The 72,089-nt window shown below is 43.9% G+C and overlaps 1 protein-coding gene across 1 annotated transcript; it reads left to right on the forward strand.

Annotated features, from left to right (window-relative positions):
• Nucleotides 1-5,720: 5,720 nt before the first annotated feature.
• Nucleotides 5,721-59,870, forward strand: MTR (5-methyltetrahydrofolate-homocysteine methyltransferase). The gene is made up of 33 exons (XM_066595826.1): nt 5,721-5,833; nt 8,603-8,817; nt 9,950-10,039; nt 12,425-12,494; nt 13,237-13,329; nt 14,117-14,223; nt 20,135-20,194; nt 21,857-21,951; nt 23,629-23,729; nt 25,313-25,374; nt 25,477-25,544; nt 25,637-25,716; nt 26,930-27,042; nt 27,511-27,651; nt 27,778-27,963; nt 28,267-28,446; nt 29,732-29,848; nt 31,526-31,666; nt 32,813-32,902; nt 33,335-33,487; nt 33,971-34,078; nt 37,893-37,993; nt 39,381-39,448; nt 45,231-45,351; nt 45,593-45,674; nt 47,298-47,396; nt 48,014-48,089; nt 50,730-50,885; nt 52,109-52,305; nt 53,422-53,622; nt 53,876-54,068; nt 55,710-55,822; nt 57,903-59,870. Exons 1-33 carry the CDS (start codon nt 5,800-5,802, stop codon nt 57,990-57,992), a joined length of 3,801 nt encoding a protein of 1,266 aa, XP_066451923.1. The 5' UTR covers nt 5,721-5,799; the 3' UTR covers nt 57,993-59,870.
• The last annotated feature ends 12,219 nt before the right edge of the window (nt 59,871-72,089 follow it).

The following is a 72,089-nucleotide window of genomic DNA, read 5'->3' on the forward strand; positions in this document are numbered from 1 at the left end:
AAACAGAGCTTGCAGCTTTGGTCTGTTTCAGAAATGAGAGTCCTGGAGCCGTCCAGGGCTCTATGTGAGTGCTGCTTTTGGCATGTCAGACAGAACACTTGGACGGACAGCCTGGACGGGTACCTAAGCAAGCTGAAATGTAGCATTATATGCAGATTTGCCACATGTTTTGGTGCGGATTCACTGTGGATTTCATCCCCTCATCTGAAGAGGTGAAATCCATAGTGAAAATCCACAACATAAACTGCCGTGATGTGGATGTGGACTCTGCACCACGGGTCAGATTATGCTGTGGATTTCTCTCACAACATATGGATAAGTGTCTTGAAATCTTATCCACATTACTTGTACTGTAATATGCAGCATATTTCCCACAATAAACACCAGAATATACGACGCATATTACACAATGTGTGAACATACCCTAAAATTGTCTCTGTGTGTTTCTAAGATGCGCTTGTTATGTGTGCTATAAAAAGTATGTATCAGTGCACTGCTGTCTGAAAACATGCAGATGTTTGGATCTATTTTCAAAATCTGTAACTTAGATGAGATTTGTACTATTTTGTCAACTGTATCAAGATATAATTTACTACACTGAAGGGGACGCTACTGTTCTTTTACTTGAAATCAGAGAAACAAAATAGAAGGGTATACTGTATGTATATTGTATGTAATTACAGAGAGATCAGAGTTATGTACTACAGGGAAAACCAAAAAGAGGGGGGGGGGGGTATTTTATGTAAATGGTTTAGTAGACATATGTGTATGGGAAGGAAATGGGTGGAGAGGGCCATTAAAGAATATATACATATAAAGGCTATTTTAAAAAGTTAATAAGCAATTTTCATAATTAATCGAAAACAGTTTTTTAAATATATAAAGGTGCATTTACACTGCAAAGATGATCGCTCAAAATTTTGAGCAATAATCATTGTATCTAAATGGGCCTTAGGGCTTATTCAGACGACCGTATATCGGCCGGGTATTCACGCCGGCCAATATACGGCGTCCCTCTCGGCTGCACTATTTGCAATGAGAGGAGGTGGGACAGGGGCGGGGCTAAGTGTGCGGGAGGTAGTCCCGCCCCTGTCCTGCCTCCCCTCATTGCAAATAGTGCCGAGGGGCGGAGTGGTGGTGGGAGAATTAAAGAAGCAAGTAACCATGTTTGTTATATATATGATATACATAGGCAGAGCTGAGTAAGAGAGAACAGGGGAGGTTACCCGAGCAATTGAGATAAAAAAAACAAACAAAAAACTCTTAAAAAAATAAAAGTTGTATATATTGCTAAAATAATTAGGGATAAAAATTCTCCAAGACTTCATTAAGCCCTTTTGTGGCTAGAGTCTGTAGATGAAAACCTGAAGACAATTCTTTTCTGTGAGGCTTGGAGAACTGACCATGCAAGATTTTTTCTATGGGGGTTAATGCATGACGGATGCATGGCTATTGTGATAGACAGCAAAGTGGCAAGACACGCTGTGATTTTGAAAGCCATTTGAAATATTTGAGCGGTGTTTGTTGACCCCAACATGAAGAGCGTTATAGTGCACCCCACATACTTAAGGTCACACGGGCATTCAACGAAATTTATATTTAGATCCACAGTTAAGAAGATTTTTTATTCTATAGTGTTTATTTTCCTCTTTCAAAGTATTTCTCTTCTATTATGACAAATATTTAAGCAACATTTGCAATTTTTCACACCAAATTTAAAGGCGCCTCATGTGCGTTTACCCCAATCAGGTTGAATCAGGGAATCCAAACAACCAATGAGGTTGAATCACACAAGTGAAATAACCAATGACATTGCTGGAATTGTGAATCAGAACCAATAAGGTGGCTGCAATTGCTGCACAGTGCCGAACTATTGTTTAATATAGATACATGCGAGCCGCACAGCAGCCATGTGTTGACAGGACCTGTGATGATGTCACCATCATGTGACCAGTCACATAGTCTCTTAGAATCGCCCCTGATCACATGACGGTGACATCATTACAGGTCCTAAACCAGCAGAGGCTGATATAGGACGGTGACATCATCATAGGTCCTTCATCCTTGTGCAGTGAATGAGGGATTATGGGCGGACTACATCCCCCACAAACCACCCTGGCTTTAGTTGCTATGGATACAGCAGTACTCAGTCTGGGAGTTTGTAGCTGGTTGTGAGACAGCTGCACACCTGTGTGGAGAGTCCAATAAATGACACCTTACAAATTTACCATGTCAAAGGAGCTGGCAGTCAATATTGATCAACAACATTGAAGCTTAGTCCTTCACCAATATCTTCACAGGCTACTGAACATGATATCATGTCATCTCAAGTGCCAACAGCAGTCAAGCCTTCATGAACCATTGTCCAGTGTTGAAAGAAACCATTGCTGTCGTGCAAACATGTCACCATAGATGGTTTTACAGCGCTATGAAGCAAATACAGCTTACATGACACAGTGATAAGCCACTATTTCACCTCAGCGAACACCAGAATTTGTAAATCTTGTGCAGCTGATATGCGAAAGCTACAAGCGAACATGTCTCCTCAGCGAGCTGCTGACGTTTAGAAATTACATGCAGCTAATGTGCAAAAGCAACAAGCCAATACGTAAACTCTTACGTGTTTTCTAATTTTTCTATGGATTATATGCAGTTCCAGGGGATTTGTATGGCTTTTGCGGTCTCACTCATCTCCTGCCTGCAGTCACTTGCCCGGAGCTTGATAGACTGCAAGCAGGAGTTGAGAACTGATAGACCATCAGTTTTTTTTTAGAAAAAAAATTGCATCTCACTTGCATTTACATGCGAATTTTATGCCATTTTTAATTTTTCCTATTTAAAAATGCTAGCTATTTTCACATGATGCGATATTCTTGCAAATAGCAATGTACTCGTGGTGAGCATCGCAATATTACGAGAGCATTATCGGGGGCTTATAGGACCGGTATTGCACTCGCACATGTGAATGCATCCTTAAAGGAGTTTTCAACACAGTGCCAGGGTTGTAAGCCACTGCTCTGACACCTGTGTAGTCCCCGACGCTTGTAATTGCAGGCTGGGAGGCCATTGATTTCAATGAGAGCTGCGCCTGCAGTTACGAGTGCTGGCCACTACACAGGAGTTGGAGCTGCCAACCCTGGTGTAGCCTGACACTGTCTATTGGAGCTTTAACACCTTAGTGACCGGCCTATAGAGTTTTACATCCTGCAGCTGCAGGATATGCATGAAAGGAAATAGCGCAGCAATCTCCCTCCATACATCGCAACTGACGGATATTTATTACAGCCGACACCCGATAAGCCACATGGCTCATTGAAGCTTTTAACCCCTTAAATGCTGCTGTCAATTGTGATAGCGGCATTTAAATCCCCCGAACATAGTAATGGTATCGTAGTAATCGTACTGACCCATAGAATAACATTATCATGTCATTTTTGTTGCAGTTTGTGCGCCTAAGAAACAAGATGCACCGAAAGATGGCGGAATTTCATTTTGTTTCCATTTCTCTCCACTTTTTTTTCTCTCCAGAATTTTTAAAAAGTTTTTCAGTACATTATATGGTACATTAAATACTACAATTGAAAAATACAACGCGTCCCGCGAGAAACAAGCTCTCATACAGCGACGTCGATGGATAAAGGGGTTACGATTAGAGATGAGCGAGCGTACTCGGAAAAGCACTACTCGCTCGAGTAATTTGCTTTATCCGAGTATCGCTGTGCTCGGGTCTGAAGATTCGGGTGCCGGCACGGAGCGGGGAGCTGCAGGGGAGAGCGGGGAGGAACGGAGGGGAGATCTTTCTCTCCCTCTCTCCCGCCCGCTCTCCCCTGCGACTCACCTGTCAGCCGCAGCGGCACCCGAATCTTCAGACCCGAGCACAGCGATACTCGGATAAAGCAAATTACTCAAGCGAGTAGTGCTTTTCCGAGTCCACTCGCTCATCTCTAGTTACGATCTTTAAAAGGGAGGAAAAAAAAAAAGATTGGTCACTAGAGGTTTGAATCAGTTTCACAACCACAACATCATAGCTACGATGCTCTGCGTTCGGGTCAGTTGACCTGCAGTCCGGCCATGACACTCAGCTGTAATTTACTTGTAAGAAACTGGTGCCTAATATGCAGGTTCATTCACATGCGAAAAATGTTTCCTGCACATTTCAGTCGCACAAAAGACCTTGCAGCGCGCTCTATCTTCAAAGTCCCCATAGAAGTCAATAAGGATGCGCAAATGAGCGTGCAATACGCTGGGAGATACGTAATACACTGCGTAATTTCGCAGAAAAAAGAACATATGCGGAACTCATCAGACTAATCAGCCATTTAAATCGCTGCGTCTGTTTCTCACAAATGAACACGCCTTGTGGGCGCCAGAAGTACAAAATACACCGATACGTGGAAAAAAGCCTTGCTCAATACGCAAAAACTTGTGTTGTGGCGCGAACAAATATGCATGCGTTGGTGTGGAGGAGCCTGAGGGGCCTTGTACACCAAATGATTTATCGTCAGATTGCGCTCATCCGCCTGGGCGGCCTGTTCATACAGGCGGGTACATCCAAATGAGAGATGGTTTAGTCCTTCCCATTTGCAGTATAAGTGACTGAGAACGAGCGCTGCTGAAACCGGACGATCAGCGAACGAGACCACTATGGTTTTAAGTCCGGCATAAAATGAATGATGAACGAAAAGCGAATGATTCATTCAAGGGTTCGCCGTGTTTACATTGAACGATTGTCGTTAGTTTTCACTCGTTTGAACGATAATTGTCGCATGTAAAAGGACCCTATGGGTGTACGAATAAAAAAAGGCACAACCAAACGTACGAGATTGCGCATATTCCGATAAAACGTCAGGTGGTCTTTCATGGTTTTTTTTCCGAACGCATTAACCCCATATTGTACGCGGTAAATGGCGGCAATTCAAATACATTGATGTTCACTGTTCCATTCACACTTGTGTATATTCATTACATATAATACGCGCGTAAAAAAAGACCGTGTGTTCTATTTTACCGTGTATTACGTGCGACAGAGCCCTATTCTCTATGGTTGTGTACGGAAACGCTCTACATACGCAGTTAAATTGCAGCATTTTTACACAATGTTGCTAATAGACAATGGAAGGAAAGAACAGGGAATAAACCAGGAAGCCGCTGCGTGACGGCGTGCGCCAGATACGGGACGGCGTGCGCCAGATACGGGACGGCGTGCGTCAGCTATGGGACGGCGTGCGCCAGATACAGGACAGCGTGCGCCAGATACGTGAGGGCGTGCGCCAGATACGGGACGGCGTGCGCCAGATACGGGACTGCGTTGCCAGATACGCCGTAGTGCGCAGGCCAAAAACGCTGTAATACGTGGCGATACGCCGTTCCACCCCCTGGTATAGTGCTGCCATACGTTCGTGTGAGCCCGGCCTCAGACAGAGAACTATGAAGGGCCAGTAATGCGACGGCCATAGCTCTCCTGTCCCACCAACTGCCCTCACCTCCCCCTCTAGTCCATGACTAGAGACATGGCTGTAATGGTGTTTCTAGGTGCCCCCGTGTGCAGAGACCTAACAATGTCCGTGTCTGCTGTGAGGGAGTGTAAGTGAGAGCGCTGATGGCGGCCGCAGACACCAAGCTGGCTCAGGGCGGCCGAGGTCACACAATCACCTCAGCGTGAGGGTGCAGAGAACTGCGGCGACCCCGGGGACGCTGCGCATGCGCAGTGAGCACAGGAAGCAGCGCGCAGACCGGCACGGGCGCCTTGTGTTCAGCGTAGGACGCGGCGCTCTGCTGTGCGGGCAAACGGGTGCCGCCATGCCGCCCACCATCCAGCGCCCGGGCACTGCAGGTAATGGCAGCGCATGTTATAGAATGGGAGGTGTGGGCAGAAGTTGTGGCTCCCAGACAAGTGCAGACTGCCCTGCATGTGGTTATACGGAGCGGTGGCGAAGAGAAAAATCGCTCAGCCTGCGCTCACACCTGCGGTTTATCACCCCCCCCATGTGTCTCTGTCGTCCCGGGAGGAGGAAAGCGTCCTGTCCGTTTTTTGCCCCATTGACATGTAATGGGCAGCAGTAGGGCTCCGCTCACACCCGTTGCATCAGCTGTACTCTTTTTCAAGGCAAAAATAACACAGGCTGCAGACCTTTTTTTCCACCCCCCTTCCCAAAAAAAAAAAGACAGGTAGGGGATCCGTTTGGTTTTTATTTATTTTTTTCTTTTTTGCATTGAAGTCTATATATAATGAAAGATATTACACCGCCGTCCATCATCTATTCCGTTACACGGATCCTTTTTTTTTTTCGTGCATGCACACTTTTTTTTTTTTTGGAGAGCCGAGAAACGCAAGTCTTGACTTTTTTCTACGGTGTTCACTATGCAGCATAAAGAACATATTTTTTTTTTTCTGCGGGATTGAACGATTGTAACAAAGCCACATTTTTAAATTTATACGTGTTTTTCCACATTAGCATAATAACCTGCCCCCCTTTTTTTTATTTTTTATTTTTGCATCATTGTTGCATTCAGAGTCTCATAACTTTTTTTTTTACATGATCGAGGCTCTGAGAGGGCTTGTTTTTTGCATGATGAAATAAAATTTTTTTGGACCATTTTGGGGTAAATACAATTTTTTAAAATCACTCTCTTGTGTTAATTGGGAGGCAAAATACGCATTTAGTCTCCGGGGTTTTTTTAGGTGTTTTTTTTTTATACGGCTTTTGTCATTTAGGATAGTGTGTTGAACACAGGTTGTTATTAATATGATGACACCAATGGATATGTGGTATTTAAAAAAAAAAAAAAAAAAAGTTATACAACCTGGGAAAAGTGCGCAAAAAAGGTGTTTCTGCTGTTTGTGTTTTTTTTTGTTTTTTTTTACATTTTATCTAGCAGTATGTCCTTGTATGGGACTTGAACCATAATGGCTTCGGTCGTTATGATAACCACTTATTGTTCACCATGGCAGGGTGGGACTCCAGTGTCTGGTGCTGGTTGCCATGGCAATCCATCAGGTTTCGAAAATTCCATCAGGGACGGCCAATGACGTCACCCTTTACATGCCGTGATGTGCATCGATCATGGCGTGTATTAAGTTAACAGCGGGGATCACTGTTCTTACCGACCCCTGCTGTACATCCTGTTACGTTAAGGGGTTAAAAGCGCAAAAACAGAGCATATACACTCATGTGCCCCAAATGGTACCTATGGAACTGCGACAAAAAACAATACTAAAAGAAAAGAAAAAATCCCTCCCTGCGCTTCTGATGGACGTGCCTTGAAGACGTCTCCGCCAATAGATATAATCCACAGATAGAGGATTATTAATTAAAACCACTGAGATAAAGAGAGATCTTTAAAAAGACAGACAGCATAAATCGAATGCGCCCGTACAGCTGATCGGTCAGGGTCCCGAGCGACGGACGCCGGCCAATCAACTATTGATGATCTATCCTGATGATGGGTCATCAATAGTAGTTATGCCTGGGTTTGCCCACTACCTATAATAGCTCTACATCCTCTCTGTCCCTTCTGGTTGCTGCTGACCAGGACATGCGACGGCTGCAGCCAATCACTGCCTATGGAAGGTCACTGCTGTGACCAGGGATTGGCTGCAGCCATCGCATGTCCTGGTCAGCTGCAGCCAGGACCTACAGAATGACTGCGAGACACTTTATAGGTGGTGGGAAAAGCCCTTTAAAATAAGTGCCCACATTTGTGCCCAGGATTGTATTATATGCAGGTCCTACCAGCTGTATGCCATGTAGTGGGCATGAGACGCATTACCTCAATGGGGCAAGAAATGTCCAGAAAAGGTAAGTTCATTCCTGAGAACTGAATGTAACACAGAATTATTGGTTGACGTCACCTTCTATAGAGAGCGTCTCCCGTGTCCCAGAGACCTTTTACCTGGTGACCGTGTAGTATCGGGGCACTGGGGTCAGCTGGAAGGTGTTCAGAGGGAAGCGGCAGTAAAAATGTTTAACCCTTCAGGCCAGAGCTGGCTACGGTGGTGTGTTCAGAAGCCTCTCATTTGCTGTGGATGGTTTGCACAGTAGAATCACTTAAAAATATATATTTTTGAGTCTCTGTGTTCATTTCTCGATTTTTCTGTCAAGGTTGTGGGGCAAGTTGTAGTTTGTTTTTTTTTTGGTGCAGGTTTTGGGTACGTATGAATTTTTTATGTTTTTTTTTTTAATCCATATTTTGGGAGAGATGGTGACAAAAACAGCAATTTTGCCATTGCGTTTTTTTTTCAAGTTTTAAGTGTTCCCTTAATTGTTTTGAGCAGTTTAGAGGACCTACCATTCACAATAGCTGATGGTCAGTGCTTCCCTCCTCCCCCTCCCTACATAATGATTTCTGCATATGTCACAGAGCATGCCCATAACACTTTCCCTTAGAAGTCAATGAGTCATGCCTAACTTACAGGATCCTCAGGTTCATGTGGCTGCTGTAAAGCTGCGTATCTCTAATTGCTAACAGCAGCTATGGCAAGATGGCCGCCCCTTACATTGTCATGTACAGAAAATAGAATAATCTACAGTCAGGAAATAAGTGAAGAAAAAATGTATAATTATTGTAAAATGTACCAACATCTGCTTTTGATCATCTTCAGGTTTCACTCAAGGCAGCACACATGAAGAACTGGAATGGATCCTTCGGGAGCGGATCATGGTCTTGGATGGTGGGATGGGCACCATGATCCAGCAGCATACTCTCTCAGAGGAGTCCTTCAGGGGGACGGAGTTTGTAGACCATTGCAAATCACTAAAAGGCAATAATGATCTTTTAAGTATCACCCAGCCCGATATAATCTACAAAATTCACAAGGTACTTCTGCATGTCCATTAGAGAAACCTGTTATTGACCTGCACTAGCGATCTGTCCATTTTGAACCGCCTTATGCCCAATGTCAAAGGGTGGATCGGATTCCGCATGCGAGTGTCCGCAGCGAAATCCGATCCTACCTGCGGCTGAGGACACTGCGTATTTGTCCGGGTCTTCTATTTTCTGGCCTGCGGATGCAAGCGCCTGTTGGCGTGCATGCTAGGTATGTTTTTTTTAAACTCCTTCTTTCCTGCAGAATCTGCGGCCCATCCGCAATTCAATTTCGGACGGCCCGTGGATCGGATAGCTTCCATTGACTTCAATGGAAGCTGTCCGTGCAGGATCCGCACTGAAATGGAGCATGCTGCGATTTGATTTCCGCATCCAAAGATCTGCAAATCAAATCCACATGCTCTAATTCATTTGCGGACGCCCATGTTTCCCTATGAGCGGCTTGATTTGTGGACCCACGCGGATTCCGTAAATCAAACCCGCCCGTGGACATTGAGCCTTATTCTCTTGCACAATGTTGTAGTTATTCAAATTGATACTTTTTGGTTCTGAGCCAAATTGCCATTGCAGTTGTCTAATATCTCAATGTGCATGCACAAGGTGTGCAAGTCAACCTTCGTTTTACCTTACTTAGCAGACCTTAAGGGGTTGTACAGGAGTTTTGGGACTTCTACTATTGATGACCTTTTCTTAGGAGTCTGCCGTTTGGCATACCTGCCGATCAGCTGATTCGTGAGCCCGCTATTGATGCAAACAGTGCTGGAAGCACAGATCGCTGTCAACTTTGCAGCATTCCATTTTGGAACTACAGGCGTCGCTTCCTATTGAATTCAGTGAAAGGTGTCTGCAGTTACTTATCAAGCCGCTGCAGTACTTGCAGCACTATCTTCTTCCAGTGCTCGCCGCACCAACCGCAGGCCCGCAGATCAGCTGATTGGTGCGGATCCCAAGAGGCAGACTCCCACCGATCAACTATGATTGATGATCTATCCTGAGGAAAGGGCTCAAAATCCCGGACAACCCATTTTAAATGACGTATTTTACATCAAGCAATAATCTCGTGTCTGAGCTTCCTAACAAGTCAAGTAAAAGTTAATTTCTGATGGAATGTATCTTCCTGTAGGAGTATTTGCTTTGTGGAGCAGATATCGTGGAAACTAACACGTTCAGCAGTACTGGTATTGCACAGGCAGACTATGGCCTTGAACACATGGTAAGATTCCTCATCTCTGTGAATATGTCCTCACTGCCACTGGAGGCACCTTATTTGTTCCGATCTCATTCTACATCATTACGGAAAAAGAATGTTTGTCATCTGGGAAAGACATTATCACTGACAAACGTTTAACACTTCTTTCCTCGTTAGCTATGCTCCACACTGTTTTTAAGTGTTCATTGAGGCTTTCCATCCTGGGGTTCCATTTGAATAGCCAAAAATAGTATTCAAATGGATCCTGGGATGAAACCATAGACTTTAAAGAGACTCTGTCGTCTGCTTTTAGACCTATAAGCTAAATTTATAAGCGGAAAGTAGCCCAGGGATGTAAGTGTTACTTCTTTCTCGTCTGTATCAATTGGGGGACACAGATTTGACCTTGGGGTGTAGCTACTGCCACTAGGAGGCGACACTAAGCATAAAAAGTGTTTACTCATCCCACTAGCCATATCCCTCTTGCAGGCATCCAGCTAATTCAGTTTTAGCTTAGTGTCCGTAGGAGGTGGGCGGTCTCACCCGTAAGGGCTGTTTTTTCTGGATGGGCCAGGGCTTACGGAGAGGCAGGACTCTCCCAACCGAGGAGGGCGAACCTTCCGTTGTCTGCCCGGTCCTCTCAGAAGAAAAGGAGGCATATCCAGGTACACCTGCATGTGGCCTACCAGCCATGGAGACCCCTTTCTTCCGGGCAGTCCGCATCCCCCACCCCTTCCCCTCCCCCCCCCCCCCCCCCCCCCGTGCAAGAGCAGGCAATGGTGGGGGAGAGCTCTGCTGGAGTTGAGGAGCCATTCTACCTCGGCAGACTGTAAGTATCCCCCCGCCTGCTGAAAGCGCTGTGTCTGATTGGCTGAGCGCTCAGCCATTCATTGAATGACAGCTGAGGGCTGCCTGTGATTGATGACAGCGCTCAGCCAATCACAGGCAGCGCTCGGCCATTCATTGAACAGAGTACTGTACTACTTTGACAGTTGCTATTATGGCAGGGAAATCTCCGGGGCTTGCTGCGCTGAGTATGCAGTAAAAACCCCAGAAGATTTCAGATGACAGCTCAGTGCTCTGCACATTTTAGCACTAGAGCTGTCCACGGAAATCTTCCAGGGTTTAACTGCATGGTCAGTGCAGCAAGCCCCCCCATCCCCCGGAGATTTTCTGGGCGTGCCACTAAAGGGGTTAAATGAACGCAGATAGACTTGTTATATTGTCAGTTATCATGGTTCTGATATTGGCTCATATAAATAGACCTTCACCAGCCAGCAGCAGCTTCTCTGTGTGTATCTGCCTCTTTCTCTCTCTCTCTACAACTACTTTCTTTTTCTCCGTCTGCTCTCCATAGACATCTATGGGCAACATGTAACCTAATCTGAGTAAATGATCAGTGCAGAAGGCAGGGGAGGAGGAGAAGTGGTGGGAAAAAGGGATTTTGCACTTTAAGAGATACAAAGCTATATTAAAAAGTGTCTTAAAATTCGTTTGTAGTATTGATTTCTGCAGCTTGAGTCCTAGAATGGTATGGTTGGAAGGGTCCTCCAGGGTCATCGGGTCCAACCCTCTGCTCCCTGCAGGATTCACTAAATCATCCCAGACAGTTGTCTGTCCAGCCTCTTTTTGAACTCTTCCATTGAAGGAGAACTCACCACCTCCAGTGGTAACCTGTTCCACTCCATCACCCTCACTGTCTAACATCTAATTTGTGTATCCGCCCTTTTGGTTTTATCCCATTGCTTCTAGTCTTTCCTTGTAAAAATGAGAATAGGGCTGATCCCTCTGCACTGTGATAGTCCTTCAGATATTTGTAGACAGCTATTAAGTCTCCTCTCAGCCTTCTTTTTTTGCAAGCTAAACATTCCCAGATCCTTTAACCGTTCCTCATAGGACATCATTCGCAGATTGCTCACCATCTTGGTAAGGCTGCCTGTCCACGGGCGTTGCAGAATCCCACGGGATACCGCGTCCAGCAGCTAGAACTGGCAGATGGATCTCCGCTGTCAGCCTATCTGACAGATAAGCTGACCGCGGAGAATCGCGGTAAATTCGCAGCATGCTGTAAATTGCCACCCGCTAGCGGAGAATCGCAATGATTCTCTGCTCGTGGACAGGGGGAAGCGCTCTCCATAGCAACACCATGTAGAGCTTTCACTGATATTCCCGCAGCCGGATTATCGCTGAGGGGAACGCGATTCAAACCCGCCTGTGGACAGGCAGCCTAACTCTTCTCTGAACTTGCTCCAGTTTGTTGAAAGCCCAGTGCTTCTTTAAATAAATTGACTAATGCATAATAAAATTATGATGTGAGAACATGTGACTGTGGCAAAAAAGGTCTATTACTAGAATTTTGTAGTTTTATGGATAAACTGAACTGTATTTTATGTCACTATATTGTTTCAGGCTTACCGCATGAACAAAGTCTCTGCAGAACTAGCCAGAAGAGCAGCAGATGATGTTACGTGTGAGACAGGTGTGAATTTCAGTTATACATTATTTAGGTTGTGTCCACAAGTACAACATGGGTGCTATTACATCAGCTTTTGTTTTATTTTTCGGGAAGTGTAAAAATGCGGTGGGTTACCTGAAGACCTAACAAAGGCCACCAGGTCTTTGGAGAAACCCAGAGACCCAACTCCAAAACCCATAGGTTTCAGAGGCATGACCTAATAAACGGGCAGCAAGAAATAAAGCTTAAGAATGCTAAGTAATTCAAAGTGTTATACTGGCAATAAAGTGAAATTTGCAACTGACACAATTCGTAATGTAAAAAAAAAATCACAATTATTGTCTGAATTGCTTTGTCTTTTCCCTATTGTTTTTCCCCTGGGAAAAATGAATCAAAGGCAATTAACACGTATGTCCCCCAAAATGGGGCCAGTAAGAACTACAACTAATTCCACAAAATGCCAACTCCCCATACAGCCCCATACTGAAATTGCTGTGAAGTGTGGCATAGCGGCAGCGTGGCAGCAGTATTTGACTGTTGCAGTTATAGCGAGTCCTGATAATTCTCTGCTCTCACTGAGCCTTGTTACGGAGACGGACGCCAAAGTCTTTTGTGTGCGTTTCTGATTATTTCATTTTCTGGATTGTATTATAAATCGTAAACATAAGGCTCGTTCCACCAAGCGTAAGTGTGCCGGTAGTACACCGTGTGAAGCTGGCCTAAGTAGGAATGTTTGTACTAATCGGTACAGCTTTCTGTGTTTTAGGAATAAAGAGGTTTGTGTCCGGAGCCATGGGCCCAACAAATAAGACGCTGTCTGTTTCCCCTTCTGTTGAAAGGCCCGACTACAGGAATATCAGTACGTTTGTGTTCTCATATTGTTTGTTCTGTGGTTTTATCTGCCTTTTATGCACAACACTCAAGCCCATCGCTTAATGTTCATCGTGTGGTTTGTGTTCCCACTACTATTGAGGTTCTGTCACCTCTCTGCTTTCAGAAACCCTTGTCTTCTCCAGCATCTTTCTTAGAACTTTGTGTTGTGCTGTTCCACTTTTATCCCTCCTGGAAATGTATGACTAAATTGACAACTGGCTTTAACGATTTCCCTAAAATATTCTTTAAAGTGACTCTTCAAATGTTGACTTTTCATAAAATGTCAGAAAACGAATTGTTCCTCATTATTCAGTACAGTAGTATTAAAAAAAAAACAAAAAAAAAAAAACGCGGGTGCGCTGCTGCAAGCTGCTCATTTATATGGTAAAAGGATGCGTTGGGTCAGTGGTGCCCTATAGTTATGTGATGCATGTGACAAACGTGGACTCCTGGCACATATGATACATGCATTTGTGGCAGCAAATTTGGAAAGAGTACCACAGCTCTTGTAACTCAAAGTTCTTCGTGGCACTAGATTCTGAGTTAGTTCTTCCTACATCAGCCTATTATACAGTCCCTAATGCAGACTCTGCTTCCCAAAATGCAACTTGCCACGTTAAAGAAATGTATAGAAAAACATGGTAGATATTTTCAGGCTATCTTCAGCTGGAAACCTTTGTCGGACTAGAGGCCACTAAATTGTCATATTTTTACTGATACTTTCCATGTGTCTGACGTAGGTAAATATTCCATGTATTCCTTCTGTTTTGCAGCATTTGACGAGCTTGTGGATGCTTATGCGGAACAGGCCAGAGGTCTTTTGGATGGTGGGGTTGACATTTTACTGGTGGAAACTATTTTTGATACTGCTAATGCCAAAGTACGTGCATAACTTTATATGTAAATTTGCGTGTTGTCATGAAATTCATTGACAAATAGAAAAACATGTCCGCTTTCTGCCAGAAACTACACCGCACCTGTCCATGCTTTGTGTATTACACCTCTGCTCCATTGGAGCGAATGAGGCTGAGATGTACTAGAAGCAACCTATGAAGAAGTGCGGCAGTGTTTGTGGAAGAAAGCGGCCATAGTTTTTGGGATTTTTTTAAGAAGTGGGAGGAGTTTGGTTGTTGAACAAGTGTTGTTGCTCCATACAAATTCTGTGGGAGTTACAGAAACAGTTGTGTGGGAGAACAACTACTGTGGGGACTCGGTACCTACAAGTTATTGATTAGCAGTTCTTATGAGAATAAGTAACTGCTGTACAGTTTAGGATGAGCTCTGCATGTTCTGCAGGGAAGGGATGTTACAATTTTGTATAAACTATACTTGTTCTATTTAGACGGCTGTGCCTCCGGTTCTTTCACTGCTATCAACATTCTTGTGATGTCATTTTAAATTTTATCCAACACTTGGCTTTAAAAAAACACCAACAGCATGTCAGTTACAGAACAGCAGCTACAACCGTTTGAAGTGGGATCAGCTGACACTTCACAGTAAGTGCAAAGCAAAGAGGGAGCAGATTAGATTATCTGGGATTCTTCTTTGTCTTTCTGTCCCAGGGGAGGGGTGAGATGGACTCCTATTCATATACCCCCAGAGAACATACTTGCTCATCCAGAGACTTTAACCCTGAAGATGCTACAGTCATTGCTGACCAAGCATCTAAAGGTTTTCACAGAAAACTTTAAAACGTTTTTTGTTCCCCTTAGGCCGCCTGCACACGTCCTAGCCGGATTCTGCATGTAGGTTCCCCCAGCAGATTCCCACTCTGACCGTGGCCGGCGACCCTGCTTACCTGTTTTCTCTTCTTTTTCTGTGAATGATCGTGGCGAGCAACCGTCAGAGATGCGCAGTACAGATTTTTTTTTTCAAATGTTTATTTTTCCCATGCCGTCGCTAGACGAAGACACGGAATCCGTGACCAATCTGCAATGTTAATTGCAGGCGGGCCGTGGGTCGGACGGCTTCCTTTGAGTTCAATGGAAGCTGTCCGCGTTGAATCCGCACAAAAATGGAGCATGCTGCGTTTTTCCCCTGCAAGCGGAATTTGCAGTTGACTTCCGCTCGTGTGCAGTAAGAATCTATTTCCCATAGCATGATATGGACGGCATTTTGTGCGGATGCCTGCCGCGAATTCTGCATCAGAAGTCTGCCCATGTGCAGGAGGCCTTACACAAGTCTTTAAATAAAAGAAAAAAATACAAAGCTGGTTATAACCCTGGTACAGGTATACTTGTCATGATTACTAGATAATGCCTTCTCAATTACCATTACAGTTCACTTGTACTTTTTATATAGTAGATAAGCCACGTGGATGCCTGAACGTGAGCTAACCTTTAATCTACATGATGATGCAATTTGTGCCACGTGCACATGAGGTTATTTCTAACAGCTACAAGGTCTCTCATGGTCTGCCTGTGGGGTCTACAGTACATGGCACAATAGTGTAGGTTATAGTGACTGGACATAGAAACAATGGTCTGGTGGCCTAGATTTCTTAGAATAGCTGTTTGTATCTTAGGTAATGCAATTCTTCTGTTTTATAAGATTAATGTCAGACCAGTTACTGCATGCAGATGTATACACTGCAGTGAACAACACTCAAACGTACCGTAATATAGCCACTAAGTAGTTTAACTTGCTGCTATAGGATGGCACCTTTTCTTCTTTTTCCCCTCGCCTCATTCCAAATGGATGAATTACATGCTCTTAGATGGTGTAGTGATCTGCCTGCTTCTGTTTGCTGTTTGCATCACAGATCAGTTATAATATCAGACTCTTTGTGACCGGCCTATTTTGTGCCTTAATGACCGGATAACTCTCCATTTTTTTCCATCATTGTGTTGCAAAAACCATAAAAACATTTTTTTTTCATGGACATAGCTATATGAGATCTTGTTTTTTGCAGGATGAGTTGTATCTTTTAGGACACCATTTGTGGATACATATAGTGTACTGTTTATCTTTTACAATTTTTTTGGAGGGGGAAGGAGTGGCTAAAAAAAACAACACAATCTGCCATTTATTTATTTGTAGTGTCTTTTTTTTTTTTTTTTTATGGGCTAATGCCCACTGCTGGATTTCTGCCGCGTTTCATGCAGCAGAAATCCACGCCGTTATGTCGCAGCTATTAGATTCTATCGAACCTAATAACTCAATGTTCACGCTGCGAAGTTCCACAGTAGAATTCCGCAGCATGAAAGAAACCGCGGCATGCTCTAATTGCTGCGGAAAAACGCGCAGCCGGCTTTCATTGTGGTCAATTGAAGCCGACCATCACGCTATACTTCCACTGTGATCACGCGCCACCGCTGACCCTGTCATCCTCCACTGCCGGCGTATCATGCGCTGTACTGCACATGCGCGGCAGGTGCGACGCGCACAGCGGATCCAGAGAGGTGAATATGGGGTCTTTGGGGGGCGCTGTGACTGACTCCGCTGCAATATTTCACTAGCGGAGTCCGTCACGGTCGTGAGAATGAGGACTATATGGGGTCATGTATTTATGTGGTGCAGTGTAATATACTTTTAACAGCTGTACTAGTAGAGACTGTCGGAGACCAGGCTTCCATGGTAAACCCCCAGGGTCACCCACTGATACCCTGTGATGTGGGGTCACGATCGCATCGCAGGGTGATGTGGTGCACACTCCCTCTGGCATCCATTTATATGCCAAGATAGTAAATGACTGCAGCATGTAAGGGGATAAACAATGGGGTCAGAGGTTTCTTCACTTCTGGCGGTTAAAGCAGGAACCCAAATGTTAGGTGGCAGCTGAGCCCGAGCACGAGATTCCTGTATCAGCCTAAAGGCCCTTTTACACTGAACAATTATTATCAAAAAAATGTTCATTTTCGCTGAAGTGATAATAATTCATTGGAAACGCAGCAAACAATTAATCATTCGCTATTCATTCATTGTTCATTTTATGCAGGCGTAAAAATCATGGTCGGCTCGTTCACTAATCGTTCAGCTTATATAGCGATCGTTCAGTCGTTCTCATTCACTTATACAGCGAATATGAATGACTGAGCGACTTATCCTTCTGAATGAGCCAATGATGTATCTGCCTGTATAAACGGGCTGCCCGAGAGAACTCATTCACTCATTTAAAGGATAAATCGTTGTTGTAAATGGACCCTTGGGCTTGGCCCGTGTAGAAACACCGCAGCCTAGTTTAAGGCCACTTAGTCACTGTCACTAAGTGGTTAAAACCACTTTCCTAGTATTGTATAGGTCTCCCTCAGACTGCCATAACAGCTGTCCTTGCTGGGGACTGCATGGAGCTCTTGTGTTACTGGAAGCAGACAGCTCCACACCTTGTGCAGCGGCATGGCTTGGTGTTGCTGGCTGAGTCCTATTCATTTCAGTCTTGAGAACAGATTGTCTGTCTTGGAAATGGGACAACCCCTTTAGGGCTCATACCCACTAGCGATATTTTTCCCTGCGATGCAAGAGCGATGATTATGAAACCAATGATTTTCAATGGTTTCATACTAGTTTGTGATTATTTTTTTTTCCTTCTAAGTCTCGCAGTGCAGAGAAAATTCTGTGATATCACTCAGTGTACTCAATGGGGCCAGAGGCAGCTGCACCAGCCCCATTGAAAACATAGGGAATACATCGCGGACTTCTGCCCCAGCTGTGGCAGAAGTCTGTGATGCTATCCCATTGCTTTCAATAGGCTTGGCACTTCCCTAAAAATCAGCACTAGCTGTAAAAAAAAAAAAATGTTAAAAAAAGAGTGAAAAAACATTTTTTTATGCTTTTTCTCAGATTAGCATAAAAAAAGGTAAATAAAAAATTAAAACCCCACATATTTGGTATTGTCGCGTCCGTAACGACGCGTACAATAAGTTGCACATGCTTTTGACTGTGCACAGGAAAAAAAAACGCTAAAAAAATGAGGCAAAATCCTAATTTTTAGCATTTTGCCTCACTAAAAACGCAATAAAAGTGATCAAAAAAGCCATATGTACCCCAAAATGGTACCAGTAAAAACTACAGCTCGTCTCGCAAAAAATAAGCCCTCATAGAGCGCCGTACATCAAAAAATAAAAAAGTTACAGGACTTCGAATGCAGCAATTTAGAATAGAAAAAAGATTTCCAAAAAGAAGGGGTTTTATTGCAGAAAAGTGGGAAAACCTAAAAAAAATGTAAGAATTTTGGTATCGTGTAACCGTACTGGTCCGCAGAAAAAATGGAATTTCTCATTTATGCTGCATGATTAACGCTGTAAAAAAAAAAAATCTATGGCAGAATTGATGCGTTTTCTCTCCCTGCTATCATAAAAAAAAATAAAAAAAGTTTTACGATATAGTCTATGTACCCAAAAGTGGCACCAATAAAAACTACAGTTCGCCACGCAAAAAAGAAGCCCTTATACGGCCGCGTCGACGGAAAAATAAAAAAGTTATGACTTTTGATAAACGGAGAAGAAAATCCGCCAAAAATTGTTGCGCCCTTAAGCCCAAAATAGGCCATGTCATGAAGGGGTTAATATAAAGTAGTGATAATGCAAATAATATGTAACACTTGTTAGTATACAATCTTAATATTGAAATTAAGGACTTAGGCCGGTTTCACAAGTGTCGCAAATCTTTCTCAAAATAATGGAAGAAGAAACGCTGCATGCAGCACTTTTTCTTCCACCCAAAAGCCAGGCTGCTGAGTGGAAAGCAGACAGACCCCATTATAGTCAATGAGGTCCATCCGGCGTTGTTCTGTCCCATCCAGAGACGGAGGCGTTCAGCGGCAGGGATTCCCCTTTCCTGCTCTTTGATTGGAGCAGCAGAGCTGACCCCAGGCGCGACTGTAAAAGCAACCTTAATCAATATGTGAACACATGGCTTTTATAATATATCAACTACTTTAAAAGAAAAGCTTTAACAGTATTACATAGTGGTAAAGTCAACTGCCATTACAGTTCAGAGAGCTGATTTATCACATATGTGGAAAACTTTTTAATTGCTTGAAATTTTATATCATTGGGGGGAAAAAGCGGAAAAGTGGAAGAAAATATATGAGAAGACTACGTTCCGAAATGGCCGCAGAAAATGCGCAGCGTTTTACAGTAACCAGCAGTGTGAATGAGATTTCTTAGACTTCTCACTCACATGATGTGTAAAAATACCTCAGTGTAATTTTGACTTGCCTTGCAGTTTTTAGATCCACAGCATATCAATCTACACTCCCGATTTTCAGTGTGGATTCCAGGTAAAATCTGCATCAAAATCAGTGTGTCGCATGCAGATTCACTAAAATTTATATCAGATTTTCCATTGTGGAAAATCCACAACGTGAACCTAGCCTCTAAGACCGGTTGGCCGTGGGGATTCTTCTCCTCTGCTCCTATAATGGAGCAGGAAAGCGGAATCCCCAGCGCAGATGTGAAAGCAGCCTAATAAAAATGTAAACAAAGTTTTTAAATCTAATTCATGGTACATGTTGGCAAATTATCTGGAAATTCTGGTTCCATAGAATCAGACAGCATTACACAGTAACATTCCTTTAATGTGGCATCAAATAAATGGCATGGGAACACCAGATATTGTAGACTATTCTGCAGTCGTAGGAAAACCTATACAAGTCGTGTGAAGGAAGACAATCGACATAAGCGCACAATTCTCTGGTCCGTCTTCTGCGGGTTTGTATTGTTTACAAGTTTCAGATGGTACTGGATATTACGATTAATATAAAGTCTGTTACTTCTGTCCATTTATGTAACGTACTGAATGTGTACTTCTGACCATCCACCTGTAAATGTTTGTACTTCTTATTCCTGCAGGCCGCTCTGTTTGCTATTCAGAAATTGTTTGACGAAGACTACAAACCTAGACCTATATTTGTGAGTGTTACCAGTATTCCATTTCAATCTCAGTCGTGTTTATCTGCCTCATTATATACACATCACGTGATCAGATGGTACATAATGCAAAATTGTACATTTCATTTTAAGGGGTTATCCAACCATTTAGAAAAAAAGAAACTACACCGACATGACATAAAGTTAAATAAAAATAAATAAATAAAAAAGTCGGGGTACGTGCATAATGAGTATATACAGAGCATCATTAGACTCCTAGTTTATTAACATGTTTACATTTGTCTATATTTCTCTCTCCTATAAAGGGGTTAGGGTGGTTTCACACCACTGGTCGGAGGTTCCATCACAGGTGCGGCTGGAAATAACGGGGGAAAAAAAGCACTGGATGAGCTGTACAAAAGTCGGCCAGCTCGGTGGAAAGTGGACGGACCCCATTATGGTCAATGGGATCTGCCTGGCACTGTTTGGTTCCATCCAGAGACTAAATCGTTCGGCCGCAGGAGTTCCCCTTTCCTGCTCCCTGAACGGAGCCGGAAAGCGGAATCCCCAGCGCAGATGTGAAACCACCATTACCAGGGGAAATATAGAAAGATCTGTACCACATGACCTGGTGTCAGAACCAGGCTGGCAATTGGGGAGTCCCTCTCTATGACCCAGAGTGGACTTTGTGGTGTCCTTCTATTACAGAACAGCGATTTATCTACATGGCCAATCTGTATCATTGTAGTTCCCCTGTCAAAAAATGCCTGGCTGCCCACACCTTTCCCTATTAACGTTAGCTGTTTTCCCCCGATCTCTTACCACCCCCCTCAGCAATCAGCTGTTCTACAGGGGTTGTCTGGTGGCAGAACTACTCCTGATGGCACATTCACAGTCATACCCACACTTCTGGTCTATTTCCATTATGCAGAACGACGGAAATACGAGAACTGCTGGACCTGAACGATGCGGAATGGATCCCATTGACTGCAGTAGGATCACTTCACCTTCTGGCAGTTTCCTGGATGAAATAATGCAGTTATCCGCACTATTTTGTCTAAGATTTCATGCTGGGCCTGTGCTGGAGGCTCCTAACAGAACCTCCAATGCAGATGTGGACCCAGCCTAGGTTCAGTAACACACATCCTTGTTTCCTTTGCCTGCCTCTGTGCACAGAGTATACTTTTATATATGCATTGTATTATTGCAATATAGAGCTGTGCCTTTTATAGTTAAAGGAATTTTCCTGGACTAAGATACTGTATTGATGCCCCATCTTCAGGATAGGTCATCAATATCAGATCAGTGCAGAGTCTGTCACTTGGGACCCCCGCCGATAAGCCTTCGGAAGTAGCCGTGATGTCTGGACAAGTGCTGTGTCTGCTTCTCTACCTACCAGGCACAGCCCTGTACATCTCAAAGCCACTTTCTGCTATTCATTGTGACCAATAAACGTGGTATTACAGGCTTTAAAAGACTCTGCAATGCTCATCCGAGTGCTGCAGGCTCTTCGAGCAACTGATCAATGTTGGGGATTCCAACTGATCAAATTCTACTGATCTGATATCCATGACCTATTCTGAGGATGTCATCAGTATCTTAGTTCTGGGAAATTCCTTTAATAGACGACTTGTGTATTTTTTAGTTGAAATTTTTGAAATTTTCTTTTGAAAGTTTTCTGCCTTTTCTCACTAAACTATTTAGGTTTCGGGCACCATTGTAGACAAAAGTGGGCGAACACTTTCTGGTCAAACGGGAGAAGCATTTGTAATTAGTGTGTCACACACTGAGCCGATGTGGTAAGAGAACCTTTATTTGTGATTCTCGTGATTATCTTGTGATTAGCACGACATGTCCTAATTTCTACCGCGCTCATGTGGAATTAGTAATATTATGATCACGGTTAATTTATGTCTTTGTGATTATAAAATGTGTGACCAGACTAGGCCCTGCTCATGTTACAGCCTGCTGTTAAACATTTAGATCAGGAGGACGGTCCAATGTATACCTTGTTGTAAGCGGGGCTTCAATGCTACATTACAGTCTTCAAATGCATGGAAAGGAACTTAAAAACAATACTATAAGGACGCTGTTAGCAACGAGAAAAAAGTGCTATAGTGCTAAAAAGATTGTGTGAACGGGCAGCTTCACACTACTTGATGGTGCCTGTTTCCACAATATGAGATATGTGCTTTGAAGGTTCCCATAGGAGCCCATGGAAAGCACACAGCAAAGATGGGACATATTCTATCTTTGCACGCACCACAAAGCCAATATGTGAGTCTGCACTCATCCTATCTTTGCTATATGCGCTAATTCAGCGCATCTTACAAGGCCTCTATAGGAACCTATTGATTTCTATAAGAAGCACGTTCTGTGCGCTGCTAACAGCGTTAAAACAGCGCTCGTCTGAGTGAGGCCTAAAGCGTATTGACTAATGTGTATTAAAACAGGGCTGTCAGAAATTAGGGGGACCCTCCAAGTGCTTCAAGTAAGCGTTATAAGATTAAGGTTAGATTCACACGGACGTATCTGCGCGCACAATACACATACAAGAGAACCTATTGATTTCAATGGGTTCGTTCACGTGTGTATCTTTACTGCGCATTTTAGTTGTGTAAAAAAAGAAAATTGCAGCATGCTCTACTTTTCTGCACATTTGTACACCAAGGTCCCCATACAAGGCAATGGGAAGGTGCGCAAATGCGCGCCTGATATGCAAGGAGATGCATAAATCCGCTGGAAAAAGAACACATTTGCAACTCATTTGACTAATTAGCCATTTCAGTTTGTATGTGTTTGTTTGCATTGTTACCTGCCTCTGGGCACAAAAATAACAGTAAAATACGTTGATACGCATGCAAAAAAGCATTGTTAGTTCCACAAGAATGTTACTCTCATGCATGTGCAAAGATGCATCTGCTTGTGTGAAGGGGACCTCAGGGTATTTTTACACTGGCTGACTATCATCCAAAAAAATAGCTGCAACAAGCAACTTTTTTTTATTTTTTTTTTAACACAGCTGCCATGTGTAAAAGCAGGGCCTGACTGTAGTGAGCAAGAAATTGCTTTGTTTCAGCTCCGTGAAATGAAGCAACTATTGAGCGACTTCTCACTCCGTGTAAACAGCCAGCCATTCATCTATGAATGACTGCCTGTTCACAGCAAATCGAAGCAGGCGGCCAGAAGAGATCCCTGGCACACTTCGCCTTTATTCACTTGATGACTATCGCTCTTGTGTGAAAGCACAGGAGCGACAGTCGTCCCTTTATAAAAGTACCCTGTGTGTGACATTGGGCCTGGGCCTTACATGGCAAATGGAGATCTCACAAGCCCATTTTACTATGTCTGTAGCCCCTGCTTGCACAGCTCTTCAGCTTGATGACCATATAGAATATTCAGCCACTGGCTTGTTTGTTTGTTTGTTTTATATGTTGCATTTTTCACTGCAGCTAAACTTCTGTTTTATTTTGAAGCATTGGCTTAAATTGCGCTTTGGGAGCTGTTGAAATGAGGCCTTTTATTGAAGCTATTGGGAAATGCACAACATCCTATATTATCTGTTACCCAAATGCGGGTAAGTAGTTACCGTATACTATAAGTGAGTTTTTTATTTTGACTATTTAAATGTGGGGATAATGATTCCTTTTTTCGTAGCCATAAGTCCCACGCTCAGTTCTGACCTAAGTTTACATGAAGAACGTAGCAGTTTTTTGGTTTTACATTTTGCAGCAGAGCGCAAAATAGGACAAAATAGGACCGTTGGACCACTGAAACCAACTTTTCACTGGAAAAAAGATTTAACGTGTTGAAAGCATGCCCCGTCCTTCTGTAATAACTTGGGTTCACCAATTACGGTACCTGTTGTTTAGAGCAGTAGGTAGGTTTTCTTCACTTAGGCCATCGATAGTTAATGGGTGGTTTGCTTTGCCCAGGACCTCTGATGATCAGCTGGTCCATACAGAGCCGATCCGTAGACACTGCAGTGGCTCTGAGTGGTATTGCAGGCATAGTTCACTTTCTGAGCCACTGCAGTGGGTACGGCCTGTGTATTTCCAGCAATACATCGACTCCGTATTTCTGGCAATCAGTTGACTGATAAGGCCCTGGGCAGCGGGGCCCCACCGATCAACTATTGATGGCCTTTCTTGAGAATAGGCCATCAGTAGTTGTACACTGAAAAACCCCCATTTAACTTATTGCCTACAGTGTGTAGAAGGACAAAAATTATGCTGCACCACATTGCTCTAGCTCTGCATCTAAATACCCTGATAAGGTGCAGTAATAGGAGCAATCTTTACATGTGGAGGGAAGGTGATTCCATCATAAATATGAGAAGGCTGTCAAATTTTGGAAAATCATACTATAAGAGGTAGTAACCACAAAAACAATAACAGAATTTAAAGAAGGTTTGGACATTTATCTTACGACTAAGGGTATTGAGAAGTGGGTGGCATGTTGTGTTGTTTTGATCCAGAGTCGATGATGAGCACTCCCTAAGGGGGTTTTGTCATAAAAAAAAAATCTATACTTGCCTATTCCTTCCCTGTCAGTTTCCTTAGTACATCTTCTCCTAGCTGAGCTTTTGCAGTGTCCCGGGTCACCTCACCACAAGCTGGGCCCAGCTTATTATGAAGGCTGCATTCCTCAAATTACTTCCGGTGGGATTAATGAAGGTCACATCCCTGTGCTGTAGCTTCACTGCCTAGGAAGGAACTGTAATCTATTTCAGAGACAGCTCGCATGAGCAATCTCTGAAGAAGTTAGGCAGTCCCACTGCTGGCCTGTGAGCTGTGACGTAACGTACATTGGTTGGCAGGCAGAAGACTGTCAACCAAATGTACGTAATGTCATAGGAAGGAGAAGAATCCGTCAGCTGAAGGTGAAGTGACCGCCTCGGACTGCAGGGGAGAGGTGAAGATCTGGTAAGTAGACTGACTAGGGAGGAATAGATACCGTAAGTATAGAATTTTTCTTTTGAAGTGACCGAACCCCTTTTAAGTACTAGTAGTTTTTTGGTCCCCCGGCATTCAGCCTCATGCCCCGACAGCCCCCTGTAGCCACATCGCGGAGTACTCTCCATTATCTTTATATATTAAATGCTAAAATTTTGAGTAGTATTTTATAATAATCCTGTTTGTTCCTTTTTCATACATTTAGGTCTTCCAAACACCTTTGGGGGTTATGATGAAACACCAGAAGTGACAGCTAAGCACATTAAAGTGACGTTTTTGCATGTTTATTGTACTCCACTTTCTCTTTTTAGCATTATTGAATGCTTTTTTCACAAACCCTACCTCCATAATGTTAATTTGTATTTTCAGGAATTTGCTCTGGATGGTTTGGTGAATATCGTGGGTGGCTGCTGTGGAACCACTCCTGCACATATCAAGTAACCCTATACAAAATCACGTTCTTCTTCTAACATTTCTTTATCATTATAGTAACTACAAATCTCAACCTATATTTTCCTGCATTTATCAGAGAGATTGCAGAAGCGGTGAAGAACTGCAAACCAAGAGTTCCTCCCTCTACAGTGTGTGATGGCTACATGCAGCTTTCTGGTATGTACAAATTTTATTTCCTATTCTCAGAAACCTTTACATCCTGCGATCGGACATTGTGCAGTTTCTATTTACTACGTAGCAAAACATTTAGGCTGGGTTCACATGGGGTGGATTTGCCGCTGCAAATCCGCCTGTGGCCGCTAATCCCGGGATTAGCCAGCCATGTGGACAAGATTTCTCAGAAATCTCGTCCACACGGGACGGCAAATCCGCCGCGGCAAAGCTGACAGAAGCCGACACTGCGGCGCGGATTAGCCAGCCGCAGCATGCTCATTCTTTTTCTTCCTCCGCTGCGGCTGCGCTCTCCTCTATGGGAGCGCCGGCCGCAGCGGAAGAGCAAGCGTCCGGGCCGCTTCAAAACCCGCGGCTAAGTGCCGCGGGTTTTGAAGCAGCGCTTCTCCCGGCGGAAATCTCGCGGTTTTTCGCTGCAGCCAAACCGCTAGTTTTCCTCCGGGAATCCGGCGTGTGAGAACCCAGGCTAATTGTGTGCTTTATAAGTTATTTGTGACAGGGGATATACATTTCTTTCACTCAGCCGTAGAGACAAAAAGCTTCACAGATTAACTAAAGTTACATAAATCCAATATAGATTGTATGTGCATTGCTCATTTAGCACAATTCTTTGGTCCTATTAAAAGTAAGGGCAATGCACGGCCTTGTGGTAAGAAGTTAGTTTCTTCCAAGATGCCGACCACCTGCCATAGTGCTATATAATGTCCCTACACTGAAAAGGGATATTGTTGGAGGTACAGCATGCACTGAGCTGTTGGTGTAGTGTAGCACTGAGGAGCTTAACCTGTTAAACTTGTACACCCAAGGGTACACACCATTGGGAAAATTTGCTAAGCTCGGCATTTCCTGCACAATCTTCCTGGATGCATAATGCACTGAATATATGAAGAGGCACATACCACTTAATGTATCCAGCGCATCCTGGCAGCCACGGTCTGACTTGGCGTACATTTCTGGCATAATGTTTTGCCAGTTTCTGGAGTTAATTATACATCTGTTGGGGTGGGTGACCCCCCCCCCCCCCACATCTGTTGGGGTGGGTGACCCCCCCCCCCCCCCCCCGAAAGTGACTGTTTAATAACTAAAAAATGCTTAAAGTTGGTCAACTTATCCTTTTTTTTATGTGTACGATTGTGTGTGATGGTTGCTTTATGAATGTAATCTATTACATAAACTGGGTTTGATTCTCCTTGCACAGGTTTGGAACCATTTAGAATGGGGCCTTACACTAATTTTATCAACATTGGGGAGCGATGTAATGTAGCTGGGTCAAGAAAATTTGCCAAGCTCATTATGGCTGGAAATTATGAGGTAAGATGTGTGGGAAGACTTGGGAATTATAATTTTGTGTGTAAATATTTAGATTGCTCATGTGGATATAATATGGTACTAGGGTATAGTCCTATAGATTTTGGTGCCGACTTTAATATATGTGGCGGGCTTATTCCACTCATGTGAAAACACCCTATAAAGACACTGCAGTTTAAGTTTCAATAGATCTGTCAGTGAGGCTGGGCTGACGGCTTACTTTTCCTCTCCTCTCCTGCAACTTATTATTGGTTAATGTATGTAATGTATGACCACAACAAACAAAATGGGAACCTTTTATACTAAACGGGGTCATCTAAACCGGATAGCCCCTTTAGTCATCAGTACCTTGCATGAAAATACAGTGGCAGCAGGGACCTGACAATTGAAGAGTTGAAAACAAACCATATAACTTGTGTAGTCACCTGTCAGCATTATATTGAAGTCAAACATAGTATGTTATCTGTACAGGAGGCGCTGACAGTTGCAAAAGCTCAAGTTGAAATGGGGGCGCAAATTCTTGACATCAACATGGATGATGGGATGCTGGACGGCCCCAGAGCCATGGCGCGGTTTTGTAATTACATTGCATCTGAACCCGATATTGCTAAGGTAAACTTTTATACTGTGCTGTATTTTCTGTATTGAGGTGTAAAGAGGCGTCATGTGATACAATATTCAGCTGTGTCGTTTTAAGAGAGAAAATGTAAAAAAAACCTTTGTATTTTAACCCCACAGGTGCCACTCTGTATTGACTCCTCTAACTTTGAAGTGATTGAGGCTGGGCTAAAATGTTGCCAAGGAAAATGCATCGTGAACAGCATCAGTCTGAAAGAGGGAGAAGATGATTACTTGGCAAAAGCTAAAAAGATAAAACAGTACGGAGCTGCGGTAGTTATCATGGCTTTTGATGAAGTGGGGCAGGTATGTTTTATATCTGTGGTGGTGTTCTTATAGTTTGTGTCTGAATATGTGACTATACACATAGCATAGCTGTGTCTGCACGGCATTTGGCTGTGTCCATCAGCACCAAAGACTTCGGAGGACTGTCACCCTCTTCCCATGCTATTCAGACACCTAACCAAGGAGGGGAATGAGAGGACCAATGGTTTTGGCCGTCAGACCCTACTGAGCTAGCATTTATCACTTTACTGGAATACCCATTTAAGATTTAGTGGCCCTTTGTAAAACTGTGTGTGTGTTTTATATTTACTTCTTTTCACACAGGCTACAGACACAGAAACAAAAGTCAGCATCTGCACAAGAGCATACAACCTTCTCGTTAATGAGCTGAAATTTAACCCCAATGATATCATTTTCGACCCAAATATCTTAACAATTGGCACTGGTATGGAGGAGCATGACAAGTATGCCATATACTTTATTGAAGCTACCAAAACAATAAAGGTAAGTGATAACAGACCTTACCCCATATAAACATTCAAATGGATGGTATAAGGAAACAAGCATTACTGCTGCCTTCTGTTTCTTTATAATACTGGGTCTAATTCTTATTGTTTTGGCGTCTTTTTCTATTTTACCCTTTTGTTAGTAATCCATTAAAGTTTATATATTTTGGTATTTTACATTGTTAGTATGTTGGATTTTAGTGCACCCCTTTTTTTCCTGCTGTGTTGACATGCGGCACTGTGCATTTTATAAGCCGTGCTGGTATTCCGTTTAGGGCAGCGTTACCAAAAGGAAGAACTTGTTATATAAATGGCACAATTGATATGACTGCAAGTTTTTCGTGATCGAGCATGTCCAAGGAGACTCAAATATGATCCGCACTATGGCTGTAGAATTTATTTTAATCAACTTTCAGAAAGGACAAATACGTTATTTTTCGACATAATCTCCCTGCTTTTCAATACACTTTGTCCATCTGTCAGCAAGCTTTTGTATTCCCTCATAAAAAAGTGTTTTAGGTTAAGCTGCGAGCCAAGAATGCACCGCTCTCCTCACCTCTTCATCAGACGTGAATCTTCGTCCTCTTAGGGCTTCTTTCAGAGGACCAAACAGGTGATAGTCTGAGGAAGATCAGGACTGTAGGGAGGATGCTTTAACACCTCAAAATTAAGTTTTTTAGGAGTGTTGACAGTCTGGGCAGCGGACCTGCATTGCTATGCAACAATACAACACCCGTGGATAGCAGTCCTCTGCGATTTGTTCAAATTGTAGCCTTCAGCTCTTACGTGAGCATCTCCCTGTAACGAGCAATGTTGATTGTTGAATCTTTTTCCTAATGTTCCAATACTAGCCCTTGAGAATCCCGGCATCCAGCTTCTTCTCTATGGCTGACACTTATGTGCGTCTCCTTGAATGTCTCTATACACTTCTTTGTGACAAAACTCTTTCTCCATACTGTGCATAAAGTCTTCGATAAAAATCGGCACCAGACACCTCCTCAGACCACAAACAACAAATTACAGGCTGCTGCTGCTGCTCTTTTGTGCAGAACACAAGTAAGGAAGCCATTTTTTTTTTGTACTACAGTCACAAGTTAACTGACATAACACGTTCAAACCTGCACAGCAGTGACTGCAGAGACAGCGACCTGCAACGGAAAATGTTGATAAGACAGTGCGACCAACAGAAGTTTTAATATAACCGGAGTGCGGATAATTTTTGATTCCCCCTCCGTAGCATCTTATTACTGCTTCTTATTGTTATTGCAATTTTTTTTTCTTAGGAAACTCTGAAGGGAGCTAAGATCAGCGGGGGTCTTTCCAACCTTTCTTTCTCATTTCGGGGCATGGATGCTATTAGAGAAGCCATGCATTCAGTATTTCTCTATCATGCTATTAAGGTAAGCATTTATTTAGAAATAAGTTTATAGCTATTTTTATTTTGGATTTCTGATGTCTTTGGCTTATTGCATTTATTAGTTATAGGAAAACTCAGTTTGTGCACAATATACAGTATTTTAGTATGTTAAACTTCATAGAAACCACTTTTGCTCTAATGGTTGGTGGGAGTCCTAGTACCTGGACTCTTAGCAATATTATATACTGACAGAAGATTTAAGGCACATTAAGATTTGATGATTTTATTTTTTCCTGTAAATGGCAAAAACACCTAGCAACACATACTGTTACTTTTATACAGTAATGTGCATGCTAATTAACTGGCAGGTTGTAGCCTGTATTAGGCCGCCTGCAGACGAGCGTGTCGGATCCGGCGGCGAGAATTCTCGCCGCGGGACCCGACCCGAGTGCCTACAGAGACGAGCGCGTACTCACCCGCGCCCGGTGGCCCTGGCTTTTTCATGTGCCGGGCAGCCGGCACATGCGCAGACCGGAGCCGTCGGCCGGGTGAGTGACGTTTCTGCGAGCCCCGCACAAAAATAGGACATGCCGCGGTTTGTTAGCCGCGCGAGATTTCGCGCGGCCAAACCGCGGCCATCTGCATAGGAGTGCGTATTGTAATGCACTCCTATGCAGGCTTTCAATGGCGGAAATCCCGCCGCAGGATTTCCGCCCGTGTGCAGGCGGCCTTAGTAAGAGAAAGCTGATGGGGTTTTAAGTGGCATTCAGCTTATCTCTGGGCAAGTGAACCTACTTTATAATAGTTTTTTTTATAAAACCAGCATGAATTGGTAAAGTAAATCGTGAACTGCATAAAAACACTCCAATTTGGTAATACATGACTAGACCGTTTGTCATTACCTACAAATGATCAATAGAATGGTTAGCTCACCCACTGTTCCTGTGTTCCTTCCACTTTGTATTCCATATACTGGTTTGGATTTCTGTTTGGGCTGCTTCATCGCTCCATCCAACGTGGCCACATGTATAAGGTAAGTAAAGGTAATGCTGCCCTTACAGAAGTAGTGTTCCAAAACTCCTTTGTGGAGTAGAAACGCGTCCTGTCTAGCGTCTGACCGACTGGTTGTTATCTAACACTTCTTATAAATAAAGGCTTGTGGAACACTACTTCTGTAAGGACAGCATTACCTTTACTTACCTTATACATACAAATGAGTTTACAGAGCTCACATCCCCAGTGATTCAAGCAATAAATCTGTTTAGTTATATAATTGAGGGCCTTTTCACATAGTACGGTCATCGTTCAGATTGTCGCTGGGTCGTGAAAATCTGAACGATAATTATCAGCTGTGGAAAAGGGCCCTTAACTGTATAAATAAACAGATTTATAGGTTGAATAGGCTGTGATAATTGTTCAAACGACAATTGACCTGTGTAAACAGACCATCATTCATCTATGAAGGATGGTCTGTTTACTGTAAACAGAGGCTGGCGGGCCGGAGATGGTTCCAGCCCGCCCGCCTCCATTCAGTGAGTGAGCCTTGCTCCTGTGTGAAGCGCAGGAATGACTATCACTGGGATGGCTGGGAGGTGCTGAAGTGCCCAACAATCGTCCTGTACAAAAGGGAACTTCGTTACAAAGATACTATATCCTTTTTTGTAGTGTGAGGAGTGGAGTGATGTAGACGTGTTACAATGTTGCCTTTGTCATTCTTTAGATTGGCATGGACATGGGGATAGTGAATGCAGGAAACCTTCCGGTCTATGACGACATTGATAAAGAGTTACTTCAGCTTTGTGAAGACCTCATTTGGAATAAGGATCCCGAAGCAACAGAGAAGCTGTTAAAATATGCTCAGGTAAAAATTTGCAGTGAAACCAAATATAAGTTGCACAGCGTAAGAATGTGCACATCTGCTGCTCTGTAGGTAACATAATTTGAGTTTGCATGTAAAACACAACTTTGGTAAAGGTATGGTTAATTAGGGCAGGTTCACATGGTCTGGACTCAATGACTGTTTTCGTGGGGAGTCCACAAACATTCCACCTCCAATGTTGTTTACATGCTTTGGAAAATATTCAGCAAGCTTTTATCTGCTCCATGGTAAAAGAAATCCTCTTGTGAGAAGCCCATGTTCTTTCTTACTATCGTGTAGATTTTGCATGGACAAGATACGGATTAGCCTCATTGGATGAGGCTCATCCTCAACTCATACAGATCTGTCACAAACTACACGAGCAATGCAGAAGTTTGTGAGTCAGGGCGCCTTCACACTGGCGATGAAATCGCAAAATTATGAAGCCAATAGCTCCATTCACATGTGCAATGTTTTAATGCTTGCGATGCAGTGCGAAAACAAAATCACAGCATGTCCATTCTGTTTGCGATTTTGCCCATTGTTTCCAATGAGGCCGTCGGCAGCAGCGCTGCCTCCATTGAAATCAATGGGAGATTATCGCGATCCTCTGCCACTGTTGTGATAGCAGTGGCAGAGGACTTCCTGCGGCAAGGATTTTCGGGGTGGCTTGAAATATAAGCCCTACCCTGAAAATAATCCCTAACTGTAGAGAGAGAAAAAAAAACAAAAAACATCACCTTAGAAGCGCTGTCATCTCCGGCGCGTCTTCTAGCAGGTAACATCCTGTATTTTTGTTAGCCGTTAAAAGGTTCCATATCTACAAGATTACTTGGTTTCTCTTATTGAGAACAATCACACTTTACTGGCTAACACTATACCAAACCTTTGTTTCATAATACATTTTATGCTATATTAAATGACACCCACTGCATATTAAACTTGTGCCGCAAAAAATAAGCCCTCATGTGGCTATGTTGATGGGAAGATGAAAAATTACAGCTCTTGGAAGGTAGAGCTAAAATACAAAAAAAGTGGAAATGGTTTACATTTGGGAAGGGGTTAGTTAGATAAGTGTGTTCTAGCATATATTAATATATCACCTAATTAATAGTACTTATGTTCCTGCTTTATTTCTTCCCTGTTAAGACCACAGCTAAAGGTGGTAAAAAGGTAATCCAGACTGACGAATGGAGAAATGGATCTGTGGAAGAGAGACTAGAATACGCTCTTGTAAAGGTAAGTGCATGCAGGAATTGCAATTATGCAGATAATTAGCACATTTTTGGCTTTCGTTTTAGTAAGGACTTTAGAAGCAGTAGTCCTGTGGCTTTAATAAGCGGCTTTGTGACTCTTTGAGGGAATCTCTATTGCTTTGGAGTTCTTCTACGATGCTGTACTTCAAATCTCCATCTACTAAATCTTTATTATCATCTGCAGCTAGCTGGTGAAACTCTGGTCTGTAGTCATGTCTTGTGTTAGTAAGGGATTTCTTCTGACTGCCTGGAATGTCTTAAATCGTAAATCCTAGTTAGATGACCAAAATAAGGTCTGATCATCACATTGCTCAGAAGCTTGATTCCACAGCTATCCTGCTAATGAGGTTTGTTTTCAGCAATATTACATATTCTGTCAACTAATATTTACACTTTCCTTTCATATTTTTCTCAGGGTATTGAAAAGCATGTCATTGAAGATACAGAGGAGGCAAGAGCAAATAAAGAAAAATATCCAAGGCCCCTCCACATTATTGAAGGGCCTCTCATGAGTGGCATGAAAGTTGTCGGAGAACTATTTGGTGCTGGAAAGATGTTCTTACCACAGGTATTGGAGGAAACTGTAGGAAGCAAAATGTACCCAAGTGGGAAAAAAACACCAGAAAACTGTGCCCTGGACTTCAAAAGTCCCTGTTGAACTTCAACTAATATTCTGGCCACAGAAACTCTGCATCAAATCTGGTACTTGTGAACACTCCCTTAAAGAGGTGTTACATTGGCCCGCTTATGATAGTCCACTAATGTGATTGGTGGTTGTCCCACCCCTACAATTAGCAGATTAGGGTTCCATAGCCCGTGCACTGCAGGACCAGCACATCATCACTTTTGTCTATGCAGCTATGTCTGGTACTCTGTCTCAGCCCATTCACTTAAATATGGCTATATCGTAGTATCAGAAACAGCCCCACTGGCCTGGATGGCATTGTTACTGCTCCAACAAACATCACAGCCATTTCATTCTGCTCTATTTGACATTCTGAGCTATGAGCGTTTGTATCTCTATTATTTAAATATTTGCTTTTTGGTAAAGGTGATAAAGTCTGCTCGAGTTATGAAGAAGTCAGTAGGACATCTGATTCCCTTCATGGAGAAAGAAAGAGAAGAGATGAAAGCTCTAACTGGCAGTACAGATGATGATGTGAGTTTTTCTCCTTTAACATACAACCAAGTAAGGTTGCATTCACACCAGCGTTGTTACGTTGTTGTTCGTCTCTGTCCTCGAAGCTGAACAATGGATAAACTAGGAGTGCTGGATCCGGCATGTGCTAGACTCAAACAGTGCCAGATGCACCCACTGACTGCAGTGGGGTCCGTCAAGCTTCAGACATGCCCTCTGGTGTATGCTACACAATTTTTGTCTGGTATTTTGTTCCATATCCATGTCGGTGCAGATGTGTGCATAGACATAGCAGAAACCTCCTGTAAAGCTATCTAACATGAGTATGTATTGTGCTTTGTCCTGCTGTACAAACAGAGTGGGATTTGCCTAAGGGTCTATTCGCACGTTAATAATTTTATGCAGATTTTGGCAGGGATTCTATGCATAAATTTGCAAAACAATTTCTAATATTTTGCAGGCCATGATTCATGGGGTTTCTGCTACAGAAACGTTCCCCGCTGATATTTGTTCATGCTGCAAAATCTGTGAGAATAAGGCTTTATTCCCACGAGCGCATATACAGAGCGTTTTCATGCGCGGGCGCATATACGGTACCCATGTGTAACATCGATTTCCAATGCAGCCATTCACACGAGCAAATATTTGGCACGGAAATGCGCCAGCTGCGTAAAAAAAAAAGAATATATAAGCGGCCGCACATATACACTGAGCCAAAACATAATTCTGGAACTATGTTTTGGCCAATATACGCCGGCGGGTCCCATAGAGGCCGCCTGCAGACAGGCAGAAATTCCCCGCAGAATTTCCACCCGTACACGCCTGCATAGGATTGCATTACAATACCCAATCCTATGCAGACGGCCGCGGTTTGTCTGCGTGAAATCCCGCACAGAAAACAAACCGCGGCATGCTTCTAACAGAAACGTCACTCCCCGTCCGCCCGCTCTGCCCATGCCTCGGCAGCTGGCACATGAAAGAGCCGGAGCTGCGGGAGTTGATGAGTTCCGCGCTGCTCTCTGCAAGCGCTCCGGTCCGGTCCAGAGAATACTCGCAGCATGATCCGACCCGGACGTCTGCTGCGTCCAACACTGCAAAAAGCTTACAGGCGCCTTTGTATAGGCACAGAAAGGCATCCCGAGGATTTGGGCAGTGCGAGGATTTTCCAGGGTGCGGCGTATTTTTTTCCACTAAAAAAAAACAAAGCTCGAAATTGACAAGAAAACGCTGGCCGTGATCACAGAGGAACGCCCATTCAGGCGCTTTTACAGAGCGGCCGTAAAAACACAGTTGCCGTAAATCCACTCGTGGGAAAGATTTCTAAGTAGAATGTTACTTATTAGAGATAAGCGAGTATACTCGCTAAGGGCGATTGCTCAAGCGAGCATTGCCCTTAACGAGTACCTGCTCGCTCGAGACAAAAGGCTCGGGTGCCGGCAGCGGGCAGGGAGATGCCCGCTCACCCCCTGCTGACTGCCGCTACTCACCGCTCCCCCGCGCCGGCACCCGAACCTTTTGCCTCGAGCGGGCAGGTACTCGCTAAGGGCAATGCTCGCTCGAGCAATTGCCCTTAGCGAGTATACTCGCTCATCTCTATTACTTATTCATGCAGTCGACACAGAAAAGCCAGTGAATTAAGTCATACTTGGATTAGCCCTATTGAATAAGGTTAATGTTCGTTTGCACACCTATGGCAGAAATAGGGGTCTTGGCCTCTGATTGCTGCCATGGATCCTTTTAGTAAACGTGTCTGATTTGCAGAGTGCAGTAAATGAACCCTGGAAGTGATCAGTGTGTGTACAAAGCATCTCTACAAGAGAGTTTATCCCATTTTAGTGTATTTTCAATTATTTTGCCATATGTCCCACTCCAGGTCTATCTGGTGGGAGGGGATGAGTATGTGGTTGGCTGTTTGATGCCATTTACCATATTTAAGCCAAATATTATGGGCGTGCAGCTAGACCTAGGGTAAGGGTGAAGATTTTGCATAAACAAGGGGGCGGGGTTAACCTCCCGTATTTCAAATTATATCATTCATTATGCCTCCTTGTTAATCAGGATAGTTGATTTGATTTCATTTCCTCACTTTCAAACTGAGTTGGATTGGAAGCCTCCCTTTTCTTGGTGTTATTGCACTCCCCTCCTTGGTCTTGGCAGGAACTTTTTCAGGAGCCTCTAAAGGCCTATTTACACTAGACGAATGTTGGGCAAACAGTGCCTGATGATCGTCCCTGTGTGTACTCGCTCCCGTGCTGTTACACAGGAGTGAGTATCGCTGGCTCTCTCACAGAGCGACAAGCAGGGGGGCGGGGCGACTGGAGGAGATTTCATTCCTTGCTCTTCCCTGCCGCTCTCTATTCACTTATCACAGCGGCCGTACAGTACTGAACAATTATCGTTCAGCTCATTGTTAATGCAACTAAAAACCTGAACGATGATTGTTCAGTGTAAACAGCAGACGTTTAATACTGACCGGCCGCTGTGTTAAGTAAATGGAGAGGGGCGGGGGGGAGCGAGCCGAACGGGAGCGAGTACACACAGGGACGAGTGTTGGGTATTGTTTGCCCAACATTCATCCTGTGTAGATGGGCCTTAATTTACCTGGCCTTACGCAACATACATTAGTAGTTTGGAGCAAATACTTTAAAATCACAGGGAATTATCAAACAGACAAATCACAGACAGTGGCCTCACTAATTGATACAAGAGGGCAGGTATATAAACCACATATTCCTCAAACATGCAGAGACCAGACTGCTAAATGGAGGAGCCAAAAACAGACACATGTGAGGACACTGATAAGAAAACCTCTCACAGACCCTCTTTATAATGAGGGGGTGGTTGCCTAGTGTTATTTCCTGCACAAGAAAGTCAATACCGGGTGTCAGACCACATGATATATGCAGTGCACCATGCAGGCTTGCAACCTATTAATGTTGCCATATTTGAAACCAGCGGGCTGCCCTGCACCCCAAAGGTAAACCACAACGGCAGTGACACCCTAGGCTCCTCCAACAGCCAAAGCCGCACTGCATGTTATAGATAAGCACTGATGAATGCAAGGTATTACTGTATACTGGTAGTACTTTACGTAATGTTTCCTTCTGTGTCCCCTTTTTGCTGGAGCTGTGCTTTGTTGCAGTCTTCTTAGGATACAGTTTTTGCCATGTATAGTAGTCACTGGAGTGGCTGTGGTAGGTAGGTTCACCCCAGTTGGACCTTCCTACAGCTATACCTGATTCCTTCTCTAGGGCGCACCGATAGGCCGTTGGAAATCACTTAACTGATGCTCTTTCAGTCATCCCTCGTCATTGGAAGACCCCATGGACTCCCCGATTAGAAAGCTAGTGTCGGAAATGAACAATTTGTTGCTTATGTAGCAAATGATTGCAGAAGATGGTGAGAAGTATGATTTGGTTTCATCATCCATGGGCTTGTTGGATGGAGTTTAGTTCCAGTGCTGAGATAGAACAACGGCTCTGTTAAGTCCCACAATGAATAGGCATAGAGATATGTGCCTCTTACCCGGTTCTCCCTTCCTCTTTTCCATCCCTGAGACATGACACAGGATGTTGTGTTCACAAGTCTGAACAGTCCAGCATCATTATTTGATTAAGTATCATCTGTTTTTACTACTTTTACACCTGTTTTTGGTTTTATTTTATCTTCCTTTTGGTCACTTCTATTTCAAATGCAATGTAATCATCGTTAAACCGTCATCCTCATTTATATTACTGATTAGGATAGAGCAAGGGTCATTATAGAATATACCAATGCTATAAAAGTGATGTATAAATTACCATATGCTAATTTTTGCTGTTTCATTTTTTTTTAGGATCCATACCAAGGAACTATTGTAATAGCTACGGTTAAAGGGGATGTACATGACATTGGCAAGAATATTGTTGGCGTAGTGCTTGGCTGCAACAACTTCAGGTAAGTGATCTTGAGACACATGACACACACTTGTACACAAGATCAATTTCTCAGTAACTTTTTAAGTGTTTCATTTCATCTGCAGACAACACTAAATACAGCATTATTTTGTGTAAATGCATCCTATTGCTTATCATTTGAGAGTTTCTTCAAACAGGTTAAGAATAAGGAGACTTTAATGTTCTATTTTAGTATAACTCTTCTAATTCCCCCATACAATCTCCTGGTTTATCAAATATAGAAGCTTTTGTCATGTAGAAAATAATTTAATTGGCTCATCCATAACTCGGACGATGCCCAACACTCGTCCCTATCTATCCGCTCTCCCGTGCTGTTACACAGGAGCGAGTATTGCTGGATCCCTCACAGTGCAGCCAGCAGGGAGGCTGGGCGGTTGGAGGAGAGTTCTCTCCTCGCTCTCCCCCGCCCCTCTCCATTCACTGTAAGCAGCAGTTGTTCAGTACTGAACGACTGCTGTTTTCACTGAACGGCTTGTCGTTCTTTTTTCAAGCATGCTGAAATCCGAACAACTAAGCAGTTCTTCCTGAGTCATTGAGTCTCTGCATGCATTTACACAGGACGACTATCGCTCAAAACTCAAAGGGAGCGCAGGGTTTTGAACAATTCTGAATGATTATCGTGCCATGTAAAAGGGCCTTAACTAAAAGTTTAAAAAACTTCTGGCCTCTCATAGTGTCGTGTGAGAAATGTTAATGGATAGGATTTGTATGCTGAGACCCCCACGACTGCTGAAATGAATGGGTAGAAGTGCTCATCTGGCTGCTGTGTCTGTTCAGCTTTTGCTGTCCCTGCTTGGAATGGTGTACATATAAAAGTATGAACCCGCATATTCCTGAGGGATCAAAGCAGATGATGTGCAGGTCTTGCTGTCTTTTCGCTCTAGCAGTCAATGGAGGTCCTAGTACTCAGACCACCACCAATCAAAACTTCTTAAATGTCCATATGATATGTCAGAAGGTTTATTTTTTTAAGTTTAGTTGCACTTTAAATAAAAGCAAGTGTAAAGTATATGTAAAAAAAAAAAAAAAAAAATTAATTAATCTGTGAGGTCATATTCTCACCTCAGCCACTAGATTATACATATTTGCTTCTTCTGCTGGGATCATTTGATGTAAGTATCAGAAATGTTGGCCTACACTTGCAGTTAAGTGATGTTCGTGACAGGGAGAAGCCTATGGCACCCTCTTATTCATTCATTCATTCATATTAGTAGGGTCGCCATTACACAATTGATAGATGCTGCAGTGTGTGATCAAATTTTAGCACAATAGACCAAGTGTGAAATGACAGTGATAAGAGGAAGGTAGGTGTTTTGAATTACATGTTTATTATAGATGTGACATTACTTTTGCACTTGGTCTTCCAGGGTTATTGACCTAGGTGTCATGACTCCATGTGATAAAATTCTCCGTGCTGCCATTGAAAATAAAGCTGGTGAGTAAATATTTCCATTATATTTTCTTTCTTTTTTTTCTTTTTTTAACCCCTTAACGGCTAGCCCATAGTGTTTTTACGTCCTCCCGAAGTGGGCTTTATTCTCTGAGGACGTAAAAACCTGTCCTGCAGAGAATAAAGCCCCAAGGGCTCTGGACGTGACAGCTCCATGCTGTCGGTGCCCGCATGTAGCTGACAGCATGGAGCTGTCATCCCGGGCTGCGGGGACCCCCCCCCCCCCCCTAGAATGCGATCGTCGCTATCGGCACCGATCGCAAACAAAGTAAACAAAAGTGCAAAAAAAAGTTACATATTCAGCTGCCCTGATGGATCGGATCCATCAGGGCAGCTGAAATTACTCACCCAGGTCTGCCGCACTGCTCCCCGCTCTCCTAGTCCTCCGGTCCCCGAAGCCGTCCTTCTGCACATGCGCGACAGGCGGCATTACGTCAGCCGCATGCGCAGAAGGACCGGCGGCGCGGAATATGTAAAATCTCCCGGCTCCTGTAGGTAGCCGGGAGGCAGGAGATGTCAGCGGGGACCGCGGTGAGTGGTCTCCGGTACCGCGATCGCCGTTATCCAATGGATAACAGCAATCGCGGAAAAGTGAACAAAAGTATTAAAAAAAAGGAAAAGTTTCACCTCCCCTCATGGATCCGCTCCATGAGTGGAGGTAAAAATACTCACCCCGCTTCCTCCATGTCCTCCGGCTGGTCTCAGGACCCCCGCTGGCTTCTGCGCATGCGCCGATGTGGCACGCATGCGCAGAAGGCCGGCGAGCCCGGCAAATTCAAGATCTCCCTGCACCCGGCTGTCACAGATAGCCGAATGCAGGGAGATATGACTGGGGACCGCTGTGTGTGGTTTCCAGTCATATGATCACCGTCCATCGGATAACGGTGATCATATAAAGTTAAAAAAAAAAAAGTTGAAAAAAAGTTTAAAAAGTTAACGTTTCATCTCCCCTTGCGGATCGTATCCGTAAGGGGGGATGAAATTACGTACCCAAGGTCCCCGGATTTGTTCCCTGATGGGATTTTCATCCGTGGACGCATGCGCAAAAGTGAAATATTGCCCAAGAAATGTAAAATCTCTCTGCTGCCAAGAGCCTGGAGATGTCACGGGGGCCGCGGTATGCAGTTACTGGTCACGTGATCGCCGTTATCTAATGCATAATGGCGATCACGTAAAAGTTCTTAAAGTGGCAGTTTCATCTCCCCTCACTGATGCGATTGGTGGGGGGGGGGGGGGATGAAACATCTTCTCGGAGGCTTTCGCATTTGAATCCAGATGCGATTATCCTCCATGGACTCTTCTGGCTGCTGCGCATGCACCCGCCGGCAAAATGCCGGACACATTCGCAGGAGCCGGAGAGCCCAGGATATTTTAAATCTCCTTGCTCCCAGCGACCAATGGTCGCTGAGTGCTTGGAGCAGTGACCGGTGGCCTCGCTGAGCGGTCCCCGGTCACGTGATAAAGTAGCGATCTAACATTAGGCTGGTCACACATGACCGGAGAGGAATTACGGGTTCTGCATGCGCTTGATCAGCGGTAATCCACGGATCAATCGCATGCATTGGATTACACAATTCCCCCCAATTAGCGGGTCGGAATTACGGAATCCACTCGCCGAAACAGAACACGGCATGCTATATTTTACCGCGGATATCCGCGACCTAGAGCCCATTGTGCTCTGTGACCGCGGATATACTCACAGCCCATGTGCAAATACCTTGCGGGTACCCGGGTCATCTCTAAGCGACGGTGCGGGAAATGCAAACAAAAAAAAAAGTACTGCGCATGACCGCTTGTGTGAATAGGCAGTTATGCGCAGTACATTACGCGGCCGTACGCAGGGTCACAGCCAAGCTCACAGCTGAAATCTGCTGCGGGCCTCCGCAAGCGGATTCTGCATACAGCAGTGAGAGCCTGGCGTTATTTAGATCGCTACCTGTAATACGTAATTTACAAGAAGCCCCGGGAACGCTCACCTTCATGCAGTTCCAGGAGCAGCTTGTTGAGCGCCTTCTGTGTGAGACCGCTGCAGCTCCGCAAGCTTACGAAGACTCACGGAACGCCACTTTTTACACCCCATCCCTGCCGCTGAGGTCACGAAATACCCCCAAAAAGCATGAGAGGAGGGGGAATACCCGGTTTTCTTGCCCCATGTGCCCAACCCAACCAGCCTCCTTAATTACCCCTGTCTTCGGACATAAAACGCAGTTTATATTACCTTTATCTAATGTTTAGGGAATGCCAAAAAATGGGGATGGCTGGGGGGGGGATTATTTTTACGAAGTCAATTTTTTTTACGTATAAGTGGGCAATGGGGCCTGGAATTTATTCAGTTCTGCCCTGATATCCAGCGGGCATTCCCTCCATTATGGGCCTAGCCATGTGTCCTGTAAGTAGATTAGGGCCACAATGGGTATGTTTCTGAACACGGGACAAACGGGGGTATCCATTTTGGGGTGAAGGTCTTCATTCCAATGTACACTCTACAAAAAAAACAGTTTTTAAATTGACAAAATTGCCAAAAAAATGAAAATCGTAATTTTTTCCTTCTGCTTTGCTTAGATTCATTCAAATACTGTGGGGTCAAAATACGCAGTACACCCCTAGATGAATTTGTTAAGGGGTCTAGTTTTCAAAATGGGGTCATTTGTGGGGTTCTCTATCGTTGTGGCCGCTCAATGGCTCTACAAGTGGGCAATGGGGCCTGGAATTTATTCCGTTGTACCCTGAAATCCAATGGGTGCTCCTTCCATTATAGGCCTAGCCATGTTTCGTTTAAGTAGATTAGGGCCACAATGGGTATGTTTCTGAACACGGGACAAACGGGGGTATCCATTTTGGGGTGCAAGTCTTCATTCATATATGTGCTGTACAAAAAAAACTGCTTTTGCAATGACAGAATTACAAAAAAAATGAAAATCGTAATTTTTTTCCTTCGGCTTGGCTTAGATTCATTCAAAAACTGTGAAGTCAAAAAAGTCATCGTACCCCCTAGATAAATTCGTTAAGGGGTCGTCTTTTCAAAATGGGGTCACTTGTGGGGGTTCTCCATCGTTTTGGTCACTCAATGGCTCTACAAGTGTGCAATAGGACCTAAATCTCCTTCAAGGAAAATTTCTGTTCCGAAAGCCACCGGTTGCTCCTTTCATTTTTGGCCCCATTGTGCATCCAGACATAAGATTAGGGCCACAATGGGTATGTTTCTGAGCACAGGACAAACAGGGGTATCCATTTTGGGGTGCAAGTCTTCATTCATATATGTGCTGTACAAAAAAACTGCTTTTAAAATGACAATTACCAAAAAAATGAAAATCGTAATTTTTTTCCTTCGGCTTGGCTTAGATTCATTCAAAAACTGTGAAGTCAAAAAAGTCATCGTACCTTTAGATAAATTCGTTAAGGGGTCTACTTTTCAAAATAGGGTCACTTGTGGGCGTTCTCCATCGTTTTGGTCACTCAATGGCTCTACAAGTGTGCAATAGGGCCTAAATCTCCTTCAAGCAAAATTTCTGTTCCGAAAGCCACTGGTTGCTCCTTTCATTTTGGGCCCCATTGTGCATCCAGACGTAATACTAGGGCCACAATGGGTATGTTTCTGAGCACGGGCACAGGCGTATCCATTCTGGGGTGCAAATCCTCATTTTCATGTGCACTATAGAAAAAGGTCCTGTCTTTAAAATGACATTTGCAAAAATATGAAATTTTAGTTTTTCTCTTCTAAATTGCATTGACTCCTAAAAAAAAACTGTGGGGTTAAAATACTCATGACACCCCTCAGTGAATACGTTAAGGGGTGTAGTTTTTAAAATGGGGTCACTTGTGGGGGTATCTATCATTTTGACTCCTATGAGCCTTTCCAATCTTGGCTTGGTGTAGGAAAACAAAGTGTTCCTCAAAATGCTGAAAAGTAATGTTAAATTTGTACGTCTCCTAAATGGTTTAAAAAAAAACGAAAGTTTTTCCAATGTGTGCCCAAAATAAAGTAAACGGATGGAAATATATATCTTAGCAAAAATTTCTATATTATGTTTGCACATATTTGAGATATTGCAGTTGGAAATGTGAAAAAAATGACGTTTAAAAAAAAAAATTTGCCCAATTTTGGCGCTTTTAATAAATAAACACAAATTCTATCGGTCTTTTTTTTTCCGCCTAAATGAAGTACAACATGTGGCGAAAAAACAATGTCAGAATCGCTTGGATATGCAAAACCTTTCTGGTGTTTTTCCATGCTAAAGTGACACGTGTCAGATTTGCAAAATTTGGCCTGGTCATTAAGGCGCAAACAGGCTTGGTCACTAAGGGGTTAAATTTCACAGTTTTAAGAATCAGGTACATGTTAGTTGCACCACAATGGATTTCTACATGCAGATGAGGCTGATTCAACGGGGTTAATCTACGTGTGAATTTTTCAAAGCTCAAATGTTAATTTCAGTTCTCTGTAGGAAAATGACACCAGCCATAATTGATTCCCATATCTGACCTATTGTTTTTTTTCCCCCAAAGTTTAGTGGTGCCAAATTGGTTTGTCTCCACCCCAACACCAAAGGGCGTGATATGCATTTTTAGTTGAGTGAAACAGTCATGTATAGAGGAAGCTGGTGCTGGCAACAACATAGTGTGACTGTACACCTTAGATATAGATTGTCCAAACCTGCCGACCTAGGTGGGACTGACTGGTCATCTGATGTGTATGTCGGCCTCTCAACTCTCCCCAACAGAAGATGTTGGGAGCAATAAGGATTGGGAGATGGATTTCAACTGCCTGTTCTCTTTGTTCGCTGGCGATTAACCACTGCCGGGTGTGTCTGACAGCAGCTTTCACCCCTACTGCATGTGTGGAGTGGATGGGGGAGATAGCTGATGGTTCAGTCATCAGCTATCCTCCGTATTTGGCTAGCCTAAGGGCTCATCCACACGGACGTATGGGTACAAAGCTTAGAATCTCACAGCGTTGTACTTATCGCAGCACATTTACTCTGCCGGCAAAGATTGCTTACGGGCTGCGATTGCCACTGTGCATGTTCGGGATTCTGTCGTCACGGACATGCGCAGTGTGACTTTTTTTCAAACTCCCCGCACTGTGCAGAGCGGGGCTGCGTAATAATGCTGTCCATTTGCCGGCATTGCGAAGGGGGGACGCTTCAATACGCAGCCCTTTGAGGGCTCCAGATGTAATGCAGAGAAATAGAGCAAGCTGCGTTTTATACACAGTGCCCGCGCGCAGTTCCAACACAGGTATGAATGGAAGAATGAAAGTCCATTAACTTTCATTGTCTCCATTCACCGTGTTACGTACCGGAAATATACACGCATAATACGCCCGTAGGAATGAGCACTTGAGGTACTTTTAGATGAGCTGATTCTCCTTTGAATAAATTAGTGACGTCACCGATAATTCGTTCGCTTTCGTGCAGTTTGTTTAGACCGGCAAATGCATTGTTAGCTCGTTCAAATGAGAAGCGTTCTGTCTTTAGCATTCGGTGTAATAATGAATGAGAAGGACTGAATGAGCGCTCTTTAAACTGAACGAGCCAATGGTGGTTTTTATGCCTGCATAAAATGAATGATGAATGAAAAGTGAACGATTCTCGCTTGTCCTTCAGTTGTTGGTGCGCGTTTAGACTGAACGATTGTTCGCTTTCTCTCGTTTGAAAAGTTTCTTGAACGAAAATCGTTCCATCTAAAAGCACCTTTACAGTATGTGCAAGACTAGCTTTATCATTAGAAGTCGTTAGTAAAATTTGACTTCTTTGACTGCTTTTAGATATAATCGGTTTGTCTGGCCTGATCACCCCTTCTCTGGACGAAATGATCTTTGTTGCCAAAGAGATGGAACGTCTGTCTATAAAGCTTCCATTACTGATTGGTGGAGCCACAACCTCTCGGTATGTGTTAGTCTGTTTTCTAATGCATCTAGTGTAATACAAGATCCTGGGATCATAATGCACAATGAAACATGAAAACGTGTGACCGTGAATCTGCACTTTCATCGGCCTTTACTGTGATGAGCTGTTTGCATTAAGTATCTCATCTAATCCTTGTTCTCTATAATGAGCTTTTACTTCTATTGTTCATTTTGATAAACTGTTGGATGGAGCCTTAATGGGTAATGTTTTAATTTTGCAGGACACACACTGCCGTGAAAATAGCTCCCCGTTACAGCGCCCCAGTCATCCATTGTCTGGATGCTTCCCAAAGTGTTGTGGTTGTAAGTTTCACAAGTAGATGAGTGGCCTCTGTTTTTTCTTTTACAGTACTTTGCCGTCTTTTGACCCGGATGTATTGTTTTTGTTCTTTCATAAACAAAAAATTAGTGTACAGTTCTTCATTAATGCTTGTTACTGTCTTGTTCTTAATTCATGTCTAGAAATTGACTGTCTACATGTGCCCTTTTAGGGCGTATATTCCTTACTCATGGGTGTGAGATCTTTTTGTCACCTGATTGCGCCCCCCATCTAAGTATTCATATTAAAGGGAATCTGTCAGGTGCTTTTATGCTGTCCTCATGGAGCAGCTGCACTGTGGAAGTGCTAAGGCACTACAGAAAATTGGCAATTAAGTGACTGGCTGCTGGAGCTGGTGTGTCTGTCACTACTTCATGCTGCCCTCAGAGAGGGCAACCCTTTAAGCCCTGCCGATAGGATATCAGGCGATCGCTGGCTGCTTGCTTCAGCTGGTGATGAGTTACAGCAGTCAATGTCTCATTGTCAGGACTTCATCAGTGCTGTAGCTAGAAGTAGACAGTGGTGTGTACGGTCGGAGGAGTGACAACTGGATGAGTTAGGGACCCTTTCACACGGAACAATTATTATTCAGATACTCGCTGGATCTGAACAAGAATTCAGTTTAAAAGCATGCAGCGACTGAACGACAAACAATAATTTGTTCGCTTATCGTTAGTTGTTCAGTTTCTGCAGGAGTAAAAATCAAACAACGATCGGCCTGTGTAAACAGGCAGGCAGTCGTTCATTTATGAACTGCCATTTTTAGGTCAATAGAAGCTGCTGAAGGCAATCTCCCTCGTTCTCCACCCCCATTTACTGAGCAATCTGTGCTTTTACACAGGAGCGATTCTCGCTGGGATAAGTATTGGGTGCTTAAAAGGGTTGTCCCGCGGCAGCAAGTGGGTCTATACACTTCTGTATGGCCATATTAATTGAAAAAAATTAATTTTTGAAAAAAAAACAAAAACCCGTTTCGGCGCGGGACAACCCCTTTAAGCGCTTGACAATCATCCCGTGTAAAAGAACCCTAAAGCCTGTTTTGTTTTTTTGCAGCTTGCTGTTGCATAACCCCTTTAATTCCTGTAGCAATTGTTCCCTTAACCCATGTACCAGTAACAAATGTTTATTAGTAGAGTTGAGCGAACGTACTCTTTCGAGCTTGATGCTCATTCGAGTATTAGCATACTCGATGGTGTTCGCTACTCAAGCGAGCATCACGCTGTGTGCGACCCCACCCCAGTTTTGGGCCCTCTCCGCCGCTGACATGTCAGATTAGTTTGTGGCTGGCTTGGGAGAGAAAGAGAGAGACTGACTCACTCGGCAGCCAGCAGGTCCCATACAAAAATGCTCGAGTCTCCCATTGAAGTCACTGGGGTTCGTTACTCGAATAGAGCTCTCGAATTTTACGAAAGGCTCGACTCGAATAACGAGACCCCGAGCATTTTGGTGCTCGCTCATCTCTATTTATTAGAGACACATGTATTTAATAATGGAAAGCCTTTAGTTAGTTGCAGTGCAGAAAATCTACAACTTATAAATGCAGCAGAAATGTGAATATTTTTTAAAACTGAGAGAAATTTTAACATCTTCCATTTTTATATAATTAGTGTTCACAGCTGCTGGATGAGAATGCTAAGAGTGACCTCCTAGAAGAAATAGCAGAAGAATATGAAGACATTCGCCAAGATCACTATGACTCTTTGAAGGTAGGAATGATGGACTTCAGCGCAAACCATTTTCTTTGCTGTCTAGTAAGTGCTGGTATCTGTTTACTCTTTCAGACATCTATTCTGGATTATCGCACTTTCACTACTTTGAATAGAAATCAGTAAAACGGTTGTCTGAAAATAACAATTAACTCGATGCTCTCCACTAACGTAGAAATGTTCTGTCACATATGTAGATAGTTTTTGCTCTAGTATCAGAAATGAAGGGTGGGGGGGGGACTGCCAAGCCTGCTAACAATTCTTATTTCAGAGCCATAATATTAAATTTATGTACGTGGGTTTTGTTTTTAAAATTAACGAAGTTTAGGCATGGCCAAATTTATGCCAAGGTTGGAAAGAAGAATGCTTGCAGTTATGCATTCAGTGGTACTAGATTAGTTTAGGCTGCTGTCACATCTTTGTTGGGGACTCTGCTTTACTGCTCTGTTCAGAGAGCAGGGAATGAAAATCCCCGTGGCTGAACGATTTGGTCTATGGATGGAACCGAACAATGCCGGATGGACCCCATTAACTATTATGGGGCCTCCCTGCTTTCTGCCTGGCTTTTGCATGGATGGATGGATGCATTTACAGATAAATATATAATTTTGTTCTAGGAAAGAAGATATTTGTCTTTACAGCAAGCAAGAGAGAAAGGGTTCCTTATTGACTGGTCTATACATCCAGTTCCAGGTGAGATAGACAAATTTTATACTTCAAATTTAATACATATCATTAGGCTTGGATCACACCTAACATAATTCTGCTACATACATATAGCAAATAGATATGGTTTTGCATATCAGCTGTGTTGGCAATATTAAAATGCTATCTAACAAAGCCACATGATATTGCTTTACTTTGGCTCCACGAGTTGCAGTAAGGCCTTAGTCAGACGGGCGTTTTTTCGCGCGATTTGCGGATCGCATGACGGATGCGCATCTGCAAATCGCGTGACCGGTGCGCGCAAGTCGCCCGCAAATCGCCCGAAAATCTGCTCCTAGCTGCATTTCATTAGAAACGGGCCGGAGCTGTCCAGCGCATTGCATTCAATGGAGACGGCAATAGAGCCGCCTCCATTTAAAGCAATGCGCTGCGGGCGAGCCCGGGATGAATTGTCGGTAAGGGCTTAAATATATAAGCCCTTCCCTGCAATTCATCCTAAAATGTGTAAAAATAAAAAAAAATTGTATACTCACCTTCTCCCGGCAGCCGGACCTCCGCGCGGCCGTCCTGCAGTGGGTGTGAAGGGGGTGTGAGTCAGACCTGCCCCCTGATTGGCTCAGCGCTGAGCCAATCAGAGGCATGCCTCACTCACACCCATTCATGAATGGATGTGAGTCAGACCTGCCCCTGATTGGCTCAGCGCTGAGAGGCAGCAGTCACTCACCCATTCATGAATGGGTGTGTGAGTGAAACCGGCCTCTGATTGGTCAGGGCTGTGACCAATCAGAGGCAGATCATTCAGCAGGCGGGGATTTTAAAGCCCCGCCGGCTGAATAGTGCCGAGAAGCAGTTCAGGAGAACTGACAGCGGCCGCGGCTGGACTCCGGCTATAGCGGAAAGGTGAGTATACAATTTTTTTTTATTTTAACACATTTTAGAATGAATTGCAGGGAAGGGCTTATATATTTAACCCCTTCCCGACAATTCATCCCGCGCACGCCGGCAGCCCATTGCTTTCAATGGAGCGGCTGTATTGCCGCTCCATTGAATTCAATGGGCAAACATCGTTCTTCTCTATCACAGCTGTTACAGCTGTGGCAGAGAAGAATGATTTGTCTTCTATATGTTCTCAATGGGGTCGGCGCTGCTGCCGCCGGCCCCATTGAGCGCATATACAGAAGAGAACAGGAATCGCAGATAGGTGCGATCTGGTATTTTTTTTCTTTTTCTATAATTTATCGGACGAGCGCATAAAAAGCGATGGTTTTATAAAATCGCCGGACGCATGCGCAAATCGCGGCTAAAAACGCCCGTCTGACTAAGGCCTAAGACTGCAGGATGTCGACAACTTCAGTGTTTCCCTATGAGGAAATGAAAGTTCCAACCAAGCTTGTGAGCATCAAAATGCATCTGACATGACCGATAATTTGTAATGATTGAACAATCGGTGTGGTCTTTGTTTCCACCTATGGGGATTTTTTTCATGACTCTCAGGTGCCAGCATGGAGCCCCAAGGCCCTTTTGCACAGACTAATGATTATGAACAAATGTTTAACCCCATTGTTGCCCACCTGAAAACAGGACAGCTGTCAGCCAGCAAGCGAGCAATCGCCCTTTTATCATCTGATCCCATTGTTTGTGCTGCTGTAAAAATTCATATTTGTTGCCAGTACATCTCCCCGTGTGCTGCTGACGGTGAGGAACATGTATGGGGACAAACAATTGTCGTTCACCGTGCAACTTAAATCGGCCTCTGTAATGGTAGGGTGCATTGTTGTGGTAACAGCAATGTGGTCACAACCCTGTCCACCCACGATAGCCAATGACCGCAGGATCTGGATACCATTGGCTACCACGGGTTTGTGGGGTTTCAGCTACGTATGACTATATCTTAGTGTTGGACTGTACTCTCAAAGGCATTTAAACAAGCTCCAATCTGGTTGATCAGCGTTTGTCATAAGCCTCAGAATAAGTTGTGTAAAAGGTGCCTTAGTTTCTTAGTCTATATGCCCTGGTATAATATGGATTTTTAATTTTTTTTTAAAGGGGTTGTGCCAAAATCTAAATCTTTTCCCTATACGCAAGATAACTTTATGATCGGTGGGGGTCCCGATAATTCCCACATGAAGGGCGCATGTGTCACACTACATTCATTTCAATCACCACACTGGAGATTGTTGAGCCCCCATACTCGGCCATCTCTGGTGCTGTCATTGAAATTAATAGAACGACCTCTTAGTGGTCAGACCCCAATCGATCATAAAGTTATTCCTCTATCCTGTGGCTAAAAGCTAACTTTAGATCTTGGTGCAACCGCTTTTAAAGTTTTAGTAAGATGTAAGTGGCCTTTGGACCACCAGTGTAATTGCTAGCCTTACCATTAATTGCTTTACATTGTTCATGAACTGATAGAAGGAAAATTATTAAGACCTTATAGCAATTTTTTTTACAATTAAAAAGCTTTGTGTGTAATAATTGACCAAGGTAAGCGCACTGAAAGTGATGATGAGTTATATCGTAGATAATTCAGTGATCCTTTTATAAAGAACATTCTGCTTAGATCTCAAAACCTGTCACCAGTTTATGTTGTAAAAATCTATATAAATCTATGCAGAGATTTATTTGTGTTTTTTTTCTTTACTTTTCTTCCTCTATTTTTAAACCTAGTAATACCAAAGTTTTTAGGAACACGGGTTTTCAAAAACTATGACTTGGACAAACTTTCTCAGTATATTGATTGGAAACCTTTCTTCGACGTGTGGCAACTACGAGGAAAATACCCTAACAGAGGATTTCCAAAGATCTTTAATGATAAAACAGTTGGTAAAAAAAATAATTCTCTATTTTTTTTTTCTGTAGGTGACCATATATATAGTTTGTTCTTTAAAATGTAGTATAATTTTGGATCCTTTTAGCTCCAAAGTTCTTTGAGCAATTTCATTGTACATCTGTGTACAGATTGGAGCTCCATATCTGCATACAGTGCTCATGTTTCCCAGCTTCCCTTCACACAGGCATAACATTTGGCTACCTACAACCAACCAGTAGGGGGCGCCTACTGAATACAGATTTATAGAACTCCTAGTGAATTCAATTATAAATCTGTATGAACTCTATGGTTTTGTGAAGGGAAGCGGTAGACTTACAGAATCCTACCAATGTTGGTAGTGGCACACACAGTGCAGCTTCACTATGACACTTCACTGTGTTCAAGCAAAGGTTACCGTAGTCTCGTTAAAATTACAGGGATTGTAATTCCCCTCCAAGTGTCTTCTTGGCAATTTGATTGAACACAACAGGAGGGGCGCTGTGATTATGTAGTGGTCTCTGTTTGTGGACTTCCTCATTCTCAGACACGTCCAACTTTTAAAAGGATTGTCCAAGACCCAGAACCAAGCTTTGTTCATCTTTTTGTTACTATGAACATCTTTGTATTAGTCTTATAATTACAAATATGTGCTGTTCTGTGGATCCACAGTACAGTCATGTTCTTCTACTGTCAAAATCGCCCAACTTCTGCTCACTTCAAGTACACAAGCCATGAGCTATGCAACTTGGTGTATACATCAGCAGCTGCATCGGTGACTTGCGTATACGCCAATGTTGTGCTCGGGCTGCTGTTCACTGTGAGTGATGTAACTGATGTGCACACCAAACCGCAAAGCCTCATAGATTGTGTGCTTGGAAGTGAGCGGATGTTTGACAATTTTAGACAGCAATGGTATGTGACCACACAACGGATCCGCGGAACGGCATGTATTTAATTGTAAGACTAATAAAAAGATAATTGTAACAAATAAGTGAATAAAGTTTGGTTATGAGTCTGGGACATCCCCTTTAGTGTGACTCTTATGTGTAGCGCTCATCACAGACTGTAGAGAAATAAAAGCACAGTATTGTGACCTGATACCATAACTGTATATACTGCACAGCTGTTAAACTGTTGGAGCTTTTGTTTTCTATATTACAGTGTTGTTTTTGTGATGATGAAAAAGAGAAGTAAAGAAAAACATTTCAACTTATCCCTCCCTATCTCTTCTTTTCAGGGGAAGAAGCAAAAAAAGTTTATGATGATGCACAAAAATTACTGCAAGTCTTAATACGGCAAAGAAAATTTGAGGCTCGAGGCATTGTCGGCCTCTGGCCCGCCCAGAGAGTGCAAGATGACATTATGTTATATTCAGAGGAGCACGACTTGCATTCTTCAGAGCCCATTGCTACTTTTTATGGCCTGAGGCAACAGGTAATTTATTTTTTTCACAATGTGCCTGTAGAAAACCCTGAGAAATGTTCTGACTCCTCTTTGTCAATAAAAACCATGCACTATTTGTCATGCGTGGCTAATGTGAAGGAGGCGCAGGTCACCTGAGATTAACTGTGATTGCATGTTTTATAATGTCAATATTAGGCACTGGCTGAGTAGTATAAATGCTTATAAACAGTGCCAGGGTTTTGCATTGACTTGTGCCGCAACTTGTTTACATTACTCTTTGGATCCCGGAAATACAAGTTAAAAAAGAATTCCAGTATATTTGTAGAGCTATAGGTGTTGTAAATGAATGCTACATTGCAGTCATTGAAGGGGGTATTCCTGGGTTTTTCTATCTCAACCAAACACGGCTACTGTAGACATACAGGACTGGTTTCTGTGGCCATGGATGGCTGGGATTATGGGAACAGCTGAACTGACTACAATGATTTTTTTCATAACTCTCATACAATTGAATGAAAGTTGTAGAAACATCGTAGCATAGTGGCTGTTTTGTTTTTTTAACCTCTCAGATGCAGAAACAGCATTGCTTGCCGTACTACATTGTTTACACAACTTCCATTCACCTTTGTTGGAATTATGAAAACAGCATTGTACAGCCAGTTTGGCTGTTTCCGTAGTTCTGGCCACAGTGGAGGGGACCCTGTTCTACAAATAGGTGTAGATATGCTCACTATACTGAGCTGCCTGCACAGGTTCCCTTTAACCCTTTCCAATCCACTGTCTGACGTCTAAAGACATTCTGATTAAAGGCTGTACAGCTCTGATGTCGCAAGACGCCCAGCAGGGTATTTTTACTGTATATTACTGGCCGCTCTGTTGTCAGGGGCCTCTCCAGCATGTCACATACTGCAGTACTAGGTCTAGCCAGCAGATGGCGCCATTGTATAATGACAGAAAGAGAAAGCCCCCTAGGAAACCCTGAATCCAAAATTGGATTGCAAAGGGTTAAATTACAATACAAACTAACTTGCATTAAATAGATTACTTTGTAACGTTTCTCCTTTTATTAGACATGTTTCTTGTAGTTCAGCTGCTGCTTCTGAATTGTTGAGAGTAAATTCTAGTGTAATGTTTTATATACTTTAGGCTGAGAAAGACTCTGCATCTACAGATCCCTACTACTGTCTGTCTGACTTTGTAGCCCCGCTGGAATCTGGAGTCCGTGACTACCTGGGTATATTTGCTGTTGCCATCTTTGGTGTAGAAGAACTTAGCAAAGCTTATGAGAATAAAGGCGATGATTATAACAGTATCATGGTAAAAGCCTTAGGAGACAGACTGGCTGAGGTAAGTCTATAACCGGTTTTGGGATTATGCTCATACCGTTACTATATGACTTGGCGGCTCCCGAATCATGGCTGTGTTGCTTGGCTCATATAGATTCTGCAACCCAATGTTGAGCCTATGTGGGAGGATAATGTATGAATTTAGAGACTCACTGTGTGTGTGTGTGTGTGTATATGTATGTATGTATGTGTGTATATATATATTTATTTATTTATTCTGTTTTATAAACATTATCTCCATTTATTTGCACAAGGCATTTGCGGAGGAACTCCATGAAAGAGTAAGGAAGGACCTGTGGGGTTACTGCAGTGAAGAAGCCCTGAATGTTGCAGACCTGCGCAAGATTCGCTATGAAGGCATTCGCCCGGCTCCAGGATATCCCAGTCAGCCAGATCACACAGAGAAAATCACTATGTGGAAGCTAGCAAACGTAGAGGAAGCAACAGGTGCTTGAGGTTTTGAGGATGAAATATTTGTTTGTGTGGCACTGAGGCGACAGGTAACTGAGGGCCTTTTTACACAGGCTGATAAATCGCTAAGAATCCCGCATCCAGCGAGAATCTGAGCGATTATCATTCAGTGTAAATGCATGTAGTGACTTGACGATGAATGAGGACTCATTTGTTTCTTGTTCTGGAATGATCCCCGGCCCACTATGCCTCCACTCAGTAGCGAAGATCGTTTCTGTGCAAGCACGAGCAAACATTGCTGGGACGACCTGTTGGACATTTCACTCAACAAGTCTTGCCTTCTAAAAGGGCCCTACGTGTTGTGCAGCTTATAACTCACATGTGCCAAAACAATTCATAATTTTGTGTTTTGCATTATGTGGGGTTTATCAATAAACATGTGGTCTGCCCATATGTGTAGGGCCATAGATTTGTTTGAGTGACCGCTATTCATACGGGGGCCATTCCAGTAAAAGGTAACTGACCACTAAATAGAAAATTGTTTCCTAAACGCTCCAAGTAATCTCATTTATTCCAAAATGAACCAAAAAAATCAGTGTTACAGATTTACATAGTGACAATATCCGAAGAAGTGAATATCACATAACCCAAAGCAGAACATTTCGATTTTTCAGCTTTAACAGTTTTATCTGTTGTCAAAGTTATCTGAATTATCGGCATTAGATGCCCTGTTGCTGGGTTTTAAACAAAGGGCATATATTGCTTACGCAGCATATTAAAAATACAGGGTCAGCCACAGAAAAGTATGCCAGCACCGCACTCTTATTAAAGCTGTCTAAAATAAAATCTTTGCTGCCCATAGCAACCAATCAGGGATCAGTCACACAGGCACCAATGCGCCCGTGTTACTGCACGAAGAAGACGGGCGCACTGCAGGTGCGGACGACTCTCCGCACCGCTGGAAGAAAGAACACATGACCGGCGGTGCAGTATAAGAAATCTGTGCTGGTATTGATTGCTATGGGCAACACAGGTTTTCTTTTAGACAGCTTTCATAAAGAGCGAGGTGCCAGGATACTTGTAATATAAATATATTATAGTTATTATTTTTTTTTGTGTGTGTGTAGCAAATTTGCTGGGGGGGGGGGGGGGGGGGGTGAGAGAACAGGAACAGCCTTTTAAAGGATGGGGATAAAGGTTGGATCGGTGAGATTGTGACTGTTGGGACTCTCAGCAATCCTGAGATGTGTCCCCCCCCGGAATCCTCCATGTGAATGGAGCAGCAGTGCGCATGAATGATCATCGCTTCATTCACTTCTATGGGACAAAGGAAGATTGCAGAGTTCAATTTCACTTCATAGAAGTGAATCTCCACGCACACCACTATGCCAGTCACATGGGGGATTCATGTGCATGGATTCCACGTTTGCTGGGAGTCCCAGCTATCAGGCAATTATCCCCGTACTCTGTGGAAAGGGAGTAAATGTCATCAGGGCAGAAACTCCTTTAATAATTTTTGCAAGGTAATTTTATGATTTTAACTTTGTACTTGGAGGAAGCCGGTATCCGATTTCACATACTCCCCGCATATTTTATTAGTCTACAGCTTGTGTTAATTTTTATACTCCACATTTCTTTAACTCTTCTAATAAAGCTCCTTATATCTCATCAATACAGGAATAAAGCTGACAGAATCGCTTGCAATGTCCCCAGCTGCCGCAGTGTCCGGTTTGATCTTTTCTAGTCCAATGTCTAAATATTTTGCTGTTGGAAAAATTTCTAAAGATCAGGTATGCTTTGCTGGAGATGCATATACCATGGTACTGGTAATTCTATAGTCGTACATCGTATCTCATTCTAAAGCCACAGTACCACACAGATTGGGTAGTGGACAAACCATAGTCATACACTATGCACTTGAATACCTGTTTGGGTTGATATAGTTGATTTGCTTTAACCAAAAAATGAAAATGACTTGATCAATTTATGTAGATTGAGAGACTATGGCTCACCTCTGTTCGCTTACTCTTGTTGGGTCCAGCTTCTTGCATTTCCAATCTTGTCAAGTGGGCAATCCCCACCACTCACTGTCAGTAGGTAATGTTGGATTTTCAGTCAAGTCCATAGTTGGCCTATTGAAAGTGAGTGGTGGGAACTGCCTGATTGACACATTGACCGCATCTTGAGCTGCATATAATAGCTCATGCAGGCGAACCGAGGCAAGTATGCAAAACAACACAGGATTGTCAGTTTTGCCACAGGTGCACAGCCAATCCCGCTAACTTTATTCCAAGACTATTCACAATAGTTGATGGTTACTGCTTACCTCCTACCCATCCCTGAACAATGACCTGCCCCTATAGTCCATGTGACTGCTGTAAGGCAACTCTCTGAATGCTGATAGTGGGCTGTCCATGTCGTTACCGAATAAACAGAGCATTGGAAGCACATGTGCACTGCTGGTCCATTCATGTCAATGGATCAGGATGGATATGGTTTCTTCTTAGGGAGAGTCCCTAGTGTGGAGACTTATAAGGTCATGTATGATCTTCTGCAAAATTTATGCAAATGCAAGATGGAATAATACATCTACAGCAGCATTCCTGCAAGTCGATGTCAGACCTTTTAACAAGCCTTATAACAATGACTGGCTTTGGCTTATATTCCCAGAGTCTTCTCCAGAAGGAAAAGATCAACTACGTACAGACAGACAGACTGTTTCAGGGTTTTCGCTCCTCATCCGTGTGCGTTAGGTTGCTGCTGAGAGGCCTATGATGCTGGTCCCTTCCAGACCCACGTCATAGGCCTCTCACCAGCCATCGATTGATTCTTCGGATCAATTAATGTCCTAGCACTGGCACCCTACCAATCAGTAGAATAGTCCCTACCCTGTGGATGGGGCATAGTTTATTTTAGTGGGACAACCCCTTTAACAGCGGCTCAGCTAAGATACCTGCTCCTACATTGATGTATACAGAACGTAGAATAGAAAAAATCTACAATCAGAAATTAAAAACAGATGGTGAATAAAAGATTAGGGCATCATTTTATAGGTGCCATTCTTCTGTGCCTGTAGGATAAAGTTTACAGCATTATGTCAGCTTTAGAGCATGTTTATATGGCTGTAACATGGCTCTGAGCAAGCTGCACACTGTATGGAGCAGTCGTCCGACATCTATAGCTGCCCTTACAGTGCCCCTATATGCTGCCATTGTTTCGTTTTATAGAAGTCATAAGATTATTGCTTCATCTAATGCCATATGATGGAGATGTTCCCTACTAGAAACATTGCGTCTAGTAAAAAAACCTTCATAATATGGTCCTGTACAGAAGCACCATGAGGCGGTGCACAGAGGACTCCATGCTGTACCGATTCCAAGTACACTGCATGCTTATGGATGCAGCAGACTAAATAGCAGTCTCTTGTAGGAGTCCTCTTTATTGCATGTCAGGCATGTACTGTTTAATAAGGGAATCCTTTTAAGATGCTAGAACTACTTTTGAAGAGGTTGTGTGATTTAAAAAAAAATCAAGTACGCACTTAGAGTCTTCTAGATTGGAGCGTGGCTACAAGAAAGTTAATCTGCCTTTGGAGAATTTGGCATTGCACAGCGATCCCAATAGGCATCATGTAATGCCCTATTTCTCCTGTGGCGGCACTGTATGGATGTTAAACACTTGTTGTCAGGTTCCAATGCAGATTACAGCAGGACACCCTGTGACTACTTTATCATTGAGGGGCTTTTTAAATACAAAGGGGTTCTCCAAAACAACCCTTGTAACCAAAGCACTGTATAGCTAAAATATCCTATCTGAAAATTAACATTTTTTGATTCTTCAACATTCATATATATTGTTTGTTTGTCTTAGGTTGAAGATTATGCACGCAGGAAACACTTGTCAGTGGATGAAGTTGAAAAATGGCTCGGTCCCATTCTCAGCTACGACCCTGAAGAATAAAGGAACTTTTGATGCAAAGTAAATTGTAGCTGGACTTTACCAAATGCTGCTCAGACAACCCATTTTTAAACTGCAACATTTTCTATTGGTACTAATTTTAATATGTTTGTCGCCTTTTAGCAATGTTTTAAAACCACTTAATCATTTTTGGGACACTTCCCTGAGTACCGCATGAATTTTAGTGTTAGTGCCTAAATTAGGCAAAATGTATATTCGTTCCCTGCGCTCAATTCCACTCAACTCAGATGGCAAACCATTACATTTAAGGTTATGAAGATACACTGTAAGGAATATTTAATTTATTTGTGATTTAAGCATATCTGTTTACAATCTGCAGCTACTACTGGCCTTTGTATTATAATAGCCCATCACTTGCAGATACATAGATTGCCTAATAATGTAAAGGGCCATCAACAACAGGCAAATATTTGACCACCTAATATGTACCCTTAAAGAGGATGGCCCATAAATATATATTGCCTATCTACAGTACAGTTGATATATGTATGGCTGTTAGAGTTTTGACTGTTGGTACCCCCACCGATCACAAGCAGCGGTCGCTCCATTCACTGTCTATAGGACTAAGAGCCGACTTTGTAATCGGCTACCTCTGTCAGGCACATAGACAATGAATAGAGTGGTATGCATGCTTGACCAGGGTTCCTTTCACACACAGGACCTCCTGTGCCTGTGATCGATGGTTGTCCCTTTGGTCAGCTGTACAGTGATCATACACTTATCAACTATTCAGTGTTTCTGATCAAACCCTTTTAAATTGGCCCCACATGTAAAGAAGTCCTGTCTTCTCTTCTGCTGACATGTCTGTCTTGGATATAACCTTTCTGGATCATCTTGTCTTTTAACGCTGTATTCTTGTTGTTCCTCCTAGGAATATATAAATTGACAACTGAGTATTACCATTCACACTGTCAACAAGGGTTTGTCCGTACATTGTCTGGCATTATCAGGACTGACTCGGACAATGTCGGACTGTGTAGGGTTGCCTTCAGCTGTCAACATATTCATAAGTTTCTAGGAGGAATAACAAAGGAAAGGCACAAGATAAGATGCTCCAGAATTGTTTTCTAAATCAGACCTGTCAGGAGAGCGGCCAGACCACTTTAACCTCTTGAGTGGCACGCCCGGAAATTTTCCGGGACGAGCTCCACTGCCGATAGTGATATAGCCCGGAAGATTTCCAGGCTATGTATCACTATGGGAGCTGCAGAGCACAATGCCACAAGCTGTGACATTGTGCTCTGCCTGCACAGACCCACAGAGAACAAAACAGGACATTGAGAAGCAGGAAGATATTGACGATATGCCGGCAATCTCCTGCTTCTAATGTCCTGCTTTGTATACAGGTTGCCATAGAGACCATCGGCTTGTCAGAAGCAAGCCGATGGTCTCTGTTGCAGTGAGAGCTGGTGCTTGGCTATCAGAGGACAGCTAGGTACCTGCTCTTACAGCAGAGGTCAGATAAAACCTCTGATCTCTGCTGTGTTAACCCTTTACATGCTGCAGTCTATGTGACTGCAGCATGTAAAGGGATGCCACCATGGGACCCTCCCCCACCCCCCAGAATGTGATCAGGGAGTCCTGATGGGTCTCTGTGGAAGTCCCCTAAAGGGATAAAAATTTTAAAAAAGTAAAAAAATTAAAAAAAAGGAAAAAATTAAAAAAAAGGAAAAAAGTATTTCAAAAATAAAATAAAATTAAAAACACTCGTCTCCCTTTACTTTGTGAAAAATTAAAAATAAAATTACACATGTGGTATCCCTGCGTCGTAATGACCCAGAGAAGGAAGTTAGTACATTATTTAACCCCTTAATGACACGGCCCCTTTTTTCTTCTTTCCCCATTTCTTTTTTTCCTCCCCCCCCCCCCCCCCCCCCCCGTTTAAAAAATCATAACTCCTTTATTTATCTATCGACATCGCTGTATGAGGGCTTGTTTTTTGCGGATGAGTTATATTTTTCAATTGTGCCACTTAAAGTACCATATAATGTACTGAAAAACTTTTACAAAAATCTAAGTGGAGTAAAATGAAAGAAAAATGACATTCCACCATCCTTCAGTGCGTTTTGTTTCTACAGCACACAAACTGCAACAAAAATGACCTGATAACTTTATTCTATGGGTCGGTACGATTACTATGATACCAAATGTGTATACTTTTTTTAACTATAGCACTTGTATTTTTTTTCAAAGACATTTAATTTTTTTAAATTATTTTCTGCTGCATCTTCTGTGCCCAATAACCTTTTTATTTTTCCATCGACATACTTAAGCAAGGGCTTATTTTTTGCGGGACGTCCTGTAGTTAACGTTGGTACCATTTTGGAACACATACGATTTTTTGATCGCTTTTTATTGCATTTTTTTCTGGGAGACAGGGTGACTGAAAAAGTGCATTTCTGGCGTTCTTTATTTTTTTTCCGGATTACGTTCACCGTGGGGGGGTAAATAATTCACTATTTTCATAGATCAGACATTTACGGACGCGGCAATATCAAATATGTATTTTTATTTTATGATTTAGATTTTTTTATTATAGATATGGCAAAAGGAGGGTGATTTAACTTGTATTACTTTTTTTCCCTAATCTCCCTACAAATTTTTTCACAAAAGTTATGCAATACATTATATATACCAAAAAATGATGCCATCAAAAAGTACAACTTCTCCAGCAAAAAACAAGCCCTCACATGACCGTGTCAATGGAAAAATGAAATAGTTATGGCTCTTGGAACGCAACTGCAAAATTAGTTGAAATTAAATGATTGGCCCATTTAAAAAACCTGCCCTGGTGGGCACGACAGGGGGGTAGGAAATCCGCCACTCAAGGGGTTAAAGGTAGCTTTCGATCTGTAGAATACATGTTTGTTTGATTGGAAAGACCACTCTGGCAGCAGCTTACCTCTCACGTTGAAATCCCCTATGCCTTTTATCCTGACATTCAGGAGGCCCCAATACATATTAGATTGTTGGCAGAAATTGACGTGTTCGGCCAAGTTTTACTTACAGTCTTAATAAACGCCTTTCCACATTGTGCTCGTTTCAAAAAGATTCCCCTTGTGCTGTACTGAGCACTTGTGGTTGTTGCTGCATCTTGTGATCTTCTGTCCAACAAGATATCCATGTTCCTGTGTAATATGGGGCTGCTAAAGTAAGCTAGATTCAAACACATAAAAATGGATCATAAAACGTAAAACACTACTTACAGCAAATGCCAAAAAGAGGAAGAGTATGACCGAAGGACTTTTCTGTTTTTAATCCACTCCTGGATTTGATAGGGGGATTCCGGGACTTTCTTTAATTTAAGCTATTAATGACCAACAGGGACCTGCAACTTGTATCTTTGCTGTTCAGCTGATTCCCATGGCTGCTGTCACTGCAGTCAACACTGAAAGTGCTGACTATAGCCCAGCGGCCCTGGCTGGTATCTGTTGAATTCAATGGGAGCTGCACTTGCAGTACCAATCCCTGTGGCTGTACTATGTTCATCACTTTCTGCTTCCTGCGCTGACTGCAGTGACAGCGACCCCAGGGATTAGCTGATTAGCGCTGATCAGAGCAACGAGTCCTTGCCTATCATCTATTGATAACCTGTTGGTCGTCAGTAGCAGAAATTTTAAAAAGTCCTGGTATAACCCTTTTAAAGTGTACTTTGAGTATTGCAAAGCTGTCATAAAGATTGTTTAAATAATGTATTGAAATGATTGTGATTTATAGAATTTGTCAAAATGGGTCTTACATTTTTGTGCAATAAATATGAATTTTAGATAAAACAGTATTCAAGTGTGAACTCAGCTAAATTATCAAAGTAAACTGAAGCTAAAGCCACTTTATTTCTAGTAATGACATATTTACTGTTTGGAAAAACCATTGTGCACCTGCCAACGCTGTACGTGGAAACCTGTTTGCAAGAAGAGTATCAAGAACAGTCTTTCATTCTATTTTAGAAGTGACCTTGAGAATTAAAGAGTTAATTACTACGTGGTTACAGTCTTGATTATTTGTAGTTGTAAGATTTAACTTGGGCGGGCTTCAAACAAGTGTCAACCTTAGCGCATCTTTTTCTCGCCCGTGTCATTGGGGTACACAGCAAAGACCGTGGGATATAGCTTCTGCCACTAGGAGGCGACACTAAGCACAAAAAAGTTAGCTCTGCCCTCTGGCTATATCCCTCCTGCCGACAGCAGGCTAATTAGTTTTTAGCTTAGTGTCTCGTAGGAGGACGGTCGTGCCCGTTAGGGCTGCTTTAAGGGCCAGGGTTAGACGGAGAGGCAGGACGCTCCCCATCAAACCCGAACGGAGAGGAGGGCGAACAACCTCGGGTTTGTCCAGGTTGCTTCTTGCCCGGCCCGCCTCAGAAGAAAAGGTGGCACATCCGGATCATATATATCTGCATGTGGCTTGCCAGCGAGAACCCCCCCCCCCCCCATGTTTGGTGCAGAGGTCCGCCTCCCCTTCCCATGGGCAGGCGATGTTATAGGGGTAGGCTGCTGGAACTGGGGAGCCGCTTTTTCTTCCAGCAAGGACGCAGGAGGTGAGTATGCGCTTGCGACCCCTCCCCCCTTCCTGGCTCTCCCAGTATGTCGCTTTTTGCACGCGTACCTTGTGGGCTGCAGCAAGGCGCAGGGATAGGCGCAGGCGGGCAGGCTCCTTTTCGTCGGGAGTAGTATGCGCTATGTATGGCTGCCGCAGCGGAGGGCATTATTCGCTGGGGCATTCCTGCATTCGGCTCCCCTTGAACTTGCAGGCGGGGTGGGGGAGGGCAGGTGAGTTCACCGTGGAGGTATGGGCTCACCTGATATTTAGGGCGCTGGTTCCAGGCACAAGCTGGCGGGGGGCGTGGCCTCGCGGGCATGGTACTTCAGGGCAACAACTTTCAGTATGCCCTGGTCTTCCGGCTCCCTGTAAGAGTTCCTGCGATGTGGGGGCTCACCCCGGGCGCGGCAACGCCGGAATTGGAGGGGCGTGGCCTCAGCATTTGGCCACGCCTCCATGTGGCGCGGGGCTTCGCGACAATACCACCGTGGATGGGTGTGGCCACGCCCCCGCCCTCATTGACTCCATGCAGGGGGCATGGCCTCATCGGCAATGCACGCCGCCCTGCCCCTCCCCCCTTCCTCCCTCCGCACAGGTGAAGGGGGATGACATCAGAGAAGCAGCTTATTGGGGACAGCGCGAGAGGACTTAAAAACCGACCTGCTGCTCCACTCCTTGCTGCCCTTTTCTGCTCAGCTTATACGCTGTACAGCTCAAGCTCCAGGAAAGAAAGCCCTTCAGCACCTGCAGTCTCCCAACCCAGCGGCTCCCCGGACCTCTTCGGACCTCGGCAAGGACCTGGGTAAGCTCTGCCTGGCGGCTAGCTCCCCTCTTTCGCTGTGTATCCCTCCTGCCGGCGGTTGGCATAGCAGAGGATAGCTCGCAGTTTTCTTTGCTGGTGAAATCCCAGCACCATTTCCGACCCCAGAGACCTGGAGGCTGGACCAGGGACAGCCAGTGTAACGCACTTTGCTTGCTCACGCTGTAACCTAAAGTTCGCATGCGGACAGGCTGAGCCCTTTTGTAGAGATTGTTCCCCTGCGAAACAGGCGGCTGTGCAGGGCACCCATTCCCCCCGTTCAGCCCCCAGCTATGGCTGAGCCGGAGTGGGCCCGCTCCTTGTCACTGGCGGTGTCTGAACTCTCTCGGGCATCTGACGCAATTTTGGAAAAATTAGCGCAGGACGCCTCCAGTTCACGTGAGGAGCGCGGCCGTAGACGAAAACGGGTCAGGCCTTCGGACTCCCTGCGGCCCTCCCGGTCACCATCCTCCTCGTCACTTTTGCGCTCTTCTGGTACTAGGTCGCGGCGCTTGTTGGCAGAAGAAGATGGTTCGGACGAGGAATGGTCTGAATCCTCCTCAGACTCTGTCGTGGAGGAGGATCAGGTCCCAAAATTTTCGGCAATGGTGGAGAGCTTAATGATTGCGGTGCGTGACACTTTTCAGCTCACTGAACAGGAACCACAGGCATCTGGGATATTGTTTTCTTTCAGGCAGCCTAGACGCTCTTCGAAAACCTTTCCTCCTCATGAGGACTTTGACAAGGTCCTATCTAAGGAGTGGAAGGCACCGAATAAGCGTCTTTCCAAGATGGGTTACTTGGACGGGAAATACCCCTTCCCGCAGGACTTAGTGGAGAAGTGGTCGGTCCCACCGCTAGTGGATCCACCCATTTCGCGCCTGGCTAAGCATACCGTGCTACCCACGGCAGAGTCCTCCCTCAGGGATCCCAAGGATCGAGGAGTCGAGGCCTTGGCAAAGACCGTTTTTGAGGCGGCAGGGTCAGCTCTTAGGCCTGTGTTTGCCTCGTCCTGGGTCAGTAAGGCTGTTACTGACTGGGCAAAGCGGTTACGGGAAGGAATCCTCGAAGGGGCGGCAACCGAGGATCTGGTGGGCATTACACACCAGATTGAACAAGCGGGCATGTTTCTCTGTGAGGCCTCTATGGATGCAGCCAGGCTGGCGGCCCGAGCCTCCGCGGCATCGGTGGCGACTCGTCGGATGCGGATGCTTCCTCCAAGGGGTCGTTAATCAGTATGCCCTTTGTAGGATCTCGTCTTTTCGGCACCAAGCTAGACGAGCTCATCTCAGAGGCTACGGGTGGAAAGAGCTCACTTTTGCCACAGAACCGTCCAAAGCGGTCATCTCCGCAGCACAGACGTTTTTGTTCCTATTGCCGGATGAGTCCTCATAGGGTGGAGAGAGAGGGTCCACAGGAGCAGGAACAAAGGAAGGATCCTTCCTTTAAACCAAGCTCCTCTTGGCGGGGGCCCCTGCCCACAAAGGGTACCGAAGGCAAGCCCCCTGCATGAGGGACTGCCCCCACCTGTTTTGGACAAGGTGGGGGGATTGCTTCTCCAATTCAGCCAGGTCTGGTCGTCTCAGGTCACAGACACCTGGGTACAGGAGGTCGTGTCCAGGGGCTATGCGATGGGAGTTCCACTCACAACCGCATGACCGCTTCTTTCGGTCCAGAACCCCAAAAAAGGACGGCTCCGTCCGTCCGGTTCTGGACCTCAAGAAGCTGAACAAGTTTGTAGCGGTCTGTCATTTCTGCATGGAGTCGGTATGAGCGGTCATCGCATCCTTGGAGACAGGGGAGTTCCTGTCCTCGATAGACATCCAGGACGCATATTTACATATCTCCATTTGTCAGGCGCACCAGCGCTTCCTGCGGTTCGCGGCACGGGGTCGAGTGACCCTGCCAGAAGCAAAACGTCAGCTGCTTCAGAGGCAGGTGCGGTCCCTCCTATCGCGGTGACCAGTGGCGATCCGCCATGCGATGAAGGTTCTGGGACTGATGGTATCATCTTTCGAGGCAATTCCTTCTGCCCTGTTCCAGTCCCGCCCCTTGCAGTGGGCGATACTCTCAAGGTGGGACAGGTTAACGCGATCCCTCGAGGGGAAGATAAGGTTTCCACCAGGAGTTCAGCTGTCACTCCAGTGGTGGTTGGACTCGCCACGCATCCAGCAGGGCAGGTGGTTCCTGCCCCTGCAGTGGCAGGTGCTGGCTACAGTCGCCAGCATGTCGGGCTGGGGGTGCACCAATTCCTTTCTTTCCTCGGATGCTCAGGAGGATCAGGAAGGAAGGGCTACCAATGATTCTCATAGCCCAGATTGGCCGCAAAGAGCAGACGCGCCCTGGCGATTACCCCTAAGAAAGGATCTACTCTCTCAGGGTCCCCTCTACCACCAAAGTTGGGCTGCACTGCGTTTGACGGCGTGACAGTTGAGACCGCGGTACTAAGAGCAAAGGGCTTCTCAGACCCGGTTATCCAGACAATGATTAGGGCTAGGTCGTCATTGAAAGTATGTCACCGGGTGTAGAGGACATTTTTTCGCTGCTGCGAACAGAAAGGGACGCACCCAATGCTTTTTTCGTTGGCTCATCTCCTGTCGTTTCTCCAAGACTGGTTGGACTTGGGCCTGAGCCTCAGCTCCCTTAAGGGACAGGTTTCAGCTTTGTCAGTTTTGTTTCAGCGATCTTTAGCTTCAAGGTCCGGTGCGCACCTTTTTACAGGGAGTTGCTCATACGGCACCCCCTTTCCGGTCTCCGGTGCCACCTTGGGACCTTAACCTGGTTCTGGACGCCTTGCAGGCCCATCCGTTTGAACCATTAGCGGAAGTACTGTGGCGCTTGCTGTCCTGGAAGGTTGCTTTCCTGGTGGCGGTTACCTCCCTTCGTAGGGTTTCGGAGATTGCGGCGCTGTCGGCAAAACCACCCTTTACGTTTTTTTCACCAGGATAAGGTGGTGTTGCGACTGGTGCGGTCTTTTCTAAATTTTATCAAATACATACGTTCGCGTCAGCCGACGCTTCGCTGGGTCGAAAGGTTTTACAGACGGCTGTAAACTGACCGCATGCGCTTTGATTTATTTGTACCCACCCCTGGGGACAGCTGTGGGACGTCCCACGGTCTTTGCTGTGTACCCCAATGACACGAGTGAGAAAAGAGGATTTTTTACTCACCGTAAAATCTCTTTCTCGTCTCGTCATTGGGGGACACAGCACCCACCCCTCTTTCTTTCTATGACACGGTTGGTGGTCCTGGTCGGACTCCGGATTCTGTAAGTCGCACATGGTGCTGCGTGTTTTTCATTACAGTGAAATTTTTTGTTAACGTGTCATATGACTAACTGTTGTTGTCTCTCTGTTCCTGCATGGCTATTCCAACTGCTGGCATGACAAACTAATTAGCCTGCTGTCGGCAGGAGGGATATAGCCAGAGGGCGGAGCTAACTTTTTTGTGCTTAGTGTCGCCTCCTAGTGGCAGAAGCTATATCCCACGGTCTTTGCTGTGTCCCCCAATGACGAGACGAGAAAGAGATTTTACGGTGAGTAAAAAATCCTCTTTTTTGCGCGTGGTAAATAAACGAACCGATTTTGAAATGGCTAATTAGTTCAAGATGTTTACTTTTTTCCAGTGGAATTATGCAGTGTTTCACGCATCTCCTAGCGTGCGTTTGTGCACCACTCATTGACTTCCAAGTTGACCTTTGGTGCGCAGAAAGATAGAGTATGTTCTATCTTTTTTTTTTTTTTGCGTGCCCCAAAAATGCGCATGTGAACGAATCCATTGAAATCATATTTACTGCATATTACCAGCCTAGTTGTAGATTATGCTTCTCAGTACCGATCGTGTACATCCTTGCTCATCCAGTATTTTCTGTGTCTGTATTTGGGGTAAAGGTAATTTCTATTCTGTATGATTTTATTTGTACACACGGTGCAGAGAAATATGGCTACATATGAGCAGCTTCTAGAATATCACATATATAGCATATGATACATGCTGGATGGCCGAGAAATGATTGTTATACATGAATACCCATTGGTATCAGTGTATGCTGTTCCTTCATTAATTGTTGGAAAACTATATGGGTGGTTTCACATCTGCGCCTGGGTGTTCTGCTTTCCTGCTCCATTTGGGGAGCAGGAAAGGGAAATCCCTGTGGTTAAAATGTTCTTTCTCAGGACATAACTGAACGGACCCCACAGAGGTCTTCCATTGCTTTCATTGGGGCTGGTGCTGCTGACGCCGGCCCCATAAAAAAAAGGTGATATCACAAAAAGAATTTGCTGCAATTTTTTTCTCTCGCAACATCGCATGAGTGAAAACATAACAAATTTAAAGGAAACCATTAAAAATCATTGGTTTCATAATTCCTGTCATCTCTATCCACAAACAATGCCACTCCAGTTTTTGATGCATTTTTTAAAGCCAAAGCTGGTAATAGAAGCAAAAGGGTCAGGTAATATAAAGGATGGACCTGTACTCCTTTACACTGGATTTACTTCTGGCTTTAAGATTTAAATTTGACCATTTTTTTTAGCTAGGGGTTATGAAGGGTATAATTTCTTCTTAAGGCTAGTCTTCAGACAGACAAGCACAATATTGGGCCGTGGAACTCTGCCTGATTTTGTGCACGTGCGATGACGCTGCGGATGCGAGGCGTTTTTGTGTCAATTGGAAACCTCGGATCGCACGCTGTGCAATGTTTTCCATCCCCGTTGAAAGCAATGCTTTCCGAGGAAATGCCCAAAGATATGACATGTGATGCAGGAAAGAAATCGCTCATGGATATGACCTCATTAAAAAATGGGGTTCAGATTCGTTTCAGATTCGTATGCATTGTACACATCTCGCACGATTTTCACAGCCGTGGGAAAGTGACCCAAGGAGACACCTAGAAGGTGAGTGAGGAAACTTATAAGGCCATCCATATTCCTATTGGAGATATGCAAATGGGAAGATGGAACAATACCCCTGCAGCGCCACTTATTGGAAGGCAGCATTCCTGCAAGTCAATGTCAGACTTTTTCAACAAGTCTTGTAACAATGACTGGGAATTGTAATAATGGACCTCGTGTGGCAGTAGAAACAGTCCGAAGCTCTTGCACACGACCTGAAGATTGCAGGTTCAATCCCCACGTGGTTCAGGTAGCCAGCTTAAGGTTGACTCAGCCTTTCATCCTTCTAAGGTTGGTAAAATGAGTATCCAGCTCAGTGGGGCGGTAATAAATAAATTACCTGAAAGCACTGCGGAATAAATTGGCTATACAAATAACAAGATTTATTTTATTTATTTGGGGTATTCTGATTTTGGCTTATAATTCCGAGTCATTGTTAAAAAAGTCTGACTTTGACTTGCAGGAATGCTGCCTACCAATAGGTGGTGCTGCAGGGGTATTGTTCCATCTTCTCTATTTGTATTTTTTTAATACAATAAATGCGTGTTAAATGACCCTTAACAAGGCATAACTAAAGACTTCAGCGGCTGCATTACAGCTGACTAAAAAGCCAAGAGAATAGAGTCTTATACACTGCAGTATCTCAGTTCTGCGTCCTGCACACTACATGCTGAGGATTGTGCAGCAGTCAGATCTGTAATTAAAAATTATTATATTGCAGGCAAATACCATTATTTTCCACTAGATGTCAGTATTGCTTACTTAATACTTATTTACAACTCTCCACTGTCTTGGCGGCAGTAAAGGTGAGGCGTACAATTGGTGGTCACATGGGTATGCTTCACTTTTAGGGTTCATCTAAGTCCATGGTGAGATTATGTGATTAAGGCTTCTTTCACACGGGTTACAAAATCGCAAGCTGTTTTAGCAATGCGACATAATTACAAAACACATAACAGATGTGTTGTAGCCTGAAAGAGCCCATCGGAAAGCACGGGCTTTCCATACATGCGTTTTGTAGCGATGTCTCGCGATTTTGTAGCCTGTGTGAAGCAGGCCTAAACCTGCATGCCATAGTTTAGAATGCCCTTGTACATCACATGAATATGCACTTGGATTCTTTTCATTACAATTGTATCACTCTCAGAGCTTTTCTATTTACTTTGCTGCATGTATTTTAAACCTGCTCTTTTGTTTTCATCACATTCTCTGTAATGTATTGTCTTCACTGGATTCAATGTAGCCATGAAGTCTAGGCTCAAATATCGGAGCATTTGTGTAAGCCATGGGCTGGAAGAGCAGCACATAGCAGTATGGTTAAATCTTGATTGCCCCCTCCCAGATAAGTGATATCAGGCACCTCAAGGTAATAAATTGCCTCAGGTGATTGCATGGGCACTGTCAAAATAAGGCTGCCTGTCCACAGGAATTGTGAGATGCGGGAGCAGGAGCCAGCAGACGGATCTCTGCGGTAAGCCTATCTGACAGGCTCACCGCCGAGAATTGCGGCAATTCACAGCATGCTGTGATTTGCCGTCCGCGAGTGGAGAATCGCTATGATTCTCCGCTCGTCGAAAGGGGGGCCTGCGTTTTCCATAGCAACGCTATGGAAAGCGTGCATTGCGTTCCCCGCGGCCGGATTATTGCCGCGGTGAACGCAATGCAAAAGCGCCCGTGGACAGGCAGCCTAAAGTGGTGGTGGCTGTAATACACTCTGAATGGATTGGTAGGGCGGGCTATAAGGACCTAATTAAGGTCCCCAGAGCTGTCACTTAGAAATGTCTGTGAGCAGCGGGGCATCCTCTTGTATAGTCCCAACAAGCGGCTCTAAATATTAGCGTGTGCAGGCACAATTTGCTGACATTTGGTAGTATGTTAGTACATGGTAAGTTATAAATCATTGTAAGGTTAATGTTCTTTTGGATTAAAACTTCAAAGAGGAGAATCCAGTGTCCCATAAATCTTCAGTTTTATAGGCGCACGAGTAAAATCCAATTAGCTAAGATGCAAAGAACGCATAAGCTGATGCGTTTCAGGTTCACATAGAACCTTTAATCATAGGTACAACATCCGTGTGCAACCAGCCATTGCAGTTGAGCTGGATTAACTTGTATGGTTAATGTTCTTTTAAAAGGAAAAAAAAGGCTGTACTAAAAGATGTTTGCTAAAATAATAACTCATATAAAACCAAATAACCCTCGCACAGGGGGTGAACAAAAATATAGAAATGCAGGGAATTTTAATCATTCGCACTGAGCTGCCTATTTGACCCTGCATGGCTGAGAGCTTTCCCGCCAAGTTTGTGTTTACGTCACCTCTTGCCCTGCTCTGAGTGGTTTTGGGAGCCAGCTCTTAGCAGCTGAGTGGCTCAAACCCCTGACCAATGGGATCTGGTTGCTCGGGCCGATGTTCACTTCTAAACTGCAGCATCTGTGTCATATTGCGCCCCCCCCCCGAGCACACTCGGATAAGGCAGTTACGTGAGCGAGCATCACTCTTCTCGAGTAAATGCATTCTTGTCCAAGCACGCTCGGGGGGCAACGGGGAGAGAGAAAGAGCGATCTCTCACTCTTCCACCCCCCTACCCCCACCAGAGCCTGCTCGTACAAGAATGCAGTTACTCGACAAGAGCGATGCTCGCTCGGGTAACTGCCTTATCCGAGCGTGCTCGCTCATCTCTAGTCTCTGCATGCCTTATTGAAATATGATCTATAATCCCACATAAATTAAGGCATAGATTTTGTATTTTTGTCTACCCCCTATATTTTATATTACTGCAACGCAAACCTCATATTCCTGTATTGATGCATAAATCTAATATATTTAACGCCAAAAGTTGAAGATTTTTCCACAGTCCTAAAGCTCAACTATGGCTTGCTCTTATGTATAGGGGTTAATAGAATGAGCTTAAAAACTGATATTTCTTGCCTTTCATATAAGCTTCAATGCAAGCTGTAAGCCAAACTGTTCCTTATCTAATAGACAGGCTCTGGATAGCGTCCATCTACAATTTATAGGTGGTAAAGCCTTTCATTAAATTGCACTCGCACTTGTAAACTGAAGCCAAGATTATATTTCCTTGATAAACAAGTTGAAGTTGCGTGAGAAGGACAAAGTACCAAAGCTTGCCAGATTGTCATCATTGTGCAGGAACACGCAGAATGTAATCTCACTGGGTTGGGAAGGAGTTAAATATGCCAGAAGCAGTATGGGAATAAAACAACTTCATATTGTGAGCTAATACAATAAAAGCAAAAAGATTAAATCTGCCTCGTAAGGATTATCCTCTACAAACACCAGTGTGTACAGAGAACCTCGCCAAGAGGAGCTGGCAGGATACATATACATGGCACTCGCACGGAACCTGGATGATTTCACTTCTGTGCTGGGGGCCACACTATCTAGAAATGCCATTTATAATACAATGGCTACATCTCCTCATGTAAAAACTAGTACCAATGTATAGAATTTTATAGCCCTTCTGACTGGTATTTAACCCCTTTATGAGACAACCATTTTTTTTCTCCTTTTTGTTTTTTCCTCCCCACTTGCCAAAAATAATACATCCTTATTTTATTTATCCATCATCGTAGCTGTCCGAGAGTTGTTTTTTTTTTTCTTGGACAAGTTGTATTTTTCAATTGTACGATGTAATGTACCATATAATATATTAAACTTTTAGACAATTCTAAATTCCATTATTTATTTTTTTTTATGGTATACAGTCTGCAGCAAAATTGACATAACTTCACTGTATGGATCAGTTCAATTTACTACAATGTCAAATGTATACTTTTTTTGCTATACTACTTAAAAAATAAATATTATATCTAGGAAACAGTACAATTATTC

Source organism: Eleutherodactylus coqui, chromosome 3, assembly GCF_035609145.1.
Source record: "Eleutherodactylus coqui strain aEleCoq1 chromosome 3, aEleCoq1.hap1, whole genome shotgun sequence".
NCBI classification, from domain to species: Eukaryota; Metazoa; Chordata; class Amphibia; order Anura; family Eleutherodactylidae; genus Eleutherodactylus; species Eleutherodactylus coqui.

What these genes read in the sequence shown, in the direction of transcription:
- MTR (XM_066595826.1), top strand. Translation starts at nt 5,800, where the DNA reads ATGCCGCCCACCATCCAGCGCCCGGGCACTGCAG. An exon ending in CCAGCGCCCGGGCACTGCAG is followed by an intron (nt 5,834 to 8,602) that starts GTAATGGCAGCG and finishes GATCATCTTCAG; the next exon opens with GTTTCACTCAAGGCAGCACA. An exon ending in TTGATACTGCTAATGCCAAA is followed by an intron (nt 14,224 to 20,134) that starts GTACGTGCATAA and finishes TTATTCCTGCAG; the next exon opens with GCCGCTCTGTTTGCTATTCA.